This window comes from Vombatus ursinus, unplaced genomic scaffold, assembly GCF_900497805.2.
Source record: "Vombatus ursinus unplaced genomic scaffold, bare-nosed wombat genome assembly UNPS02008996.1, whole genome shotgun sequence".
Taxonomy (NCBI): domain Eukaryota; kingdom Metazoa; phylum Chordata; class Mammalia; order Diprotodontia; family Vombatidae; genus Vombatus; species Vombatus ursinus.
In genome coordinates this window covers 9,965,007-10,037,095 of record NW_020948774.1, presented here as the reverse complement: position 1 = coordinate 10,037,095, position 72,089 = coordinate 9,965,007, and the positions used below count along the sequence as shown (strand labels likewise).

The 72,089-nt window shown below is 38.3% G+C and overlaps 1 protein-coding gene across 4 annotated transcripts; it reads left to right on the top strand.

Moving 5' to 3' along the window:
* Positions 1-27,650: 27,650 nt before the first annotated feature.
* On the top strand, positions 27,651-51,828 carry PIRT (phosphoinositide interacting regulator of transient receptor potential channels). Of its 4 annotated transcripts, none has more exons than XR_003568095.1 (3): positions 27,651-27,727; positions 35,884-35,970; positions 38,666-38,793. XR_003568095.1 is itself a non-coding variant. In XM_027850045.1 (2 exons), exon 2 carries the CDS (start codon positions 51,415-51,417, stop codon positions 51,826-51,828), a length of 414 nt encoding a protein of 137 aa, XP_027705846.1. In that variant the 5' UTR covers positions 27,661-27,727; positions 51,391-51,414. The 4 variants fall into 4 exon arrangements, 1 of the variants encoding a protein (XP_027705846.1); XR_003568094.1 differs by having other exon boundaries at positions 35,865-35,970; XR_003568096.1 differs by lacking the exon at positions 27,651-27,727 and adding an exon at positions 35,755-35,795.
* Positions 51,829-72,089: the final 20,261 nt, after the last annotated feature.

Sequence of the window (72,089 nt, the reverse complement as noted above, 5' to 3'; positions counted from 1 at the left end):
AAACTGTACAGACTGATGAGGAGTGAACTGAGAAGAATAAGGGCAACAATTTATAAAATAACAACATTTTAAAAAGGACTTTGAAAGACTTAAGAACTCTAATCAATGCAATGACTAACCATGATTCCAAGGGATTCATAATGAAACTTCCTACCCATCTCCTAAAAGGTGATAGATTCAAGGTGTAGGTATACACACACACACACACATACATACATATGTACATACATACACACATACACATACATACATATATACATACATACATTCACACATATTTGAACATGGCCAATTCAGGAATTTGTTTAATTGATTATGCTTTGGATTTTTTGTTCATTAAAAAAATTAAATTAAATTAAAAGTAAATTAAATATATATCCATATATGTATTCAGAAAACAATTATCAGAATACATACTGGAAGTAGACAATCAAGCTTTCTGCTTCTTTATAATGGTGGCTGCCAAATCTCATGGGATCCTGACTATTTCTCCTGGTCACTTGAATTCTTCCTTTCTAGATGCTTGAATTATTATTTTTCTTGCCTGGAAGTTCTGGGTTTGGGAACTGATATTCTTGAGAGTTTTTATTTGAGGGTTCTTGTAGGAAGGCCTAGAATGGGGACATTAAGAGTTGAGCTAAAGAGAACTGACAACATGAGACCACTGGCAAAAAGAGAAAAAGAATGTAGGACTGGGAAGGGAGAAGCTAATGAAGATCATTGACCCTATAAACATCTCAGAGCAGAAGACTCTGGCTGACTTCACTAGTTGTACTCCTCTTCTCAAGATCTGAGGGAAGTTCAAAGGAAGAGTCTGTTGTTCTCCCAACTTCCCCTCCCAGTTTCTATCTGTACATGGTCACAATACTCTGCAAAATGTTTCTAATTATCTGAATTTTGCTTCAAACTCAAAGTGGTCAGGGATTGGCAAGATACATATATATATATATATATGTATGTATGTATGTATGTATATATATATAAACTTAAACTAAGGCAGAGAACTAAACCTCTGCCTAACTGTTAGAGATTTTTCTTAGAAGCTCAAAGCAATTATGGTGGTATTCCTAACTTTTATTTTAATATAAACTCTCTAAGGCAGAAGACATGGGAACCACATGGACCTGAGAGGCCATTATATTGCACCTAGGCTTAAAAGCTAATTATTTTTCAAAGGATATTACACATGTAAATTTCCAATTGTGATTTTTTTTTAAATCTCCAACCATCCAGCCAGTGCCTTCCTTCCTGATTTTGTCTCTCACCGCAGCCAACTGAACCCATTCCTCCTATTTTACAATCTTCCTTTTTTTCAAAGCTCTTCCCACATCAAACTGCCTCATTACATCATACTGCTTCAATATAAGCGCTACCTAAATATGCGTCATCCCTAGGGAACCTGTTTCTATGTAAATGAAATAAGATTAAAATGAAATTCAAGGGCATCCTTGAAGGGATGAAGTCAAGAAAGAGCAGCCCAAGGGTACATGGAAAGGCAGAGGGGCAGTCACTTTAATTACTTTGGTGCTGGTGGAAAATGTATATGATGATTGCATATATGGATATAAGGCTCATAGGATAAGAGAAGAGACCTTAGAGGTCATCTGGTTTAACCCTCTCATTTTACGGTTGAAGGAATTGAGGATTAGGGAATGAGGAAGGTACACATGCAGAGGACATCCAGGAAAGCAAGCAATATTTAAAAAGAGTACAACTTTAACAGCAAGATAGCAGACGAATAGTATTCATTTTTTGTTCAACAGGGTTACTAAGCTTAATGTGGTTTATCTATATTTATATAGTTTATCTAGATTTTAGAAAGTGTTCGATAAAAATAAATTGCATCATGGAAAAAGATAGAGATGTAGAATAAATGAGAAGACATTCAAAATTGGTTGAAGAGGCATTAATTAATGGTTCAATGTGAACTCAGAAGGAAGCCTCCAGGGATTTATCTGTACCAAGGATCTGTGCTGCTTAGCATTTTTTTAAAAAAATAATTTGGATTAAAGCGTAGACGACATTTTTATGAAGTTTTCAAATGCCCAAAAGCTAGAGTATCCTTTGGAATGAAAGGACTAGAACAAAAATGGCTCATAGAGTTGATACCCCAAGATAAATGGAGTCTAAAATATCTGAGTTTGAATCCTGCCTCAGACTTGTACAAGCTACATGACCCTGGGCAAGTACTTAACCTCTCTGTGTCTCAGTCTCCTCATCTGTAAAATAGGGATAAAATTGCATTTCAGTAAATGTTCAGTGTTGTTGTGAGGATTAAATGAATTGCAATCTGATATAATATGCAAATACTTTGAACCTTAAAGACTACATGAATACTAGATATCCTATTTTGATTAGCAACCTACAATATTTGCTGCAGCAGAATTTAATTCCCTTATTCTCCTCACACATGTAGAATCCCCTCCCCTCAGGCTCACCACAATTCGTAGAAAAAAGAGAACAAGGAGAGGATCTGGCAGATTCTGTAACTGACTGAGATTTCCTTGGAAGTAAGGGTGAGAGGTCAGTGGAGTTGGTACCGCTTGGTCGTACTCTGGCTGTGGTTCATGGTCCAGCCAGTCCCAACTATACTGAATCTGTTCTAGTTTGTCCCACTTTCACTCTGCCTATTGTCATTTGCTCTAGATACACAGCCCAAGACTAATTCTCTGCAAGGCCCTCTACATCCTTCTAGGACTATTTCAACTCTCACTTCACTCAGCCCTGCCTAGCCTCAGTGGCAAGAGAGGCAAGATTTCAAATCATCTTAAGCGGCTCAAAAGGCAAACCCAAAATAGAGTGCAAGTCAACACATCTTTTCTGTCTGAAGGGTGCAAAACTTACAGCAAAAAGTTTCTTCAGAGCCAAAGAAAAAATGAAATCTTAGCTATATACCTTTCCTCTTTTTATATCTTTCCCCTTTCACTGACCCTTCACTCTGCATTTTCGTTAGGCCTTAGAAATACCTGGTAAAATAGTTTGTCTAGATTTTAGCAAGACTTTTGATAAAATACCTCATGATATTTTTGTGGGGAAAAAATGGAGATGCTACTCATAGCAAAACATTTTTTTTCAAATATTTATTGATGATCTTTTAAATGCATAAGTGTATCTTTATCAGATTTGCAGATGACAAAAACCTAAAGTGACTTGGTTTGGAAGAAACTGAACAAAAATGACTAATAGACAGACAGTTGCTACCCAAGATAAATCAATCAACATTTCTTCAACACCTACTATGAGCTAAGCAATGGGCATTGGGAAAAAAGAGGCAAAAGACAGTCCCTGACCTCAAGGAGCTTGCAATCTAATGGGAGAATAAACATGCAAAGACAATATATACAAGATAATAGGAGATAATCTCAGAGGGATGTCACTAGCCTAAGAGGGCTGGGAAAGGTTTCCTGCAGAAGGTGGGATTTCAACTGAGACTTGAAGAACCTAGGAAATCCAGAAGGGGGAAATGGAGAGGGAGGGAATTTCAGGCATTGGAGACAGTCAGGTGAAATGCAATTAGGAGATGGAATGTTTCGTGTGAGGAGCAGCAAAGAGGCCATGTCACTGGATTTTAGAATATGTGGAGGGAAGTAAGCTGTAAAAAAAGGTAGGAACAGGTCAGGTTAGGAAGGGATTTAAAAGCCAAACAGAGCATTTTATATTTGACCCTGGAAATAGGCATGTATTCAATCAGTCTCAGTTGACTGACTAGGAGTGTAACACAGTCAAACTTATGTTGGAAAAAAATCAATTTGACAGCCGAGTAGACAATGGACTAGAGAATTTGAATCCACCTCAGATACTCACTAGTGTGTAACCATGGGCAAAGTCACTTGCCTCAATTTCCTCAACTGTAAAATAGCACTTAACTTGCAAGGTTGTTGTGAGGATTAAATTACATAATATTTGTAAAAGGTTTAGCACAGTGCCTGGCACATAGTCAGTACTTAATAAGAATTTGTTCCTTTTCTCTAATGAGTCAGCAAGAGAATGTGATTGAGTGAGAGTGAAGACTTGAGTTCTAGTCTCAGCCCTACTCTTTAGTATCTGCAATCTTCAGCAAATCATTTTCTCACTCTGGGCGACAGTTTCCTTATCTATAAAATAAGGGAGTTGCATTCTCCTGAAGCTGGAAGAATAATAGATGATGAAAAAGAAATAACTTTGCATTTGGGACTTCCACTTGGGAGAGCTAACGAGACTACCAACCTTCTACTATGTCAAAATTTTAAGGGAAAAGGAAAGCTGTATGTTTTGCAGTCCCATGTAGGAGGCTTGCCCTAACTCTGTAATTCTCTGCTGTAACTTGCAATTCTTTGCTCCTATGTGAGAAAAGTCATAATTGGGGCAGAGATACAAAAGGGCTGATTTCTTCTTTATGTAGTGCCTTGAACTCCACACGGACTTTGGCAAAGAGGAAAGTAGGCTCCACTCCGTGAATGGCCATCACAAATGACAGCAGTGCATAGAGAGAATCATCTGGTGGCTAACCTTCTACTGATGAGCTTCTCCAGGTTGGTCCTAGGAAGACAGTAATCATCCCTGATCTCAAAGGGTGATATTTAAACTTCTAGAATATATAGTAATCTCTAAATTATGATGAATTATTAGAGGGAGAAGTTTAGTGTAAGAATGTTTGTTGGTTGTGCCAACTCTTTGTGACCTCATTTGGAGTTTTCTTGGGAAAGATACTGGAGCGGTTCACCACTTCCTTCTCCAAATCATTTTACACATGAGAAACTGAGGCAAAGAAGGTTAAGTGACTTGCCCAGGGTCACACAGCCAGTAAGTGTCTGAGGTTAGATGAGACATCAGGTCTTTCTGACTCCAGGCCTAGCACTCTAACCACTTCACCACCTGGCTGCCCATAAGAATGTTTAGATGACACATAATAAATTAACACATTCACTCCCCATCTTTGTGTTCAAGGAAGGGGGCTAAGAAGATCTCACACTTTCTCACAGTCAGCAAAATCATTTTCACTCCATGATATTTTTATTTCCCCAGATACTAGGCTCACATAGTACATAGATCAGTGGAGATTCAGAACCCCTTAAATCCAGAGCCCTAGAAATACATAGGTGGAGATGGAGAACAGGTCACTTATTTCCCAGATATGTAGGATTTTGCAGCTGAAGCATATCTTCTAGTCCAGCACTCATACTGTGCATATGCAGATGGAAAGTGATATGCCCAAAATCACACAGCTAATTAAGAGACTCCGTTCTCCTGACTCCCAATCCTTAGCTCTCCCTACCACAGTATGCCGCCCTCTGGAGTCCTCTTCCCCTCTCTCTTCCTCTGTCCTCATTTGGAAAGGCGCTTATTATGCTCCCATCTGTGTAAGGAGCCTTCTGGCTATATTTCAGATACTTTTAACAGCTAAGCAAAGTTGCTGGAGGCTGCTAGCTAGTTTTGTTTTTTCCCCTTCCTCTGGGGAGGGTACAAGTCTGGGGAAAATGAAGCAGTTCAGAGGAAACACCTTTTCCGTCCATTCCTGGTAAATAAACCTCAGCAAAGAAGGTGAACTGAGCAGCATCCAGGAGCAGCCGTGACCTCTTCCACACTATTGATTGTCTGGTAGTTAAAGACTGTCAAATATTCACCAGATGCACACGACATTTATCTTGTGAGACGTGCGGGAGAAGATGCTGTTTGCTTTCTCGCTGGAGGTGCAATTATTTTCAGACATGCTATAGCTCAGGGAAAGATTGCACATTTTAATCAAAACACCAAAGATAGGGATGTTTCATCCAGCCAAGATTACCTTACAGAATGAATTTAAGCTCAAATTTTTACATCAATGTCTGCATATCAGATAATTAAGTGAAAAGGGAAGCAGTACCCCACAGGATATAAACAAAAACAAGACAGTCACACTACAGTGTTGTGCTGAATGAGCAAAATAAGACTTCTAAGTAAAATGAAATATAGTGCTGTTTCTTCCAGTTTCAGTTCCTGCTTCCTGAACACTAGTTGTTACAGGCAGAGCTGTGGGCCCAAGGGAGCCCCCTACCTGTGCCTGCAAGGCCATGGAGACGCTGTCCAGTAGTAATAGAGCTGCCTTGGAACATCAGGACCAAAGGGGATCGTAGAGGTCATTTAGCCCAATCAACTCATTTTATAGATGTAGAAACTGACGTGATTAGCCCAATGTCATAGAACTAGCTATTGGCAGAAAGCCAGGATGTGAAATGGTAATTCCTGACTCCTGATGATGTTGTAAAAAGAGCATTGGAGAAAAAAAGCCAGAGACCCTTCTAGTCTGAGCTCAGATACTGAGTGACCTTAGCTCAGTCATTTCACATCTCTGACTCTCAAGTTCCTCATCTATAAAATGAGGGGAATGGTCTAAACCAGGGGTGTCAAATATGAGGTCCACAGTCTTATAAAGCCCGAAAAACTCCTGAGTGTGGTTCAAGTCATATTAAAATGTAATTGGGAAATATTTAACAAAATAAATAAAAATGTAATAAATTATAGATAATATTACATTTTAAAACTAGGTCAATATGCAGCCTACAGGGGTTGTGGCTCTCATTTCTATTTTAAGTTTGACAACTCTGGTCTAAATGATCTGGAAGCTCACTCTCAGCCATAATATTCTATGGATCTTTCCATTATATGGAGATGATTTCACATAAGGAATAACTCTCTTTTCTATAGCTCTTTAAAGTTTGCAACACCAATTTCTCACAACCATGAGTGTATTTTTCAGCTGTTTTTCAGTCATGTCCAACTCTTTGTGACCCTTTTGGGGTTTTCTTGGCAAAGATACTGGAGGGGTTTGCCATCTCCTTCTCTAGCTCATTTTACATATAAGGAATGGAGGCAAACAGGGTTAAGTGAATTGCCCAAGGTCACACTTCCTAACTCTAGACAATACTCTATGTACTGTACCACCCAGTTGCTCCAATGAGTAAATTATCTAGGGCATCAAAGACTCCAGCTTCTGGGATAAGAACTCACTATTTGACAAAAACTGCTAGGAAAACTGGAAAATAGTATGGCAGAAACTAGGCATAGACCAACATCTTACACTGTATACCAAGATAAGGTTAAAATGGGTACAAGATGTACACATGAGCAAATTAGGAAAGCAAGGAATAGATTACCTGTCAGATCTATGGAGAAAGAAGAACTTATGACCAAACAGGAGATAGAGAGCATTATGAAATGTAAAATGAATAATTTTGACTATATTAAATTAAAAGATTTTTGCATAAACAAAACTAATGCAACCAAGATTAGAAGGGAAGCAGAAAGCTGAGAAACATTTTTCATAGTCAGTGTCTCTAATAAAGGTTTCATTTCTAATATATATAGAGAGAGAACTGAGTCAAATTAATAAGAATACAAATCATTCTTCAACTGATTAATGGTCAAAGGATATGAACAGGCATTTTTCAGATGAGGAGATAAAAGCTATCTATAGTCATATGAAAACATGTTCTAAATCACTATTGATTAGAGAAATGCAAATTTAAAAAACTTTGAGGTACCACCTCATACCTATCAGATTGGATAATATGACAAAAAATGGTAAAATTGGAACATTGTTGGTGGAGTTGTGAACTGACCCGACCATTCTGGAGAACAATTTGGAACTATGCCCAAAGGACTATAAAACTACCCTTTGATCCAGCAATACTACTACCAGGTCTATATCCCAAAGAGATAACAAAAAAGGGAAAAGGACCCACATGTACAAAAATATTTACAGCAGCTCTTTTTGTGGTGGCAAAGAATTGGAAATTGAGGGGATGCCCATCAAGTGGGGGATGACAGAATAAGTTGTGGTATATAAATGTAAAGAAATACTATTGTGCTATAAGAAATTATGAGCAGGCAGATTTCAGAAAAACCTGGAAAGACTTATATGAACTGATGCTGAGTGAAGTGAGCAGAACCAGGAGAACACTGTACACAGTAACAGCAACATATGTGATGACCAGCTCTGATAGACTTAGCTCTTCTCAGCAATGCAGTGATCTAAGGCAATTCCAAAAGACTCAAGATGTAAAATATGCTATCTACATCCAGAGAAAGAACTATGGAGTCTGAATGCAGTTTGAAGCACACTTTTTTATCTTTTTTTTTTCTTTTTCATGGTTTTGTTCTGATTCTTCTTTCACAACATGACTAATGTGGAAATATTTTTCCTTTTTTTTTTTTTTAAAAACTAGGTAGGGTATATACTATTATCTCCATTTATAAATGAGAAGTCTTCACTAGGATTTTCCCAATATCCAATCCTTGAATATATTTACATATCATATTTCTATGTGTCTATAGACACTGTGCCAAATATTATCAAGGAAATTCTGGTTAAAATGCCTACTTCTAGGGGGCAGCTAGGTGGCGCGGTGGATAGAGCACCGGCCCTGAAGTCAGGAGGACCTGAATACAAATCTGGCCTCAGACCAAACACTTGACACTTACTAGCTGTGTGACCCTGGGCAAGTCACTTAACCCCAATTGCCTAAAAAAAAAAAAGTCTACTTCTCAAAATCTTAACTTCATCTCCATTATTTCTCACTCATCCATTATCATTGTCCCAGTTTTCTATGAGTGCTCGATAAAAAAAAGAAGAGAGAAGTCAAGAAGAGAGACCAACCTCCCCTTTCTATCCCCTACCCCCCACATTACAGATGAGAAAACTAAGACTTAGAGACTTACTTTTCTGGGTAAGACAGGATGTAACAGAGCCAGGACTTGTACCCAATGTTCAGATGCTTGAAATCCAGTGACTTTTCTTCTATGCCAAGCTGCCTCCTCAAGGGCAAGATTCTGTTTGCCTTGGTTGAGGCCAAAGTTTGATGTGTGATGTGACCAATAAAATACATACATTTACTAACCCTCTCAGATCCAAGACCTCAAAATGAGCCAAGCACAATGTATTCTGAGCAGTCCTCCCCCAAAAAGGGCCTCACATCACAAAAGGGCAAATGAAGGTGGGGAGAGGATTGGAAATGAGCTCTGGCCTAGGACAGTGACCTAGCTCTCCAATGAATAAAGATATCTGTCGCTGTCCTTTTTCAGTTGGTTCAGCCATTGTGGCACTAACAGAGCAGTAACTTCCTCAGCATGTCTTCCCACAAGACTTTCAGGATCAAGAGGTTTTTTGCAAAAAAGCAGAGGCCAAATTGTCCAATTCCTCAGTAGATTCATATTAAAACTAGAAAGAAGATTAAATATAACTCAAAGAGGAGAGCTTGAAGGAGTGACCTGAGCTTACAAAGAACTGCCAGCATGATGACACATATATTTATTCTATATTTAAATCCAGACACTTCACAGTGCCACCACTCTTATAGGAAGTAAATGTCACTACACTCTAATTTCAAAAATGATCTGATAAGGTGAAGACATAATCAAACTTGTTGAAGAGACTGCTCTTGTTCTTTTGTTTTGATATGTTGCGTTGACTGGTTCTATAAACTATGCATGTGATATTTTTAAAAAATCTGTCTCTGCGTTTGAAGATTATGGGTTCTGGTAATTAGCACTAGGCTTTAAGACATGTCTTTTATCTCTTTTTCATACCTTGAGGCATGATAATTTTGCACATTGTAAGTGTGCAATACATATTTGTTGAATGAAATTTAAATTGAATTGTGAGTAGAGAGTGCTTCAACAAGTCCAAAAGGCCCAAGTGGAGAAGTCAACTCCGATAAAATAGGTTCCCTCTCATACTGACACTGCAAACCTTTCTCAACCTGCCCTATATTTCACAACAAAGTTACAGAAGGCATCACAAATTGTACCTGGATTCTGCTAACGCCAATGTAAGGAGCTAGACATCAGTGTAGCTAATGGTGGGGTGGCAGTGCCACCTAGTGGCTGAGTTTTGCATGCTCCACGGGTGGGAAAAATGGTACCCAGTTGTTTAATCAAAAGTTTTATCTTTTCTAAAACTATACCCCTCTGTGACAGTGAGGGAACAACCTGAATATTCTTAAAATAATTTTAATCAATGGGAAAATAAGAAATGTTAACCTCCTCATTTTTCCCTCAAAATTTGCCCTCTTCAAAACTTTCTCCCACATCAGCAATCTTTCAGTAACTTAGACAAAAAAAAAAAAAAAAAAAAAAGACATCTTTGACTATGAAGTTGTCATCATCCTTAGGTAAATATCTGGTAGGAGCAAAATATTATATATTATTTTTCCAGTTTTATAGATGAGGAAACTGAGACTTTAGAGATATTAAATGACTTGCCCAGGGTCATATTGCTAGTAAATGTCTGAGGTGGGATTCAAGAGTCATTCTTTCTGACTCTAAGTCCAATATTCTCTTCACTTGTTGCCCATGCAGTTCTGTAGGTGCTTACTCTGGTGAAGGTCACTACCACTCCAATGGCCACTGCTACCAGTAATAGAGGGGTAATAGAGGAGAGAGACAAACTCTCTGAAAAGCTATCTAGACTCATGTCACAATAAGGCAAGCAGTATAGGTCTGCTCAAGAGTAAAAAAGGGAAAAAAGAGCATTTGTTATGAGTGTGCTCTAGGTAAATTTCTAGGCAGCAGTATTTGGAAATTTAATTTAAGAATTCTAAATCCATTCTACCCATAGCCTCAACACTTGTGAAGTATTCAGTGATAAGGTAGATATTAGTTCTTAAACATTACAATGAGCAAAAGTTATATCGGAGACATTAGTCTGATTTGTTAAGGAAACACACTAGAAAACTGACAATTATAATCTAAAACAAGAGACCCAAAATGCTTATTTTTCTCTACTGAATCTCTGCACTAAGCTTTCCAAGAACAAGAATCCTGGATGGAGAATCTCTCCAGGGGGTCCTTGGAAATATGAAAGATGCCCAAATTATCCCCACATGTGGTTGTCCTCTGGGTTCCTCTCCCAACTTGTGTTCATAGGCTTTGGATCTCAGAGAGTTGCTGCCTATTTCTCTTTGCATTCTCATTTCATTTTAATTAGGTCTCACATATAGGTCCCTGCATGTAAATGTGTTGGGTCACATAGGGTTGGATTCTCACATAGGGTGGTTGTCTGTCAGTTAACAAATAAAGATATCTATGTTTAACCGATGAAGTTGGGGAGAAATGAGTCCCCAGGTCTTAGTTTGGTATTTTTCATTAGGAGCCCTTAATGTATCCCTGGGTAATAGCATCTACATCAGGAACCAAGGACAAGGTGGACTCAAGACTTAGAAAGAATGGGGCAGAAATCAAGGCCATACTTAAGACTCCATAAAAGGCCTTCCAGAAGCTGTTACCTGTTTGCCATGTGTGCTCTGAAACTGCTTTCTCCCTGGTTGGAGAGTACATCATAGACTTTTGAGGAGATATGTTAATAATAATTTTCCTTGCTACAGTTAATACCCCCTTTCTAAAAGCTAACTGAGTGGAGTGGAAAGAGTGCCAGAAGGGGAGTCACCATACTTAGGCTTGAACCTTCACTCCATCACTTAGTAGCTGAGTCATTTATTCATTCCTCAATTTCTTCATCTATAAAATTGGGGTAATAATAGTCGCACTACCTACCTCACAGGGTTTTTGTAAGGAAAATTATTTGTAAACTTTGAAACCTCTCTCTTTCTCTCTCTGTCTCTCTATATATGTATATATATATATGAGAGTTATTTTAATAACAATGATTAGTGTAATGGATTAGGACTTTGGACAAATCACTTAACCTCTTTGAACCTCAGTTTCTTCATCTGTAAGATGGGGATACCCTAAATTCTTCATAAGATTTTTGTGAGGATCAAATGAGATCATTTATGTAAGAATATTAATAAAGTGCTATACAGGAGCAAGGAACACTTATTGTGAGGGAAGTCAAAGATAGGTGAATTGTGATAAACGTTCAGAGAATGGTACAGAAAGACTTCAGAAAGTATCTTTTGCAGGAATTCTTAATCTGGGGTCTGAAGTATTTTTTAATATTTTGATAACTTTTAATGTAATTGTTTTCCTTTGCAATCCTATGTATATAATGTATTTGACAACATTATTCTGAACCAGACTGCCAAAGGAATCTAAGACATAAATAAGATTAACCCCTGGTCTAGTCCAACCTCATCATTTTACAGATTAATAAACCAAGACCCAGAGAGGTTAAGTGACAATTATAAACAGGTTTATTTGGCTGAGGTGGATAGTTTATGCTATCCACTGTGGATATATTAGAAAATTAGAACAGTTAGCTAGTGAGACAGATAGGAAAGGCCAATTGATTAAGGTGATAATTTAGTCAAGAATTAATAGAGAGAAACTAGGCCTTGCTTTTCATGTCTTTTCTAGCCCCCTAATGCAGTAGACTTGGTGATCAATAAATGCTTGTTGGGTGACTAAGGCTTCCCAAGAAGAGGGACTAATAAAAATTGGTCAAAATGGAAAAAAAATAAAAGCTAACTGAGTCTTGCTGACTAGATGACAATCCATTAATAAACATGGCAAGAAGTACACCACTGGAGATTTTTTGCAGCCCCTAGCCTCAAAAGACTACCCTTAGAGCCTTGATCTTAGATCTTATAGTAGCCATGATCTTAGAACTTAGCTCCTCAGGGTTAGTGGAAATTGAGATATTAGTTCAGAATCCATATGTGCTACATTTTATTTGCATTTGGCTAAGGCTAAACAAGAACATGAACATGGGGTTGGAGAATTTTATCAATTTGTTATTTGACTTTCCCTTTTTAAAAATCTCATACATCTTTTGAAAGATGAGAAGTCAAAGAAAGTACTAATGGGCTAAAGCATCTAAGGCATTGGGAAAAATCAGGAGAGAAGGAGGAGGGATTGAATTAATATTTTACCCACTCATTAATAAATCAACATTATAGGTGTTAGGATAATACAAAAGATTGACTTTCAGGGAGAAGAGTGTGAAACACTGTGACCTTTGAGAGGACAGGTAGTTAAGGGGAAGAGGGGTCTTGAAAACAACTACTGGGAAATAGACCATTCAGGAGATCAAATTCTGTAAGATGGAATAATGTATCTGGACAAGGAAACAGCTAGGTATCTGAGAAAGGACAGATCTGAAAGGTGAGAAAGGGGATTCATAGGTTCAAAGGCATCAAAGTGGATAAGCAATGAGAGAAAAGACACAAAACTGAAGTACACACCCTGGACTAAGTTATAGAATACTTCCCACTACATATTGCTGCCTCTATCTAGAATTAGCATTCTTAGGAATAGATTCTAGAGAGTCTTAGAAGAAGTAAGACTTAAGAAAGAGGGTGAAAAAAAGACCACAACTCTTCTTGGAAATGGACATTAAAAATTCATATCACTTAGAGGTTTAGGGAGAAGTAGGCATCACAATTTTATTGAGCTGAGAAAAGGAACAATTAAACACACACAGGAGAAAGAGAATAATAATAAAAGTAAATCCGTGAAGTTTGACAAGGAAATGAGAGAGAATGAAAGTTGTGGGCAGAGAAGGAAGCTATTTTCATATTAGTCTATGTGAGACAAACAGACATAGTGAATGCAAAAGGTTCTAATCTGAGGAACTTAAATTTCCTGTCCCATAGGCATTCGGGTTACATTAACATTCAAGTTTTCTTCTCAATGCAATAGCTATACATTCATGTAAATTTCCATTGCTTTCCACAAATCTTCAATAGGTGTCTCAATTTATTGCTGCTATGGTAGTGTATGACTCCTAACTTTAGGGATGTTCCTTGATAGTTTTACCACTCCTCTCATGGTTCTTACTGTGGTAACAGCTGCCATGTACACATTCTAAATATGATTTTTCACTTTCTGTCAAATACAATGGGAAAGTGCATTCATTTATGTGGTTATACCAGATACCAGCTTTTTGTCCATTCGCAGTATCTAAGATATGTGTATTTAGCTAATATTACATATCTTAACCATTAGCCCTCTCTTCCAAACTTCCCAGACACTATTACTAGATGTATGGTCATCTAGGAAGAATAATCCTCTGAGCTCACAAAGATATCAGCCCAAGGATTTATAAAAGACCAAGGTCAAGTATTCCACTGAGTTTAGCCACTTCTATTTTAGCAAATCACTGCCTCAGGATCCCTGATCCATAGCTCCTAAAAGTGGGGAAGACTATTAGAAATATTATAGCCTATGTGAGAGGAGGGTCATTCTGTACAGGTGGAAAGATCTTTTCTTTTGGGATGATTTCTTTCTTTATAGGCTTATGTCCCAGATGTTGGCACTTAACCATCTGGGGGCTCAAAAATAGGCCCAAGTTCAGAAACTCTCTCAAGCCTAATGGACCGTGACCCCAAAACGTAAATGCCTGAGCATCTATTTCAGTAGTCATGCTTGTGTATCTTTAGATGAAACCAAGAACCATCCAATTACAGTTCAAAATGTCTCCCTAACAAATCTGTCTTCAGAAACATAAGTTTTTGCATGTGAATTCATTTTTCTGGTATGGTCACCAGGTTACCACAAAAATCATCCATTTAAGTTTAAAGAGTCAGGAAAATGGACAGCAGAATCTGATCACCCATTCATTGATATTTCCCCAAACATTCTACTTTATGTAAAGCTGGCTGCAAGAACAAGCAGCAGTCTTCCTCTTGTAATGGCCTTGTGTAAGATTGTGCGATGAAACTCTGAATTAGAGTGGCAGCTAGTTGATGAGAAAAATGAAGACAGAGAAGAGAGATGTTGTTAGAGTAGACTCAATAAAATTTAACATGAATAGGGGAAGTGAGAAAGAATTTAGAATCAAATTCTAGATTCTCCTAGATTACAAACCTGGGCAACTTGAAGTTTCTCTCGATAGAAGAAAGGAAGAAAGGAAACAGTGATTTTTTTGGGGGGGGGAGGGAGAAAATAATAAATTCTGTTTTGAATATGCCCAGTAGGAAGCTGGTGATTCTGGAACTCAGAAGACAGATTAAGGTGGTATTTGTGAGTTATTTGTATAGAGATCATAATTGAAGCAGTAGGAGCTGATAAGATAACCAAGAGAAAGATGAGAGAGAGAGAGAAAAAAGAAAAAAAAAAGAGGTAAGGACAAAGCTTTTGGTGATGACCACAGTTAGGGTCAGGACACAGATGATGATCAAGTGAAGGACATCAGGAGGAAATATTTAGTCAGGAGAGGGCTGGTTAATCAGGGGAAAGTAATGTCATGAAAGCTGAAGGAGGAGAGAATACGAATGGGGGAGGAAAGGCTTAGACCTAAATAGACAAAAAAGTAAACAAACCAAAGCATTACAGAGAAACAATCCTTGGTCCTGCCTCCCTAGCCTGCCTGGGCTTTCCTTATAATTAGTCCCATAGGGAAGGACAGCTCTATTTGGAAACTACTTCCCATATGCTTGCCATATGGCTTTCACATTAAATGTGTAGCATAATCATTGACAACAAGGCAATTATTCAGTCACAGATTGATACTGTAAAGAACTGAGGAACCAAAAGCTATAAAAGAGAGTTACTGGCAAAATTTCTGCAAAATGAGCAGAAGAAATGGAAACTGCTATATAGATAAAGAAGAATTTTAATTTGCTGTGAACTGATGTAAAACTCTGTGTGTGTATATGTACACATATATACATATGTGTGTATGAGAAATATGGACATAAAAATCTAAGAACAAAGATGACCATATAAAAGTGTGAGGGCAACCCTTAAAAAGCATACTCTCTCCAATACTGTCATTTATGCCTATCCTATGAGATCCTTGTTCAGGTCCTCTTAAAATTCTAGAGTCTACTCAATGTGCTTAAGGTCTTTTCTTGACATTGTATAGATACTAGTGAAGCACGCGAGCTGTCCCTCAGTTATTGTTTCCTAGGTAACCAAATTATCCTTTTTTTGTCACAGATTTTTCTGATAATATCTTTTAACCTACTTCTTGTTAATTTCAAATTTGAAATTTATTGCAATCTATTCATACCCACCTGGCAGCTAGGTGATGCAGTAGATATAGCACCTGACTTGAAGTCTGGAAGACCTAAGTTCAAATCTGATCTTACTAGCTGTGTGACCCTAGAGAAGTCCTTTAACTCTGTTTGCCTCAGTTTCCTTATCTGTAAAATGAGCTGGAGAAGGAAATGGCAAATGCTTCCAATATCTTTGCTCACTAAATTCCTCTTCCATTGAAGATGGGTGATCTTCAACTTCAATTCTTCAGACACTGTAGTATGCTACGCCTCTCTTGTGTGGCAACAGATTAGTTTCATTAAAGGCAAAAATAAGTAAATAAATACACAGAAAAGGTGTTTTTTTAATTATTAAAAACTAGAGAAATGTGATTGTAAAGAAGCATGGTTTCGAGGCCATTCAACAAACATACAACCTTGTTAGAAACTTTAGAATGAAGGCATGATGAATTGCATATGCATGTTTTATTAATAAAGGTGATAAAACTAAGAATATGAAGTCATATATACAGTTGGACACTGAGTTATGGTTTTGACAGGGCTGTCAATTTGATAGGACAAAATTTGGGTAGTTGTGACTTTCAAGAGGCTCTCATTTCAGTCATTAAACATGGATCAGAACAGCTGGAGAGGAAGAGGCACCTAAGAAAAAGAGGCGAAGACCCAGCAGTGGGCTAGAAAGCTTCTCAGCTAGAGCTGAGGTAGTTACAAGCAGTCAGCTGAGAGAAAACATCAGCTGAGTTATTCCTAAGTGCTGTTCAGTCATTTCAGTCATGTCTGACTCTTTGTGATCCCATTTGGGGTTTTCTTGGCAAAGATATTGGAGTGGTTTACCATTTCCTTCCCCAGCTCAGTTTACAGATGAGGAAACTGAGGCAAACAGGGTTAAGTGACTTACCCAGAGCCACGTAGTAAGTGTCTGAGGCTAGATTTGAACTCAGGAAGATGAGTCTTCCTGACTTCAAGCCTGGCACTCTATCCACTGTGCCTCCTAACTGCCCCTATTCCTAAGTAATCAGGAAGAATTGATTTCATTGGCCAAGAGCACCAGGGACAGCTAGGCCACAGAATAGCTCTGTTTACACATTTTATTTAAGCCTAAACTTTGGTATGGGTCAGCTAGGTGGCACAATGGTTAGAGTGTCAGACCTGGAGTCAAGAAGTCTTCATCAGTTCAAATCTGGCTTCAGATATTTCCTATCTGTGTGAACCTAGGCAAGTCACTTAATCTCATTTGTCTCAGTTTCCTCATCTGTAAAATGAGCTGGAGAAGGAAATAGCAAATCACTCCAGTATCTTTGCCAAACCCCAAATGGGGTCATGCAGAATCAGATACGACTGAATAATGCCACCAAAACTTTGGTCTTGTTGAAGTGGCATTGAAATTATTTCCCAGAATTTCTATACAAATGTCAGTCTCTTATCAAAAATATGATAAGCATGAGAGTTATGTTTATTTCTCCACAACTTATTTACTTTAGCCATCATAATATAGCCCTGAAAGCTTTTCAAAAGAGCTTGTTATTCTCTGGCCAAAGGAGGAAAAACAGGGGTTTTGCAGAGGCTTTGATATCCTGATCAGGGGAACAGTGTTTCTGGGAACTCCATTCTGAGTCAAGAGTGTAGCATTAATTCAAATATCAAATATCAAAGTAGATTCAAGAGTGAATTATTGCCTAAGCTGGTCTACATATACCAGAGATAGTCAATTCAATGAACTTGATAGTTGTCTGGCTTAAAGACAATTGCTATTCACATTAAAAGCTATCATTTTCTAAACACCCCTTTAAGGGTAATGGTTAACTGAAAGAACTTGAAAGGCTATGTTTGAAGAGAAAGGCAAAGAAAATTTCCCCGAATGAAGAGTGGTAAGGATAAGCTGTCAAGCATCAAGGAGTGAACAGAGAAGCAGTCTTGAGCATTGCAGATGTGTCTGAATGGACCAATAAAATTGAAATCTACAGTCTAAGTTTTTGAGTTACCCTAAGCACATGAGTTTTCCTCCCTCATGTGTTTCCATGTGATGTTCCTATAAGTGTGTGTCCACTTTCACCATAGCTACTGAGTGCATTGATGGGAAAATGTAATCTAGGCTTATATGTGTGTTGTTAAATATTTTAATATTTATATCCTTACTTTAATATATTAGTATCTTTAATATTATTTCTTTTGCTTTATTATTGAGTAAATGGTTATGTTTAAGATCTAAAGTGTCATTACTGTAACTGGTTGTGTAGATAGAAAACACACTGGATGGAGGCTCAAGGAGTGACGTGGTGAGAATGAGAAGTATATGTCCCTCAAAAAGGTTACCTCTTTGGACCTTGAGAAAGTTCCAATGCAACTATTTTGGTGGTTTATCTCTGGTAACTTAGACCTTTGAGAATAAGAGTCCAAACCAAGAAAAAAAAGATGTATGACACACCTAGATAAGAGAGTGTGTGACATTATAGGGGTGTTTATACACCATTTTGACTGAAAGTTCCAGTGTAACACAGTATCCAAGACACATTTGAGGGAAAGCAGATGAGACAGTATAGCCTATGAGTCAAAGAATCTTTTCTTTTCTTCAAGGTACAACTGAAGTCCCACCTTTTACATGAAGCCTTTCCTAATTCCTTAACTGCTAGTGCCCTTTGTCCCAAATTACTTTTTATTAACTACTTTATATTTCTTCATATGTATTGTCTTTATACAGTGGTGTGTTATATGATTTTTGAGAATTTGAGTAAGAGATATGCAAAATATATGCAAAATTTATAGCTCTTAGAGAATACACTTCAGTGATTGTTAGAGGTTCTACAGCACCTATTGGAGTGGGGAAGTCAAGTATTTCAAGGATCATTCAATCTCACAATGAAACAAGACAACAAAACACAAATGAACTTAACAGTTGAAAATGAAAATGCCAAAGATTGGCAAGGAATTGCTATGAAACAAAGCCTAATTAATCTTCAGAAAGCAAGGAATGACCTTCACAGGAACCCAGTATCTGGAGAGGTTGTGATTGATTTCTCAAACAATGAGAAGTAGGAACCAAAGAACATGGAGTATGGATTAGGAATGAAGCTGTAAGATGAAGAGAAGTTTGTCAAGAAGAGGCATTACTTGGCATGGACCTTGTCATACTTGGACCTGAAAGATATGACAAAACTGAAAAAGTAGTCAATATCCTTGTTGATTTGCAATAAAAACATTGATGGTATAAATTATTTGGTGAATAATAAAATATTTAGCTATCACAATAAGTTTGTTGAAGTTAAAAGAACAGTGAAATCAGTTTCTTTTAAAAAGTACTGACCATTGATATAAAGGACAAAAATGCTTGCCATAAGCCAGACAATATAACGACTAGAATGCTAAAGATTGGATAAAAGTAATTTTTACTGATAGGACTCACTTTTTCATTTGAGGTAATGTTTTTGCTAAAAGTAATGTCTGGAAAAGTCCAGGTGAGCCAATAAGATTTGGGCATTTTCATCAAATTGTAAAACACCCACCCTCAAACATTGTTTTGGAGAGTTTATGCTTATAGTATTCCTGAAAGTCTTGCCCCCACTGAGGAAATGATGAACACTGATAAATAGATCGATATACTGTGAAGCAGATTTATGCTGGAATGAAATTCCCAAATAGAGACAGAATACTCCACCATGACATGTCATCAAAGGTTAAAAAATTTAACCAAGAGATTGAGATCAACATACTTCAGTGGTTTGGAAACTTGTTAGATATATGGACTATAATCAAGGCTAGATTTGAACAACTGTTTGTCAAAGGTATTTTTAATAGCCAATGTGATAAAAGTATAGTTTCGTGATGAAGAATTAAAGGATACAGGTCAATATCTTGTAAATCATGGAAAATAAGAGAGAAGCAAAAGAAGGACATGTGAATAAATTATAAGCTTGTGATAAGTTAAAAGCAGTGGGTTAAAGTAGAAGGTATACTGGATCTGAACACTAGAGGGCCTCGCCCTAGATAATAGATTTAGAGCTGAAAGAGACCTTAGAAGGCATCTAGTCCAGTGCTTCTTAAACTGGGAGGGGCAGGAGGGGGCTTTGCAAAAAATTTGGCAACAGTAAAAGATTTGTGAATATGCAATGACAAAAATTAATTCAAAATCAAACGCATAATGAATCCCAGGTGTTTCTGGCAGCGCATGCCCATGTTGCATGAAGCAACTTCACTGTAGCATTGGCTTTGAACACAGGACATGTGCATGCTGTCACACCCATGCAGTGCCAATGAACATTGCCAAAATGCAAAATGTGGTCACAAGCGGAAAAAGTTTAAGAAACCCTGGTCCAAATCCTTAATTTTACAAATAGGGAAACTGAGGTCCATAGAAGTTAAGGGTGTTGTCCAAGGTCATAAAGGTCTAGTAGGGAGGGGTGGAGTTGAGATTTGACCCTAATTCCTCTGATTCCAAATCCAGAGCTCTTTATAATGCACCACATCCAAATCCTGACTTTACGTCTTACTGTAGTATGTCTTTATGTAAGCCACTTAACAAACTTCTCTAGGCTTCAGTTTCCTCAACTATAAAATGAATGAGTTAGGGAAGTTTCCTCTTTTAACATCAAATCTATGAGCTTAAGTCCTTATTTAGTAGGGATAGGAACTTGACCAGGGATGGGGAACCTGCGGCCTCGAGGTCACATGTGGCCCTCTAGGTCCTCAAGTGCAGTCGTTTGACTGAATCCAAACTCCACAGAAAAACTTGGACTCAGTGAAAAGGCTGCACCCAAGAACCTAGAAGGCCACATGTGGCCTTGAGGCCACAGGTTCCTCACCCCTGGACAGGAGCTTTGGTTACATTGGTATAGGAAATTTGTCCTACCAATACCTTCTCTGCCATGAATAGTAACCTAGAATACTGAGAAATTAAGTGAGGTGCCCAGGGTCAAATAGCCAAAATGTGTTAAAGACAGGACTTAAATCCAAGTTTTCTTTGCTTTGGGGACATTTCTCTATCCACTACCCCATGCTGCCTCTTACTAAATATTATTCTCAAACAAAAATGTCTCTGTTTGGCCAGGCAAGCATCCTTTTGTCTACTTAAGATTCCAAGAGAGGTTGACTAGGTAGGAGAAAGGAGAAAGGGGAAACAGGAAAGTGCGACCGTCACCTAAAGATCTCTTCCCAGGGCAGTAATGTTAATGCTTCTCAAAATGTCACCATGCTACCTTTCCACCCTTCTTTCATTCTTTCCCCTCCCCTGCCACCACTACATTCTTGACTTATTAATGCCATTCCCTGTGCTTGAAATGTACTCAAACTTTAACAATTTAAATTCTACCTTTCCTCTGGGAACCTTTGTTTCACCCTTCGTTGATACACTTGTCACATACTATTATTATTACAGTTATAATTCAATGTGTCACACCCTCTACTAGACTGTAAACACCAAGAAGGTAGGAATCTCATTTTATCCAAACTTGTGTCTTCCACTAGTGCCTACCACAATTGCTCTGCAGTATTTGATGAAATTAACTTAAATGTTCCAAAAAGCTCTATCCTGAAACCTCTCCTTTTCTCTATATGTCCTATTTCCCATGAGTTTAGTTATCCTCTGTATGCAAATGATTCCCAGATTTATTTATTCAACTCTATTTTTTCTTCAGAACTCAAAACCTGCATCTCCATTTGTTTATTGGACATTTCAAACTGGATATCCTATCATCATTGCTCTTTTTAAATCTTTCCTCTTCTGAACTTTCCAGATTCTGTTTAGGCCTGCACCATCCTCCCATCTCCCAGATTCACAAATGTACTCAGCATTCCTTGACTCTTTATAGTTACTGACCATACATATCCAATCTGTTGCCAAATCTCATTTTTACCTTCAAAGCATCTTTCACATAAATCCTTTCCTCTCCCCTCATATTGCTCCAGGTCCAGGTCCTCATCACTTCTCAACTGGAAAATTTCAATAACCATATAATTAGTCTCCCTGTTCCATCTCTCCCCCTCACTCCAATCTATCTTCCACTCAGAGTGATTTTGATCTGTTTAGTAAACTCCAGTGGCTCCCTATTATATCCAGGATCAAATCTAAGTTTTTTGTTTGTCATTTAATGTTCCTTATATCCTTGCCCCTTCCTATGTTTCCATTCTTCTCATACTTCCCTCCACAAATTCCACAGGCAGTGACTGACGCTCACTTACTGCTGCTACTTTATGATTCTCCACCGCACCACACCATCTTTGTGCCTTTACGCTGGCTGTGTATGACACATGCCTGGAATGTCCTCCTCCCTTCCTAGTTTCCTACAAGGCTCGAATCAAGATCCATTTCATAACAACCCTGGCTTTCAAGACTCAGCTCAAATGCTACTTCATTTAGGAGGCCTTCCTCCTAAATGCTAGGCCCATGTTTAAGAACTATCCCATGACTTTGGAACAGGTGTGAGAGCCCAGCATTCCACAGCCTTTATTTACTAATCTCATCTTAACTATGGACTCCAAACTACATCAATAGAAATGTGTTACATATTCACATTGTCCAGAACCATTCAATATTATTTCTCACAACTTCTTCCACTCTTTAACTTGGTAATCTCATCAACTTCCATGGTTTTAATTATCATCTCTGTGCAGATGACTCTTAGATCTACTCTCCATATCCAACTCTAGTCTCTATACTGAGCTCCAGTCCCTCATCACCAGCTGCCTATTTGACAATCTGAAATTGATGTCTCGTAGGCATCTCAAACTCAGCATGTCTAAAACAGAATTATTCTCCTTGAAATCTACCCCTCTTCCAAGTTTCTTTATTTCTTTTAAGGATACCACCAATCTTCCAGTCATCTACCCTTACAACTTCAGTCTTATCCCATCTCATTCACATTGTTTCTCCTATCTGTCCCTTCTCTTCACTCAGTTCAGGCCCTCATCATGTCTCACCTGGACTAATGCAACAGCTTCCTAATTGTCCCTCTCCATTTCAATCTATCCTCCACACATCTGCCAAAGTGATTTTCTTAAAGTTCAAGTCTGACCATGTCACTACCCACTCAATAAACTTTAGAAGTTCCCTATTACTTCTGAGGGTAACAGAGTAGTGCAGTGGATAGAATATAGGTGCTGGAGTCAGGGGGATCTGAGTTCAAATCTGACCTCAGACTCTCACTAGCTGCATGACCCTGGGCAAATCATTTAACCCTCTTTGCCTCAATTCCTCATCTGCAAAATGAGCTGGAGAAGGAAATGGCAAACCTCTCCAATATCTTTGCCAAGAAAGTCCCAAATAGAGTCAGACACAACTGAAAACAACTCAACAACAACAATTACCTACCTCTAAGATCAAATATAAACTCCTCTGCTTGGCAATTTAAACCAGATCTAGCCCTGCATCATGCACAGCACCTATTTGGTACACACAAATAGGTCTTACTGCTCTTCAAACATGGTACTCCATCTTCCATCTCAGAGCTTTTGCATTGGCTATACCCTATGCCTGTTTACTTCTTCATTCTGATCTTGCTACGAGGCTCTAGCTAAGCATCACCTTCTACCTGAAGCCCTTCCTGATCCTGCTCCCCCAGCTGCTAGTGCTTTCTTTCCCTTTATCACTTTTGTACATACCTATAGATGTACAAGATGTCTCCCCTTGGTAGATCATAAGTTTCTTGAAGACAGAGACTGTTTCATTTTTGTCTTCCCATCCCCAGCATCTAGCCTAGTGTCTGGCACATACAGTGGTAGGCCATCCTTCAGCAACCCTGTCTACCATTTAATCATAGCTATAATTCATATGGTTCTTTAAGGTTTGCAAAGTGCTTTATATGTGTTATCTCATTTCTTCCTCCCAGCAGTCCTGGGAGTTTGATGTTTTTATCATTCCAGTCATACAGATGAGGAAACTAAAGGTTAAATGACTTGCCCAAGGTGAGTGAGTTAGTCAATAATCATTTATTAAGCATTTGCTGTTTGCTAGACATTGTGCTAAGTGCTGGGGATACAGAGCAGAAAGAAAGATTGTCACATAGTTTATATAGCTAGTGAGTATCTGAGGCAGGATTTGAATTCAGGCCTCACTGACTCCAAATCCCATACTCTGTCACTTGAACCACATAGTGGCCCCAACTTCCACATTATAATCTGCCTTACAAGTTTCCAGGCCTTGAGCCAAAAAGACTTCTTACCCCAAAAATAATTCCACTCTAAGCCAATACAACAAATGTTTGTTGTTTGACCAGTTCCTGAAATGAGTTATCTTCTCCAGGGGAAGTATGTTATGTTTATTCCTGCCCTCTATTACCTTGCTTACACTGATTCCTCTGCCTGGAATGGCCTTCTCTTTTTCTCTTCCCTTTCCTGATACCCTAGCTTTGTTCTCACCTTTTACCCTGACCATAATTCCCCATCTCCTTCTTCCTCTCACCTCCTCTCTTATTGAGATCTTCTCCTTGCTTTTTTACTCCTTTTCTTGTTCTGTCTGGTAGTCCCTCTATCAATGAAATCACAGATTCAGAACCCTACCCTTTCCAAATTAGTGTTAAGCACTATAGTAGTGGCATAATAGTTATTCAATAAATATCTGGTGACAAAAAAGGCATTATGGAGTACTGGGTCTGGAGTCAGGAGACCTAAATATGACTTCCAATACTCATACTAGCTGTGTAAGGACAAACCATTTTACCACTCTACTCTTCATTTTTTTCATCAGTAAAATGAGGTAATGGAACTTACACTACTACCTTAGAGTATTGTTGTTGAGAAAATGCTTTGCAAACCTCAAAGTCCTATATAAATGTAAGTTAATATCCGTGATCAATATCATTTTGTTGATCACACTTAGAGACATCTTGAAAAGTTAGCATCACTATGTGAAGCACCCACTAGATGGCAGACAGATGCCAGGAGTGACCAACACCTCGGCTTAGGGTTGAGCTCCTATGTGTTCTACCACGGCCCTTTACTATTCTCTCCATCTGCTCTCTCCCTCCCTGGTGGCCCTGGTCCTTCACTTATTGGGTTCCAGTGGCTATAAGCCTACCCTGCCACCCTATGAGATATTCTAGATATGCAGTGCTTCAGTTCAACCCAGATAGGCCTGTAGGCCAGTGAAAGAATTAGGGACAAGGCTGAAAGTCTAGCTCTTCCTCCTCCTCCTCCCTCTGCTCCTTTCACCTCTGCATAATATTCCATCACCTCCATAATATCCTCCAAATCTCATTATGGATAAAGAAGTAAACAAACATATGTGGGGATAGGGTGGGGCCCTGACATCCTCTGGAGAAAATCTACCAAATTAAAATGCCTCAGTGACCTCCAAAGGAGGATTAGGTCCAGGAAAAGGTATATGTGAGAGCTCTGGGGTAATAAAGTCATGTTTCACCAGAAAGGTGCCCTTGAAGAGAGCTTGGGCAAGTAAGCACTGTGGTAGCAGCTGCAGAAAAGGCTGGAGGGAACTCTTCCTCCTGGGGCTGCTACATTCCATTTCTACTCCAGTCTGATTTGAGTAATTACTTTGCATGGCTTCCCAAGCCATAGGGTACACAGTTCCCCTGCAGCCTTAAACCTCTTCTCACTGATCCTCTCCTGCAATCCTAGATGCACCCAGGAACGAAAAGAAGTTTCTCGCATTTTTTTCTGAGTTTGGTTGTTGTCTGAAATCTGGTAAAGAGCAATCCAGTTCTAGAGAGCAGATTCTATATAGCAGTTCTGAATAGACCCTCTGGGAAGGGGTCTTCTCTGAAAAGGATTATAAGCATTCTCACTAAGTTTCTACAGCTAAATATCACTGGATGTGAGTTAAAATAAAGCTCAGTTAAGAGGTTAGGGCAGAATGCCAGAATGAGGACTAAGGGTCTCATTCTAAATCCCAACAAAGGTAAGGGTAAATATAGTGACTGCCCCATCCCACTTCAACTAGAAGGATGCATTCCAAAACCCTAAATTGACTCCAAAATCTAAAGCCCCATCAAAATCTCTATTACTATGTATGGCAAGAGAATTGATCTTCCAAAACAATTGGTGGTGATTAAGCAAATATCCCAAGAGGGCTCCCATCTCATCTCTTTGTCTCCCCTCTCCCTTCTCTGACCTTTCTTTCTTCCCTCCTTATTCTCCCTCCTTTTTCCCTCTTACCCTCCTTTCTACTTTCTACCTTCCCTTCCCTCTCTTCCCAGTCAACAGAGACAGGTTAATAGACACAGCCCTCTACTGCCAGAGTCCTTTCTTATTCACCAGTCTTTGCTGAGCTTTCCAATCTTGTAAATTTAAATTCTAGGTTGTTGTTTTCTTCCCACTGTATAGATAATGAAATACAGGCACTAAATGGGCAATCACTCAACAAACATTTATCAAGTGTGTACTATGTGTCAGACACTGTGCTAAATACTGGAATACAAAGAAAGGTAAGACGAATCCCCTCTTCCACCTCCCACCCTACGCACTTTCTTCTCAACATCATAGACTAGGGTGGTCATATCCTATACACAAAGAAGAAAGGAAAAAAATCTACTACCTTTTTTTCCTGTAGATTATTAACTACTCCCTCCAAAGGGATATTCCAGTATATTCATGGTGCCAAAAAGATAGGCATTTGGGGAATTCCTTTTATAAAGGAATTCCACCAGCAAGAGGTAGGGGTATCAACCCAAATGCCTTTGAACTCCCCCTAGGCTGTTCTCCATTTCCATCCTCCTACACCACATATACATACAGCCCTCCACTGTAATTTTTTCTCCTTTCCCTTCACACATCATTCTCATTTCCTTTCTTTTCAATAGCTGCTGCTGTACAACAGGGGTTCTTAACCTGGGGTCCATGGACTCCTAAAGTCCCAAGGATAGATTTCATGATGTCTCTGAACTTGGATGGGGAAAATATTACATCGATATTTTCCACTAACCTCTTAATGAAGTTTAGTATTTTCTTTAATTGTGACTAAAAAAATTATTCTGAAAGGGGGTCCACATGCTTCATTACATCATGTATTACATGATATATAACATATATCATATAGCACAATATACCAAGGGGTCCATGACACACACCAAAAAAAAACAACAAAAAAAAAATCCATACTCTAGGAAGACAGATGATAAGAAGCTGCAGTCAAGACAAATACCCTGCCTTTTCAGCAATGACAGCTCCCAGCAGTACTTCTCAGTAAAATAGATAATCTCTCCCCAGTCTGTACTCTAGGCAATAAATGGCAATAAGAAAGAGATAATGTGTAAATATTTTTTACCCTTATTTTGCTTCCTAATTCTTAGGGCTCCTTCCTTACCAAGCTTAGGGCATAGGCAACCAATTCCTTAGGACCCTCAGATACTTGAACCCTAAATGTGATTCCCTCCTCTTCACTCAAACTTAAATTATTTGCTGCTCTGGCCTGCTCCTACTCCCCTCATCCTTAAAGCTCCCAGACCAGGTGCCCTCCTATATCTGTCAAAATCCCCCTCTGAATTTAGCAAGCTGTTCTGCCCTTTCTGCACATTCCTGGGCAAATCAGCATTTCCACATCGTAGATTTTCCCTAAGTACTGATGTCTCCAAGCCAACAACACTTCTCTGCTAGCCCCCTAAATGTATGCTCTCCAGATTTGGGTTTGAGAAATCAGGCCTGCCTAGCTATGCTGCCCCACCAAATCTTAGATACAAATTTTATGGAGATGCCTCATTCATATTTTAAGAGCTCTGCTGGCCAGTGGGGAAATTGGTCTGAGATCCATTAAGAAGGTTTGTCCCACCACCCTGGAGGAAAGCTAACAAAGGGTTAATCCATTAGACAATATCCTGGTGAGCTCATCTTTGTTGGAGCTTGCTCAGTAAGTGGCCAGGAGTACCTACATACTGACTTCTTGTGAGGCTTCCCGGATCGTGGATATTGTCAGAAGATCCCTGGGAGAAGAGAAAGTAAGTTTCCTGTTTTTCATGTCTCCTGGGTTTTTGAGTTGTTAAAAAAAAAAAAAAGAGTGGCTCCTTCATTCCTTTCTCATCTTTCCTTTTTCCCTGGAAATATAGGGTGATTTTAACTTTCCTTTAGTTGAAAATGCTCTGTTCCTTGAAGCTGGAGGCCCATTAGCCCCAAGCTGGCCCCCAGAGGCAGGAGAGGCATGCAGAGGGAGTATAGAGAGCTGCACAAACCAAAGAACCTGCAGCATTAGGAGTGGCTGCTACCAGCCTGCCAGCTGCCAACAACAGAGGGTTTCCCAGTGGAATCCCTGGCAGAGAGTGAGATCAACCAGCCAGCTCCCTACTTTTGCCATGTAGCAGGGAGAAGGGCAGATGCTTGTGAAAAGGAATGTTCCATCATCTGCAATCCAGTAGCCAGTGTGGTTTTGGAGACTTCTTTCTAACTCCTGGAGGAGGTAGGAGTGTTAAGATCAGAAGGGAATGGCAATGGGGATGGGAATGGATGGGTCAGACCACAGTTGGAGGGGTAAAGGAACTCAGTTGGTGAAAAGTAGGTAACTGGACCTCAGGTGCTGGCTTCTGGGGTTGGCCCTGGTGCTGGGTTTCTGTGGATATCCTAGATTAGCTTTAATCCAGTTCTCAGTTGATCCCTCCAACTCCTTTCTGCTCAGGAAGCCACCCTAAAAGGCGTGGCAGACACCCTGTCAAGGCAACAGCAAAGCAAGGTATAGAGATCTGCCTTCACATTCTGGATGAGGAAAATAAGAAACTATCACAGGACAACAAGAACAGAGACAGAAGCTAGGTCCAGTGACTGAGTGCAAGTATCCCATATATGGGAAAATGGTTATCATGTTCTGCACAGTAAGGCATTATTACAGATCACAGAGCTTTTTCCATTGCATTTTGGGGCAACAGGCTGGGCCACAAAGGTATATGGAGTTTTAGGAAAGAGAGCAGTAACAGGTATCTTCAGGTTGGACTCTGGCTTCCAGAACCATCTTCCTAGTAATGCTCATGTCAGTAACAATAAGCTGGAGACAGGCTGCTTTGGAGACAGAAACTCACTGAGATAGGGCTTACACTCTACATTTTATCTGCTTATGTTCTGCTTTTCTTATCAAAAGAATGGTCTGCCACTGAGCTCTTTGTTTGGGGAATGGGAAGGACTGAAGGACTGAGTGTGAAGTGGGGGGGGGGGTTGGGGGTGGGAATAGATATTTCCTTGGAAAAGAGATTATTTAACTAAATCTGGTGGGGAAAAAAAAGAGTAGGAAAGTGTCATGGGGATTAGGGGTGGGGATAATGAGTAATTGGCCACCTCTTTGAAGTATAAAAAAACAGTAACAAGGAATTCTCTCTGAGGCTTAATTTAGTACTATTGTCCAATTTATCTGGGTTTTTTTTCCCCTCCTTTTCTTGTACTTGCTCTCCTTCTCTTCTACTTTCCCCTAGCCTGGCCTCCTCTCCTGGGAGCAATATCTTTCCTATCTCTTCTGCCTGGAAAAATGATCTGCTTTGAATTCTTGTAACTCCCTATAGCCCTATCAGAAATCAGAGGCCTAGCTGTATAGAGTTGGGGGTGATATATGGGAAAAAGGAAAGAAAGGGGCCTGAACAATTCCAATCCTAAGCACTACAGGTGTACCTTGCTTTAACGTGATCACACTTCAGAATGGCCTTTTTGGGATGTACATGAGGTAGCAAGGATGGATGATATGGATGATAAAGATGTATATGGGAGAGTGGAGGCTGGGATGATGATAAGAATGGGATAATAAGAATCTTGGCAAAGATATTCTTTTCACTATCCAGACCTCCGGCTTTGCCAAGTAGGCTGAGTAGTCCCTATCTTTATATTTTTCTTCTCCCAAATTTCTCTCATTCACTTCTTATTAAAAAGAATTCTAATACTGCCTGCAAGACCGAACCACTTAACCCGCCTAGGCCACAGTTTCTTTATCTGTAAAACAAGGTTAAAATAGATCATCTTTAAGGTCCCTTCCAGCTTTGAATCTGTGATCCTAACTCAAGCTGCTTTAGGAACACAGCATAATTAATCAAAACATTCTTTTCTGGTCAGGTCAAACAAAAGACAAAACTAAAGGATTTGGAACTGTTTGCAGTTGACTGGGAAAAGCAGAGAATAAATGAGCATTTCTTCCTCTATTACTTCTTGCCCTTTCTTCTTTAGACCAGGAATCTGCTCAGGATCAGAGTGTATTTTAATTTGAGGAGAAGCTAATCGTAGTAAGTTGGTAAAGCAGCCTGTCTGTGGGTTCTCCTTCCCTTGGACTAAAGGTACTTAGGTCTGAAATTTGAAAGGAAAGGAAATACTCTAAATAAATATTGGTATCCCCCATTTAATGTCAACATTGTAAAGCATAGCTATTTTCACAGAAACTATGACATTTTGTGTATGCTATTCTCATATCTAGAACAGACTTCCTCTAAAACATAGAGATAATTTATACCTGTTGAAATCCTCTCCTTCTTTGTAGGCTCAACTCAGAGGCTGTTGTTCAGTCATTTTCAGATATTTCTAGCTCCTTGTGACCCCATTTGGGGTTTTCTTGGCAAAGATACTGGCGTGGTTTACCATTCCCTTCTCCAGTTCATTTTTTTTGGTTTGTTTTTGGTGAGGCAATTGGGGTTAAGTGATTTGCCCACGGTCACACAGCTAGTAAGTGTCAAGTGTCTGAGGCCAGATTTGAACTCAAGTCCTCCTGACCCCAGGGCCAGTGCTCTTTCCACTTCACCACCTAGCTGCCCTCAGCTCATTTTACAGATGAGGAAACTGAGGTAAATGGGGTTAAGTGACTTGTCCAGGGTCACACACCTAGGAAGTATCTGAGGCGAAATTTGAACTCAGGAAGATGAATTTCCTGACTCCAAGTCCAGCACTCTCTCCACTGCACCACCTAGCTGCCCCCAATTCAGAAGCTACTTGCTTTGATAAAGCTTTCTTTAATCCTCCACCCTGACCTCCACCAATCTTCATTTCTCTCTGTTTGATCTCACCTATGCATTTATGTCATTTTGTCTTTTCTTGTATTCATTTGTATACATTCCTTCTCTTGTCTCATTCCCTTCAACAATAATGGTAAGAGCAAATTGAAAATATTACTATGAAAATGTGTGCTGTATAAAGTTTTCTGGAGTATGCCTTATTCCCCACTAACCTCTACTCCCTATCCTTCAATCATTTAAGACTTCCCATCTAAGGTTTCCTTACTTCTACTCTATATATATTTTATATGACCCTGTTTATCTACAGGTTACAGCCCCAATTAGAATGTAAGACACTTGAGGGCAAAGACTCTTTTTGCCTTTCTCAATGATTAGCATAATGTTAGGAACACAGCAATCACTTAATAAATGTTTGTTGATTGACTCATTGATTTCAACCAGTTTTCAAATTACTTTGTTCTTTCATCCATTTATTAGTTCAGAAATATTTGTTATGTGCCTCCACCATGCTAAAGCACTATCAGGGATACAAACATAAATATGATATAATCCTTGCCCTTAAGAAGCTTAAAATCTAACAAGCATACTGATATATATATATATATATATATATATATATATATATATATATATATAGACACATACACACATATTTGGGCACACATACACACTTTCAAGTATAGTCAATTTTGCTATGATGCATGTTTCAAAAACACAAATTTGTTCCAATGAGATTAATATATTAAGAAACATTTTGAGTATAACTTGAATTTTGAGTTTGCTTCTAAGAGATTTCTTCCTTGAGAAACAACAAGAGAACTCAGAAAACTTCGCCACTTCATAATAATTCACAAACTACAGCCCTTCTGAAGCCCGCTTCCACAAGCAAATTTCAGGTCTTTATCCAGTTAAAGTGACACATTTATTATATAGCTTCTGATGCAGTAGGAGCTATGGGCAGAAAGGCTGTGTCGAATTACCCCCACCCCCTCCAGCCATGGACTCCAGTCCCAAGGCCTGTTGTTAGTGAACCCCTGGCTGCAAGCTTAGCAGCAGCTGGCGGCCACAGATGCAGCCACTATTTATTGTAGGGTTTGTCTATTAACTGTTTGACACGTATAAAACTGTGCTACTGGTTTTTTTATTAGCTGTGCCACTGATTAAGTTTTTGAGTGTTGTGCCACGTTTTCCCCACAAGTTTTGTGGTTTTTGTTGCACAATTTTCCATAGTGTGGTGTTTTTTTGAGAACCCATATGTCACATTATAGCAGAACTAACTATACCCAATCTCCATTTTAAAGCAGTTCACTCTAAATGTACATTTTTCTAAATGCAAGGAATTGTTGAGAAAGGGAGAAATATTAACTAGATCTAGATTCCATTTAACCTTATCTAACTGGGTAGATCACTAGTTAAAAGGAATCATAATTTCAGAAGGGATTGCTGGGAGCTAGCAGAGGCCAGATACAGATATTTAAATATAATTCTGCCCCTCCCAGTCCATTTTGTTTTATTGTATTTTTAAAAGTTCCATTGGTGCCTTTTGTTTTTATTTCAGTCATTTTCAGAAATAAATTTAAATATGTATACATATATAAATATATATATATGTTCGCATATATGTGGTTGTACATACTATATGTAACTATATGTGTATGTTATGTGCATGTATATTTACTATGTGCCAGGCCCTGTACTAAGCACTGGGGATACAAAAAAAAAGCAAAAGCTAATCTCAGTCTCCTTTAGAGCAGGGACTGGCTCTCTCCAGTGCTTAGTACAGGGCCTGGCACACAGTAGGCATTTAATAAATGCTAGTGGACTGGGCAACTAGGAAGCACAGTGAATAGAGCACTGGGCTTAGAATCAAAAGACTCACCTCTCTGAGTTCAAATCTGACCTCAGACACTTACTAGCTGTGTGACCCTGAGCAAATCACTTAACTCTGTTTGCCTTAATTCTTCATCTATAAAATTCACTGGAGAAGGTAACGGCAAACCACTCTGGTACCCTTGCCAAGAAACTCTAAAAGCGGTCACCAAGAGTCAAACACCACTGACAATGACTAAGCAACAGGCTAGCTGACTGATACATACGCCTCAAAAAGCTAAGCCAAAGTGACTGACATTCCACACCCTACCTGCTCCACCTCTGCAAGAAGAGATTCTTATTTCTTTTGGAGGCTGCAATGGGGCAAGATTGATCATTACAGTCACACAACATTTGATTTCATTTTGGTGTTCTTCTCATTTCACTATTTTAGTCATTGTGTATATTGTTGTCCTGGTTCTACTTTTCACTATGCATCAGTTCATATGACTTTCCATACTTCCCTGAATTCTTCATATTTGTTGTAACCTGAAGTGCAATAATATTCTATTATAGAGGCAGCTAGGTGGCTCAGTAGATATAGTGCTGGGCACACATATCCACATATACATAGATATCTACACACATATAAACTCATGCACATATCTGTAAGACTGAACTATGTGTATTTCCACTTGTCATCTCTTTCTCTGACAATGGATAGAATCGTCCTTCATGGGTCTTAGTCTTTCCGTATTTTCTAAATCAACCAGCTCATCATCTCCTACATCACAGCAGTATTAATAACACAATTACATCCTATCAGAGAGATTGCCCATGAAAGTTTTTTCCCCAATTTTCTGCATTCGTTCTATTCTTAGCTACATTGATTTTATTTAGATAAGAATTTTTAATTTGAAATAATCTAAATTATCTATTTTACACTTCAACAATGCTCTCAACTTACAATATACATTAAGGTCTGATACTGTTGAATCTCTTTCCTTTACATCTTTTTTCCCCTAGTTTCTTTGAAATTCCTGACCTTTTGTCCTTCCAAATGAACTTTCTTCTTATTTTTTTTCTAACTCAGTAAGATAATTTTTTTTAGCAATTTCACTGGGATGGCATTGAATTAGTTAGACACCACTGTTTTAAATACCATTTCTCTCATTGATCATTTGGAGCTGTTTTTTTTATGGTTTAATCAATCAACAGGTGTTTATTAAGCTTACCTATGTCATTTCAAACACTTTGCTCGATAGTGAGATTCAAAGACAAAGAAACGAAATCATTCTTGCAAACCACTCAAAGGTTCTTCCTATTTGGAAAGACAACATATACATATATAAGTGTATATAATATGTATATATATTTGCATGTATGAAAGTACATACAAAATGCAAAGATAGGAGCTAGATTGTAATTTCATTAGTATAAAAAACTCCTTTATAAGGAGACTCCCTGCACCAGGACAAGCCAGCTCCGTCTTGGCAATTTCTAGTCTTAGGGAAATAGAGCACTGAGCACTTAACTGCTTGCCCAGGTCACACAACCACTAAGTGACGGAAGTGGGATGTGTATTAAGGTCTTGCTTCAAGGCCAGATGTTTACTGACTATGCCACAATGCCCCTCTCCTAAACAACATAAATATAAGATAAAGGGGTAAGGGATGGGAGAGAGAGAGAGAGGTACAAACAACTGAGGAGATGAGGAAAGGCTTCATGTTATTGTTGTCAATTTCTTTGAAAACCATTTGGCTCCTTATCTATTCTATCCTTCCTTCAACCATTTTAAAATGAAAATCTCAAAAGAAAAGGGGCTAAAATATTTCTATAAATATAATAAATATTGGTTTTCTGGACAGCTCTCAAGTATTCTCATCTTTAGAGTCAGCAATGTGGGAACCTGGAGAGAGCGCTATTCAGAAAATCTGGGGTCTAATCCCAGGTCTACCACTAACCAGCTGCATTCAATTGCACAGGTAGCTCTTAAATTTAAGCTAGGTGCTATGAATTCAAGGACAAAACAGTCCCTGCCCTTCAAGGAGCTTTAGTAATCATTAAATTCCTTTCTGTTAGCTGACCATAGAACCAAAAAAAAAAAAAAGTGAGACAGCATCTCCTAACTTATTTAAAATATCTGGTAATCTGTATTTTAATTGCTATCTTTTTTAATGCCACCTTTATTTCTGAACTATCCCTTGTAACAGTGAATAAAAAAGAAAGGAAAAGGAAAGCAGATCAGAAAAACTAACCAATATATCAACCAAGTTCGATAATATAGTCATTGTTCCATATGCATCCCTAACTCCTTCAAAGAAGAGACATTTTCTCATCTCTTCTTGAGGGTGAAACTCAGCCATTTTACAGTTATCTCGTTGTTCAGTCATTTTCAGTTGTGTCTAGCTTTTTGTGATCCCATTCGGGGTTTTCTTGGCAAAGATACTGGAAGGGTTTGCAATTTCCTTCTCCAGGTCATTTTACAGATGAGGAAACTGAGGCAGGCAGGGTTAAGTGACTTGTCCAGGGTCACACAGCTACTAAGTGTCTGAGTCTGGATTTGAATTCAAGTCCTCCTGACTCCAGGCCCTGCACTTTATCCACTATGCCACCTAGCTGACCCTACAGTGTTCAGTTTTAGATTTTTATTGTTGTTCTTTCTATTTACATTATTGTAGTCATTGGTATTTAATTTTCATGATTCTGTTTATCTCATTTTATATCACTTCCTACTGATATAAATAAAGCATAAAGCTTTCCTTTGCTTCTCTGATATTTATGTTGATAATTTCTTACGGTAGAGTAATATTCCATTACATGGAGGTGGTCCAATTTGTTTAGCTATTTCCCAATTGATGGGCATCTGTTTTGTCTCCAGTTCCTTGCCATGGTAACCTAATTTTATAGAGCTATTGGATACTACCCTGTGCAGAGCTATAGACAAATACAAAAGAAACAGAAAGCTAGATGTAGGGGTAAACGTATAAGTGGATTTGGAAAAGCATATCAAAGAGTCTGGCTTTAATAAGTAGAAGAGACAAAGCTAGTTGGGTAACTTTAATTCTAGTTATTCCCTCTGCCCAGCCATCTATCATTGCCCATTGTCAATATTCTCTGGGAGTTTATTTGTTTTATCTTCTAGTTATATTCTTTTATTTTAATATTTAGAAAGCATTTTCCTCACAACTTTCCTCATAAGGGAAGTCATACAATATTATCTCCATTTCAGAGATGTGGAAACTGAGGCTCATAAAGGTGAAGCCGTTTGCTCATAATCACACATTCAGTAAGTGTTAGACCACCAGAATTTGAACACAGAGTTCATGATCCCAAGCCTGCATTTTTTCGTTTACAGAAAATTCTTTTGAAAACAGGATGCAGTGGAATGATCATTGGCCTTCAAAACTGATGATGACCTGGGGGAAAGTCCTAACTGCCACTTTCCAACAATATGATCTCAGGTATGATCTAGGTCTCAGTTCTTTTGGCTACAAAACGTGGAAAATAATCCTTACGCTAGGACTTCTAGACCATGTGACCAAAAAGATGGAAGACTAGACATTATCTCCAACCCTTGATAACTCTCAAAAGATTGCTTCAAAAGAATTATTATGAGCTAGAAGTAAAGCAATTAAGCTATCTATCTCAGCAAGCTAAGACACCAAGAACAGTCAGTAAACATTTATTAAGCCCCTAGAGTGTGTCAGGCATTGTGTTAAAGCAATGGAGATATAAATAAGAAAAAGAAAGATAGCTCCTGCCTTTAAGGATCTTACAAGCTAATGGGGGAAGACAATACATAAAAGGAAACTGAAAAGGGGAAGGTGGGTAGTATGGTAAAGGAAGTAAGTTGGATAAGTCTGAGCCCTAGATAAAGATTTTGGGAGAAGTGTATTACTTCAGGATGTTGAGATTTGGGAGAGGCATCTCGTTCCTAGAATCAAAATCAGGTAGACGAGCTGATGGAAAATGGGAAGAAAAAAGGAATAACAGACTGATAAATTAACAGCAGAGAGGGGCTAATCCCTAACATGCACACTTAGAAGCCCCTTCTTCTCTACTCCTCCCAATACTGTCAGAGCTCATGACACTGGCTTGTGGTCTGGGATCCATCTTCTCTAGCAGATTGCTCGCTCTATCATCCCTACTCCCTTATTTATCTTCAATCTCTCACCACCTACTTGCTGCTTTCCTACTGCTTCCGAACATAGTCAAATCTCCCCCACTCTCAAAAAACCCTTGCTGGCTATGGTTCCATATTTCTCCTTTTTGTGACTAACCTCCTTGAGAAGGCCATCGATAATAGGTGTCTTCCTTTCTTCCTTCCTTTCTTCTCACACTCTTCTTAACTCTACAGTCTGACCTCATCATTCAACTGAAAAAGTTCTCTCCAGAGTTACTAATAGATCTCTTAATTGCCAAATCTAATAACTTTTTCTCAGTCACCATCCTTCTTGACCTTTCTGCAGCCTTTGACACTGACAATTGTCCTCTCCTCCTTGATACTTTCTTCTCTCTAATTTTTGTGACACTACTTTCCTGATTTGTCTGGTCAATTGTTCAACTGCTGTTCAGTTTTCTCTGATTCTTTGTGACTATTTTGGGGGCTTTTCTTGGTAAAGACTGGAATCATTTGCTATTTCTTTCTCCAGTTCATTTTACAGATGAGAAAATTGAGACAAACAAGGTTAAGTGACTTGCCCAGGGTTAAACAGTTAGTGACCTAAGTGTCTGAGGCCAGATTTGAACTCAGGTCTTCCTGTCTCCAGATCTGGTGCTCTATCCACTGTGCCACCTAGCTGCCCTTCCTTCTGACTGTTCTCCATTAACTGTGGGTATCCCACAGGGCTCTGTCCTGGGCCTTCTTCTCATACTACTTCCCTTGATGATTTCATTACCCCCCATGGATTCAGCTATCATCTCTATGCTCATGTAACATAGCAAAGCTTTTACAAAGAGGAGTATTTACTTCAAAAGGTAATCACAAATATACAAACTCACTCACCCAACACATGAGAGGTATAATTCCACTCCTTCCTATACTACCTGTCTCTGGAGAAGGGAAGGGTAATAGGTTTATAGTTTAGCTGAGTTCTTATAGAGTGGTTCTGAGTCCAAAACCATTCTCAGGCTTGGGTCTCAGGTACTCTGGCTTTTTAGGGCTTCCATGGTGAGGAGACTGGCTATACCACCTTGACTGAAATCCTGGCTCCACAGTCTCCATATCTCTAACTCTCAGTTCCCTGGGGACCACTTGCAATATCTGAAACAGGACAAGTAATACAAAGCAGAAACAAATGCTTTCAAGCCCCTTTCTTGAAGCTGAGGCAAAAGAGGGAGAGCAGAGGAAAAGCAAGACCTTTCCACCTCTCACTGGTTCAGTTCATGATCTCCATGCTAGGCACCATGTCCAAAGGATGGAGGAAAGAGAAAGATAGCTTGGTCTCACCAATTTTAAAGACAGGCAGCCAATAAAAGGAGGCACTACCCACTTGGTCAAAGACATTTGTTAGGCAAACTGAGTAAGGTCATAAACTCTTCCCTTACTCTACCCATTCAAAACTGGGTAATGCTGATGGTTCTCAATTCTACTTATTCATCCCTAATCTCTTTGTTGATCTCCAGTCTTGTGTCTCTAATTGTCAATTGGATATCCCATAAATATCTTAAACTTGACCTGTCCAAAACTGAACTTATTATCTTTTTACCCTTCCAAACTTCACTACTATTATTGAGGATCCTACCATCCTTCAAATCACCCAGATTTACAACCTAGGTATACTAGGTATAATACCTCATTTTTTTACCCTCCATATTCAATCTGTTGCTAAGGCCTGTTGATATTACCTTTATAACATCTCTCTCATTCTCTTCCATCTGTCCTCTGACATTACCACCATCCTGGTATAGGCCCTTATCACCTCACATCTGCACTATTTCAATAGAATGCTGGATGGTTTCTCTGCTATGAGCCTCTCTCTACTCCAGCAGATCCTCCATTCAGCTGTGAAAGTGATCTCCCTAAATCACAGGTCTGACCATGTCAGAAAGGCACCTCCTTTCTCCTTCTCTCTTTTTTTTTCTGTTTAAGTATATTCAGTTTTTTTAACATTTATTTTTAAAATTTTAAGTTCCAAATTCTCTCTCTTACTTTAGATCCTCCCCTACCCATTATGAAGGCAAGTAATATGATACTTATTATACATATGAAGTTATACAAAACATTAGCCCTGTGCAGAAGAAGAAAAAGAAAAAGGAGGAGGAGGAGGAGGAGGAAGAGAAAGAAGAAGAGGAAGAGAACAAGAAAAAAGCAAGAAAAATAAAGTGAAAAACAATATGCTTCAGTCTGCACTCGTAGTTCATATGTTCTCTCTCTGAAGATGGATAAGAATTTTTCATCATGAGTTCTTTGGAACTGTTTTGGATCATGGTATTGATTAGAGTAGTTAAGTCTTTAACAGTTGATCTTCATTACAATATTGCTGTTAATATGTACAATATTCTCTGGTTCTCCTCACCTCACTCTGGGTCAATTCATTTAAATCTTCCCAGGTTTTTCTGAAACCATCCTGCTTGTCATTTTTTGCAGCACAATAGTATTCAATCACAATTATAATTCAATCACAACTTGTTCAGCCATTCCCCAATTGATGGGCATAATTTCAATTTCCAACTCTTTGCCATCATAAAAAGAGCTTCAATAATTTTTTGTACATATAGGTCCTTTCCTTTTTTCTTGAATCTCTTTGGGACACAGACCTAATAGTGGTACTGCTAGGTCAAAGGGTATTATGCACTGTTTTATGACCCTTTGGGTGTATTTCCAAACTTTTCTCTAGAATGATTGGACCAGTTCACAACTCTAACAACAGTGGATTAGTGTACCAATTTTTCCACGTTCTCATCAGCATTTGTTATTTTCCTTTTCCATCATGTTAGTTAATCTGATACGTATGAAGTGGTACCTCAGATTTGTTTTAATTTACAATTCTCTAATTAATAGTGATTTAGAGCATTTTTTGTATGACTTTTGATAGTTTGATTTCTTCTGAAAACTTTGTGTTCATATCTTTTTACCATTTATTATGTGAGGAATAGCTCTTACTTTTATAATTTGTCTCAGTTCCCTATATATCTGAGTATTGAGACCTTTATCAGAGTAACTTGCTATGAAAAAAATTCCCTCAGTTTCTCACTTTCTTTCTAATTTTGGCTGCATTGGTCTTGTTTATGCAAAACTTTAAAAATGTAATGTAATCAAAATTATCCATTTTACCTCCTGTGATCTTTTCTGTCTCTTCTTTGGTCATAAACTCTTTCCTTACCCATAAATCTGATAGGTAAATTTTTTCCATGTTCTCACATAATTTGCTTATGATATTGTCCTTTATGTTTAAATCATATATCCATTTTGACCTTATCTTGGTATATGGTGTGAGATGCTGGTCAATGCTTAGTTTCTGTCAGACTGTTTTCCAGTTTTCCCAGCAATTTTTGTCAAATAATGAGTTCTTGCCCCAAAAGCTTGGATCTTTGGGCTTATCAAACATTAGATTACTATGGCCATTTAGTACCATATATTGGGTACCTAATCTAGCCCACTAATTCACAATTCTATTTCTTAGCCAGTACCAGATTGTTTTGATGATTACTCTCTCTGTAATACAGTTTTAAATCTGATACTACTAGGTTGCCTTCTTTCAAATTTGTTTTCACTGATTCCCTTAATATTCTTGACTTTTTGTTCTTCCAGATGAATTCTATTATTATTTTTTCTAGCTCTATAAAATCATTCTTCAGTAGTTTGATTGGTTTGTGAGAGAATGCACTAAGCCTGAAGCATAGGGGAGTAGATTTCATCTGGGAATAATATTATCTCTCCAGAAGCCTGTTGGAGCAAAGACTAGAGTAAAAAGTGAATTCGCTAATGTAGGACAAGGTTGAGATGGCTTTAGTTCTGTGCCCAAGGAACCTAATATCAAAGGAGAGTTAGGAGAATATGAATATAAGGAAAAACAAGATTAAAATTACCAAACACCTCAAGAAAGAAAAGTCATTTAAAAACCTAGAGGACAAGCAGATAAATTAACAGGGAAGATATTAAAATAGAAAAGAAGCTGGTCACCAAGGTATACAAACCATTTTAAATATCTCTAAGTAAATACTCAAGACAAAGGAAATTGAAGCAATACCTGATTGTAAAGAGGACACTGTGAATTTCTAAGAGACCATAGAACAGTATCACAGTGTTTCTAAATGGTTCAAGAAACAAATTAAAATCTTGAAGAAAGTCAAAAGGGAAGAAATGGCAGGATTTATGCCACTCAGTGGCTAGCAAGGAACATGAAAGTCTTTAATAACATGTTGGAGGCACAGTACAGAGAGCGCAGTCAAGAAGATCTGAGTTCAAATCCTTCCTTGAATACTTATGAGTTGTATTCTTTAACCTCTATCAGCCTCAATTTCATCATCTGTAAAATGAGATAATTATAATACCTACCACAAAGGATTGTTCTGAGGATCAGATAAAATAATATATGTAAAGTTTTATGTATATGTCAGCTATTAGATATAGCAGCCCAGTTAAGAAGTGCAACCTGGGAATGAGTGAATCTTATTCTCATAGGATTTGGCTTAAGGAGGGAATAACATACACACTCAATTGGGTATGGAAATCTATCTTACCCTATAGGAAAATAGGGGGAGAAGGGGGCAAGAGAGCAGGAGGATGATAGAGGGGAGGGCATATTGGGGGAGGGGGTAATCAGAAGCAAACACTTCTGAGGAGGGACAGGGTCAAAAGAGAGAATAGAATAAATAGGGGGCAGGATAGGATTAAAGGAAATATAGTTAGTTTTTCACAACATGACTACTATAGAAGTGTTTTGCATAACTACACATGTATAACCTGTATCAAGTTGCTTACCTTTTCAATAAGGGTGGGTGGGGATGGAGGAAGGGAGAAAATTTGGAACCCAAAGTTTTAAAAACACATGTTAAAAAAATTCCATGCAACTGGGAAATAAGAAATACAGGAAATAGGGTACAGAAATCTATCCTGCCCTACAGGAAAATGGAAGAGGAAGGGGATAAAAGAAGAGGGGGAGAGATAGAAGGGAGGGCAGATTAGGAGAAGGGGTATTCAGAATGCATGCCATCTTGGGGTGGGGGGAGGGGCAAGATGAGGTGAAAATTTGGAACTCAAAATCTTGTGGAAGTGAATGTTGAAAACTAAAAATAAATAAATGAAAAATAAAAAATTTATGAAAAAAAAAGAAAGAAAGAAAGAAAGAAGTGCACCCTGGGACAAAACACTGGTTGCTGCTCTGCTGAGGGCTCCACTTATTTAAAATGGCCCTATTTGTGCCAAAGCAAGAGGAAACTACTGGCCATGTAAGGGTCAAAAGTTAGGGTTAGTGGTAGCAGCCATCATTTGTCTTTGGAGAGGAAATGTATTTTCCACCATCTGTGGTCTCCATATTGTCACCAGGCTATAAAGGTAGACTATAATGTTATCTTTCTGTATTTCCTCTGTATTACATGAGCACTATCTGATAAATTCAGACCTATGCTGTTTCATCACAAAAAGGGTTGATCCAGTCCCTGTGTTTAGTAGACCAAATAGAACGCTGACACTTAATGGTTTGAGAGGATTTGCCAGGTGCTGTTTGCTCCTGGAAACATAAAATGCCTGCTGATTCAGACTCTGCAGAGTCTTCAGACATCAACCGGTGGTAATCAGCCTAAGTTTTAAAAATGGCCTAGTTAAGCCATACTGACTTCTCTAAAAACAGTAAAAGCTCCAGAACCTGGCATCTGGAGCAACTGGAATCTGCCCCAATAATAACATGCATTCTTATACTCTCCATATTTCTCTTTGATTCACTGCTAATGTCACTCCTCTCACCCCCTGAGGAAATCATTTAACCTCCTCGTGCCTCAATTGATTAAATGTCCCATCCAGCTCTAGGTCTGTGACCTTACGATGTCCTTCTTCCATTCTCCTCTGAAACAATTTGGCCTCCACTTCCATTCATGTTTCTCTACTCACTCTCCTACACCCCCATCTCTTCTTTCCTGCTTTTTCTTGGTTCTTCTCTTACTTGATATTATTAGTAGTGACAATAATAAAATAATAGCATTAATGTAGCACTACAAGGTTTTTAAAGTGTGTTAAAGATAACTCATTTTATCTTTATAACAACTGTGGGTGGTAGGTGCTATTTTCACAGAAGAGGAAACTGAGGCAGATAAAAATTAAATGACTTGCCCAGTCAGATGGCTAGTAAGAAACTAAGGCCACATTTGAACTCAGATCTTTCTGACTCCAAGTCCAATGCTCTACTGCTGAGTCATTACCCATATCACACTTCCTAACGATGTGTATAACTCAAGACTGTTATGGGCCCTCATTCTCTCTCTCATCAGCTCCTATGAGTTTAATTATCATCTGTAAGCAAATTATTTCTGGGTGTATATATCCAGCCCTAGTGTCTGTTCTCAAGTCCAGTCCTGCCTATTCAATATGCTGAAATACCATAAGCTTATCAAACTCAACATGTCCAAAAAAGAACTTTCCAAACCCACTCATCTTCTAAACTTGCCCTTTTCTACTGAAAAGGGCTAAGCCACTACCATCCGCCCAAGTTCACAGCCATAGCATTATTCTCAATTCCTCACTCTCACTTATCTCACCTATTCAATCAGTTGCCAAGTCTTGTCAATTCTACCTCCACAGAATCTCTTGAATCTCTCTACTTAGTGACTACCAACAGGCAATCATCACTTCTTGCCTAGACTACTATTAACAGCCTTCTAATTGGTTTCCTTTCCCCTGGTTGCTTACCTCTTTAATACATCTGGCTACACACCTGCCAAAAAGATTTTTTTAAGGTGTAGGTATGACCATATTGTTTCCTTAGTCAATAAACTTCAGTGTTTCCCCACTGACTCTAGGACCAAATATAATCTCCTCTATTTGTCATTTAAGGCACTTCACAACTTAGTTCCAACCACCTTTCCAACTTTATCATTCCTCCCCTTCATGTACTCTATGGTCTAGCCAAACTTGCTTTTCTTCACGTTCCTCAGCCTCAGTTCCATTTCCTGTCTCTATGACTTTGTACTGGCTGTGCCCATACCTAAAATGCATTCTTTCCTCATCCTTATCTTTTAAGAGTTGTTGATTCCTCCAAACTCAAGTGCTACCTTCTAGATGAAATATTTTCTGATTCTCTTATTTATTAGTGCCACCCCTCCAATTATCTTCCATTTATTTTATATAAATATATATTCATATACATACATATATACATATACATATACATATATACATATACATACACACACACATATACACACACACACAAACACGTTATCTCCTCAAAAAGAAGGTAAATTCCAGGAGAGCAGGGACTTTTTCATTTTTATCTTTGTATTCCCAGATCCCAGCATAGTGCCTAGTGGTTTAGTAAATGCTTATTGATGGATTTCAATAACTCCTCTATGCCTTGGTCTTTTAAGTGACACTTAAATCACGCCTATAACTCCTTATACTTCTCTTTGGGACCACATCTTAATGTAAGAACATAGAGTACAGGATTAGGAATCACTAAGACCTGGGTTCAAATCCTAGCTTTGGTACTATAAGCATTTGACATTGAGCAAATACTATAACCTCTTTAAGCCCCATTTTTTTATCTGTAACTTGGAAATCACAATGATGAGGAACAATGCCAATCATTAATCAGCAGTTGTTAAATACCTGCTGTATGCCAGGTGAAGTGCTAGGTTCTGGGGATACAAGACCAAAATGAAATAGCTTACCTTCTATCAGGAGAGACAACATTGACACAAATAAGTATACACAAGTAAATTCAAGATAATTTGGGGGGAAGTTGCTAGCAGCTAGGGGGACTCAAGCAGTACTTGAGTTAAGCTAGTCATAATATCTAGGGAGCACTTTGTAAAATATTAGTTGTTGATATAATATGAAGCACAGATCTTTCTTAGGCAGAGTCACATCCCTCCTCATAAAAAGTAATATTTACCTTTATTCCCCTTTTCATAGCCCCCAATTTGTTTATTGTTTGGGGAGTGCAAATCACTCTACCAGAAAGGCCAAAATGACCTATAATTATAATGCCCTAAATCTCTTTAACTCATATTCGCTTGATCCATTTGAAATATGGATTATTCTACCTTGACTGTCATGTATTTCTGTTCAAGCTAGGATGAAAATGTTTGTTAAGCAAATTAACAGTGTAAACAGTCAGGGAAGATTGTTCTTATAACCTCCTTACGATACAAAGTAACCCTTTCAGTGCCTTCAGCCAGCCGTGTCTCCTCTTTAGCCTTTGGTTCCTTGAGTAAAATGATGGGATTAGACTAGATGATCTCTAAAGTCCTGTTCTGGTTTAGGATTCTATGACCCATATTAGGTTAATGGACTTCCATTCAATTCTTTGCGTGCAAACATCTGTTAATCCAATAGAATTGTAACATTGAAAAAGGAGTAGGACAGAAACTAGGAGGCCTGAGCTCTAGTCTTGGTGCTCATTGCAGGACTTGTGGAAGTCATTTAAATTCTCTGGACCTCAGGTTTCTCACATGTAAAATAAGAAAATCGAATAAGATTATCATGGTAAAAGTGTTATATAGTGGAAAGAATGCTGGACTTCCAGTAAGGAAAGGCCTGGTTCTGAATACTCTCTCTGAAACTTACTAGCTATGTGGCCATGGGCAAATCATTTTATCCCTCTAAGCCTCAGTTACTCATCTGTAAAATGGGAATTATTATTCTTGTAGTATCTACAAGATACAAGATACAACCTTCTATTTGAAGGTTGTTATGAGGATCATGTGAGGTCATGTGAACATAAATACTCATTCAGCAAACCTGAAGCCCCCTATATAAAGATGGGCAATATTATTGTTATTATTATTATTATTATATCACTGAAATAAAATTCCATCATTCTAACATTTTGGAAAATAACAATATTGCATTGCAGAATCACAGAATCTCACAGTTGAAAGGGGCCTCAGACCTCATACCTCATGTAGTCTAACCTGTAATTGATGAAAACATCTGCAACCTTATACAACATCTAGCATCCAACTGAAGGCCTACAGTAAAGAAGAACTCACAACTTTCCCATTCCACTTTTGGATACTTCTAATCGTTTAGAAGCTTTTCCTTACATCTAGTTTAAATCTGGCAGTGGAGTTTCTACCCACTGATTCTCGTTCTGTCCTAATCTAATCATTATTCCATAAGACAGCCCTTCAAATATTTGAAGATAGTTATCATATCTCCTAATCTGTAGATATTTTCAGGTTAGCCTTTCCCAGTTCCTTCAATGGGTTTTCCAGTCTTCTCATCATCCTTTTATGGATGGCTGCCTTTTTCTGGATGGACTCCCATTTGTTTACGTCTTTCCTAAAATGTACCCACAAATGAATACTGTATGGTAGATAGTCTGAATAACTAAGAGTATAGCAAAACTATTAACTCCTTTATTCTCCACACTGTGCCCTGGAGAGATAGCATGATCTATTCCGGCTGCTGCGTCACACTGTTGGATTAAATTTTGCTTTTACATCAATTAAAACCCCCAGATCTTCATCATATAAACTGCTCGATTCCTTTCTTATATTACAGGTTGCCAATGAGTTAAGACTATTCTCATGTTATTTCAAATACTATTTATGTAAAATATTCTCCAATCAATTCACTGAGGTACCTACTATGTGCCAGAAACCATTCTGGGTTCTAAGCATACAATACAATGACTTAAAGCAATTACTACCCTCAAGGAATTTAAGTACTCTTATGAGTATATACAGAATAAAAACAGAACAAATATAAGGTATTTAAATTGGCACAGTGGGTAGAGTGCTGGGTTTGCAGTCAGGAAGACATCTTCTTGGGTTCAAATCTAGCCTTAGATATTTCCTAGCTGTGAGACCCTAGGCAAGTCACTTAACCCTGTTTGCCTCAGTTTCCTCATCTGTAAAATGAGCTGGAGTAGGAAATGGCAAACCACTTCAGTATCTTTGCCAAGAAAACCCCAAATGGGAGCATGAAGAGTCAGACATAACTGAAACAAGTGAACAATAACAATGACAACAAAAGTTAAATACAAGCTAGTTAGGTAGAAATGGCATTAACACTTGGGGAGATGAGGAAAGGTTTCAAGTAGAAGGTGGTGCTTGATCTTCATCTGGAAGAAAAACAGGCATTCTATGAAGCAGATTAAGGATGAAGTGAATTCCAGGCATGGAGGAAGCCAAGTGAAAAGGGAAGAAGATAGGGTCAGATAGACCCCAGGAACACCATGAGACTAGGCACTCTTGTCTTCAGTCTTTGAAAGGAGTATTGACCTTGAATTATGTCTGCTCTTCCTCTATTGGTCTAGAGGTATGAATCTGAGTCCAGAACAAAGCTACATTTCTGGTTGTTTGTAAGGGGAGAAAAGCCCTTAGCTTATACTCTCTTGTTTAGCACTTTTCCAGCCAACACTCATCCCATAAAAGACCATCACAAATAACAAATAGCAAGTAAACTCATTTAGCCAAGAAAATCAATAAATGGAAGAAGTCCAACAGATTAAAATACAACAGAAAATATACAAAAGTGAACTAGTTCTTTAGGTGGGAAGGAAATAATGTCTCAGCTCAAACCAAGGCAGGGGGCCTGATCTCAACCAAGGATGTCCATTCTAGCAAGATCAAAGACGGAAAGTTGCACATGATGAGGATCCAGCTACTGCTATCCATCAGTGCTGCTTTTTTCTCCATACTTCTCTCACAGAATCTCTGGAACCAGATATTTCCCTGAAGGTGCTCTGGTACCAAACCTATAAGTACCATATCCTGACGCACAGCATTTCCTCACACTCAGCATGTTAACCACCAATGCAGAATCATATCTCCTTAATGCATATACCACAGCACACAAAAACCCCAGGATTGGTTGGAAACCCATTTATGTTTCCTTTTAATCCTCCCTTCAGGATCAGGAAGTTGGTTTTGCTTGAAACTATTTCCTCTATAGTATTAGCTTCCCCTCTCCCTAGTTGTATCACTGTAGAGTTTGAGGTGTTTCTAAACCAAAGAGTGTGTGTGGGGTGTGTGTGTGTGTGTGTGTGTGTGTGTGTGTGCGCGCGTTCTATTCGCCATTGTTCAGCTCAGATTACAATGAGGTTCACTTGATGCCTATTCCACCCACCTTTTCCTCCATGTTTGTATACTCTTCTCATGCATTCCAATTATGAGAAATAAAACAAGTTCTACCCCCCACACCCTTTTTCCTCCTTTCTCCACTAGAATATTCCTTTTCTTGGTTAGATGGCTCTTGATTAATTCTTCCATCAGTCTTCAATACCTGTTTCATGTAACACTTACTAACTGTGGCCATATGCTTTCTCATTTAAGTGGTTCAGTGGATAGAGTGCTGGGCTTGGAGTCAGGGAGACCTCAGTTTCATTACACTTACTAGCTGTGTGACCTTGGGCAAGTCACTTAACCTCTGTCTGACTCAGTTTCCCCATTTCTAAAATGACAATAATAATAGCACTTATCTCCCAGAGTTGTTGTGAGGATAAAATGAGATATTTGTAAAGCACTTTGCAGACCTTAAAGAACTATGTAAATACTATTATTATTATTATTTAGTGATCCCACAACCTTTTGTGGGATCAATTAGCTTCTCCATGCTGATGAATCTCAGATTTATATATCTGGTCCTCTGGTCCTCTCTGTGTCTCTCTCTTTCTGTCTCTTTGTGTTTGTCTGTCTGTCTTCCTTCTCTCTCTCATCTTGTATTACCAAATGCCAACTGGACATTCCCACAATCATCTCAAATTCAAACTCAAACATCCAAAAACAGAACTCATTATCTCCATTTCTCCCCTTCTCCAAAACCACCTCTCTACAGAACTTCTTTATTTCTGTCAAAAGTATAAACATCCTTCCAGTCACTCAGCTTTAAAACCTTGGTATCATTCTTTCTGCTTACCCTTACTCATTCATTATATCCAATCAGTTATCTTTTCTGCCTCCAAAAAATCCCTCACAATATGTCCTCTTCTCTACACTCATCATCCTAAGAACTTTAACAAAGTTTCAGGATATAAAATAAATGCACATAAATCATTAGCATTTCTACATATTACTTACAACATCCAGCAGGAAGAGATAGAAAGAGAAATGCCATTTAAGATAACTGCAGACAATATAAAATATTTGGCAGTCTACCCCCCAAGACAAACCCAGGAACCATATGAACACAACTACAAAACAGTTTTCACACAAATAAAGATAGATCTAAACAGCTGGAAAAATAATTGTTGCTCATGGATATGCCACACCAAAGTAAGAAAATGACAATTCTATCTATATTTATTTATTCAGTGCCATATCAAACTACCAAAGAATTATTTTATTAAGCTAGAAAAATAATAACAAAATTCATCTGAAAGAACAAAATATCAAGAATATCAAGGGAATCAATGAAAACACGTGAAGGAAAGCAGCCTAGCAGTACCAGATTTCAAACTGTATTGTAATAATCATGAAAACAACCTGGTATTGGCTAAGACATAGTGTGATGGGTCAGTGGAATAAATTAAGTACACAATACACAGTAGTAAATAATCATAGTAATGTAATATTTGATAAACTCAAAGATCTAAGCTATTGGGACAAAAAGTTGCTATTTGACAAAAATTGTTGGGAGAACTGGAAAGCAGTTTGGCAGAAACTAGGTATAGACAAACATCTCATACCATATACCAAGATAAGGTCAAAATGGGCATATGATTTAACATAAAGGATGATATCATAAGTGGATTATGGGAACATGAAAAAATTACCTATTAGATCTATGGGTAAGGGAAGAGTTTTTGGCCAAACAAAAGATAGAGAAGACCACAGGAAGTAAAAAAGATAATTTGGATTACATTAAATTAAAAAAAGGTTTTGCACAAACAAAACCCAGTGCAGCCGAGATTAGAAGGAAAGCTGGAAAATGGGGGTGGGGGATTTACAGCAAGCTTCTCTGATAAATGCCTTGTTTCTTAAATAGATAGGGAACTGAGACAAATTCATAAAAATGCAAGTCATTCCTTAATTAATAAGCGGCCAAAAGATATGAACAGAGAGTCTTCAGAAGAAGAAATCAAAATTTATAATCATATAAAAATGCTCTAAATCACTGTTGATCAGAGAAATGCAAATTAAAATAACTTTGAGATACTACTTCATACCTATCAGACTGGCTACCATGACAGAAAAGGAAAATGATAAATGCTGGAGGGGATGTGGAAAAAATAGGGCACTAATTCACTGTTGTTGAAGTTGTGAACTGCTCCAACCATTCTTGAGAAAAATTTGGAACTATGCCCAGAGAGCATTAAAATTGTGTAGGTCTGTATCCCAAAGACATCAAAGGAAAAGGAAAAGGACCTCAATATACCAAAATATTTATAGCAGTTCTTTTTGTGGTGGCAAAGAATTGGAAATTGAGGGGATGGCATCAATTGAGGAATGGCTGAACAAGTTGTGGTACATGATTGTGATGGAATACTATTGTGCTACGAGAAATGACAAGCAGAGGGGCAGCTAGGTGGTGTAGTGGATAGAGCACCGGCCCTGAAGTCAAGAGGACCACGAGTCACTTAACCCCAATTACCTTAAAAAAAAATGACAAGCAGGATGGTTTCAGAAAAACCTGGGAAGATTTGCACGAACTGATATAGAGTGAGGTGAGCAGAACTTGGAGAACGTTGTACACAGTAACAGCAATTTTGTATGATGATCAACTGTGAATGACTTCACTTCTGATTAATGGAACGATCTAAGACAATTCCAAAGGACCCATGATAAAAAATGCTGTATACCTCCAGAGAGAGAACTAATGGAGTCTGAGTGCAGATTGAAGTATAATTTTTCCCCTTCTTTAATTTTCTTGCTTTTCTGGTTTTGGGGGTTTATTTATTCTATTTATTAATTTTTGCAAACATGGCTAATATGAAAATATTTTACATGTATAATTGTTATCACATTTCTTCCCTTTTCAATGGGTGAGGGAGGGGAGGAAGAGAATTAAGAATTCGAAAAACTTTTTAAATCAATGTTATAAATAGAATTTATTACAAAAAAATAAAGTCCACTCTAGTTCAGACACCTGCAATAACCTCCTAATTGCCCCCCTTACCTCAATTCTCTCCACTACAATCTATCCTTCACACAGTCACTAATGTAATCATCCCAAAACAGAGATCTGACTACGTCACCCTCCCACACTCCACAAACTCCCATTTACTCCCTACCTTGAAGATCTAATATAAACTCCTGGCATTTAAAGCTCTTCACAACCTGGTCTCATCCCACTTTTCCAGCTGCATTTACTTTCCTCCATGCATGTGATAATCAGGCCATACTGGCCTTATTTCCATTCTCCAAACTTAACACTCCATCTGCCATCTCCACACACTGCCCAGTGCCTTAAATGCTCTGCCTCCTTAACTCACCTCCACATCTTGAAATCTCTGGTTTCCTCCAAGACTTACGAGTAAATGCCACCATATGTATGAGGCCTTTCTGGTTCACCTACCAATCTACTAGCGCCTTTTTCCTCACTAAGGTTATCTATATGTACATGTTGCCTCTGCTGTTAGAATCTAAACTTGAAGGCAGGGGCTGTTTTGCTTCTGTCTTTGTATCCCAGGAACTGGCCCAGGACCTGGGACAAAATAGGTGATTAATAAATTTTTTTTAATTGACTGTTTAATAACATCCTGGAGCTCTGGATTAGTTTATCTGAAGAACTGGATTTTTTGCCATTCACTTAACATCTTTGTTTTTAACCCTCATAGGTACTAAGTACACAGTCTGTGGCAATGGAAACTCTCCCCAGTGCCCTAAATGCAGATGAGAAGTCTCCAGAGTCTAAAGACTTATTGCCCAGTCAGACAGCCAGTTCTCTCTGCATTAGCTCCCGGAGTGAATCAGTCTGGACAGCTGGAAGCAAGAATAATTGGGAAATCTTCCGTAAGCCCATCATCATCATGTCTACAGGTGGGGCTATCTTCCTCTTCGGTGTGGTCATCACTTGCTTGTCATACACTCTGGATTTACATATCAACTCAAGTGTCTTTGTTGGTTATCAGATGAGTGGGCCAGCCTTTCTTTCCCTAGGACTCATGCTTCTGGTGTGTGGACTGGTGTGGGTACCCATAATTAAAAAAAAACTGAAGCAGCGACAAAAGTCAGTTTTCTTTCAAAGCCTCAAATCCTTTTTCCTGAATCGCTGACGATAGCCTCATCTTCACCTTGGTTGGGGGAATGTAGTCTAATGACCAGCATCCAATGCCTCCATCTGCATGGTGAGATGCGTAAAGAAAACAGATCCAGTAAAAGTCTTTGCTCACTTTTATGAGGAAGAAAGAATTTTCATTCCTTCACAGGACTCCCAGTTTGGAACCACATAGATTGAGAAGCCAAGCTTTGCTGGGTTATGTCCCAAGTATTGTCTATTTAGTCTTTCTATTATTATCATTGATGCTTGAAACACTTCCTAACAGCAAGCACCACCTCTTATCACCTTTACCCATTGCCCCTTTTATGTACTTCATCTCAATAACCTTCTCTCTCTTGAGCCATATGCTAGAGCAAACTGAACTTCAAGAAGAAGCTTCTTTTACTTACCTGATTGCCAGAGTGGGATAGATAAAACCTTTGTCTAGGCCTTTGAACTTGGACATCGAGATGGAGGAGGGGACTAGGCAGCACATCTTTCAGACTTGAATTGAGACATCGAGTTACTTCCAGTAGACCAGACTGGTTTTGTTACCAGTGACATCTTCAAACATTCCAAAGATTAAAAGGGGGAGGGGAGAATGGATGTATAATTATATTGGTAAATTCATGAGACAAATAGGTCACTGACAAGAACAGTTTAGATAGTACCCACAGACCTCAGAGTATTTGTGCTGGGGTCACCAGTTCTTTCTTGACTACCTGACTTTTTTTTTCTTTTCCTTCTGCATTCAATAAGCAATTATTCTGTGATCTACCAACAAATGTATAATATCCTAACACTCCAAACCATTCTAGGAAGAGAACCAGATCCCAGACCTGAGCTAGGCACCTGTGGTATCAATTTTCTTTGCAATTCTGTCAAAAGTAAAAAAAAAAAAATGATAAAATGCCATACGAGAAGAATCTGCTGATTCATAGAAAGTGGTACCTCCTGAAGTTTTATCAATAGTTGCATCTCTCTGAAATGAGAAATTCTCATCCAGAAGGGACTTGGAAGCTATTTGTGGCAGCTCTGGCTCAGGAGTCAACAAAACTAGGCCCTTCATTGTGTTACACGTATGTCTTTCCTGTATCATCCCCTCCATGCCCTTCCTCCAAAAATGTCCTAGTAACCTTTCTCCACAGGGCCTTTAATATATGTCTGCTTGCCATGATTAGTTCTCCAAGTGCCTTTTACTTTTTTCCTAGATTGCTGATGAAGGAACTGGAGGCTTGTTTCTCCAAATTCTTTATAGAGGTTTGTGGATAGTATATTATTCTAGATACACTTTCCACCCTCTTCAATACAGAGCCATGAGAAAGAATCACCCTCAGATGCTTGTACTTCTCTCTTGACTTCCTAAGCACCACAGAAGCTTGATAAACAGAAGCCAAGGTTAACCCATGAGAGTGAGGTTTCCACTCTACCGCCAGTGGTTCCCTCTGGAGATTTTCTCTCACCTGCGAGAAATCTGGTGATTAGGTGGGACAAGAATTACAGAATATTAGAGCGAAGCCACCTCCCTAATTCTAAAGATGAGGACCAGAAAAATAAAGTAAATTGACCAAGGTCACAAAACAAAGTAATGATTCTTACCTATCAGTCTTGGATGGCAACTAGCTCTGCTAGGTTTTATCAGTATTTGAGCTCTATCAAGATATGATCTTATTTATCTCTGAAAATGTCCCAATCCTAAGCAATTTCTCTTTAACTAGTTTCAGCAGACCACAATGGTACAGAAGGAGCACTCAAATAAATCAGAGGGTCTAAGTTCAAAATCTGCCTCTACCTCCTTGCTACCTGAATGATCTTAGGCTAATTATTTATCTGCAAAATGAGAGTATTGGATTGCTTAAGTCCCTCCCAATTTATATGATGCCTATGCTTTCTTTAGTCTATTTGCAGCAGCAAATGCAAAGGCACTGTTTGCATTTGCAAATACAAATGCCAGCTCCGCTCTGGGCCCCTCCAAGAGACACAAGGATGGGAAGGAATTTCATGCCACAGGCAGAGGGCTACTCTCCTCTGTGTCATTGGCAAGCCTCTGCTGATACTCTGTGATCTGGTAACCCCATGTGACCTGCACAGGGTCTGGTGCAACTTCTATTTAAGTGGATAGTCGTGTAGATAATTTTCTCTGAACAATTTGATTTACATGTATCCCAAGGCCTCCAGCTGTCCAGTCTTCCACTACTTCTAAATTGTACCTTCTCACTTCATATGTGAGGACAAAGGACAAAAGCATATGACTGTGAGCTATGGGGTCTACAGGTTCACTCTGAGGAAGAACAGCCTAGTGACTGCTAGCCAAGGATCTCAACTTATTGAATGATGAACAGCGAATTTCTGAAAAATAAGAAGTAACTGAAAGATAGTGTTATATTTAAGAAAGAAAAAAATTCCACTTACAATTCACCTCCTTTGTAATCTTGAAGACAGGGGGCAGGATTAGCATCAGTGTTCTACTCTGTTATATCAGCTTTTATAATATACTATTGCTGTGCTTGGGGAAAACTAATTTTATCTGTGACCTATCCAAATCTGTATAATAATGAGCCATGTTATAACAAGGTTTGCTGTATTTTCGTTTCATTGTATTAATAATCCTGCTGCCTGCTGCCAAATTCTCTTCCCCAAAACGTCATCTCCTTTTCTTCACCTTTTCCCTCCTTGCCAATTCAAATCTTCTCCACCATCTTTACCATGAACATCTTTCAACTCAAGAACGTATTTGCAGAAAGCAGTGCCTGAGTCTGGTGTATAGATGCTTGGGTGCCTCTGTAGGGGGGTTCATTCCAGTCCAACCCTTACATGATACAAGAATCCCTTCCAAAGAATTCCCAATTCTGCCAATCAGTCTCTGAAAAAAAGAGCTCTAATAATGGGGAACTCTCTGGCTTTCAAAGCAACCAAAGCCATTGTTAGATAATTCCAATTGTTAGAAAGTCTTCTACTGAGCTAAACTTGACCACTTTGATAACTTTTATGTGCTGATTCTAGTTGTGCCCTTAAGAACTGCACTAGAAGAAATCTGACTCCTTTATAGTTCTGACCCCTACCTATGTCCTTCTACTCACTTGTTACCAACTAAAGAACAACAGAGGGTTAAGCTTTGGCCAGTTTTAGAAGAGTAAAATGAGGAGGGCTAGGGAAATACTATGCTGTAGTAAGAAGACCACTGGACTACAAAGGGACCTAGATTTGATTTCCATCTCTTCTACTAAACAAATTGTGTAATCTTTGACAGATCACTTAACTCTGAACCCTAGTTGCCTCATCTCTAATATGGTGATTGGAAGGAGGTAGGGCTTACTATAGTTAGAATGGGCTGTGGTTTGAGGCCTCTTCAGACCTAACACACTGAAATTCTAATTTTATAATCATTCCTTTAATAATAATTGTTCCTGAGTAAAATGAAAATCTCTTGAGAGATGAATAGATGAAGCTATTATCAATCATAAACTTACTTGCCCTTTTCCAAAAGAGAACTCTCTGAGAACTAGTTCTGAGAAGGCTAAAAGAGGGTTCAGAGGAAGGAACACTGTACAAGGAAGAACAGACCCAGAGTATGAGGCCTAGAACAATGGAACAAAAAAGTACCCAAAGGGCAGCTAGGTGGCGCAGTGAATAGAGCTCTGGCCTTGGAGTCAGGAAGATCTGAGTTCAAATCCAGCCTCAGACACTTAACACTTACTAGCTGTGTAACCCTTGGGCAAGTCACTTAACCCCAATCACCTCACCAAAAAGCAAAAAAAAAAAAAGTACCAAAGGGGCAAAAGTGCCCTAGGTAGTGAAGAAAGAGTGAAAGGGTGCTCTTTGATAGTTTTTCTCTGATTTATTGAGGTCCCTTAGCCCTGTACATTCAGAGCTTCAGAAACAACTACTATCTAAGAACAAGAGGCTAATAGTACCCTTTTTAAATGGGAACATCAGTCAACTAATTAATCAACAAATATTTATTAAAAATTTGCAGTGTGATCAATATTGTACCCTGGGATGAAACTGCACAATTATTAAATATCCTGGGTACTTCCTTAACTTGCTCTGGGGTTTTCTTGACCCAGATTTGAGTAAGAATTAGGGATGACATTACTGTTAGTGCTGACTTTAGGGTTAGATGGTATCAATATCATTAAGGAATTATTGTCTACTGTGTGCCAGGCACTGTAATAAGTGATGAGGATATAAAGAAAAGCAAAATAGCAGTCCCTGCCTTCAAGATGCTCACATTCTAATGACTTAGTATCCCCGACAGAGTTTGTTTATGTTTGGGTTGGGGTACAGGATCATAGGATGCTTAGAACTGTAGGAATCTATGTAATTCTTTTTTTCCCCAACAAACTCCTGTTAAATTACTACTCTTCATATTCACAAAATTTTGATAAGGTTTGTTATTGCCCTTGTGGAGCTCACAAGTCTAGTAAAAAGATAAGATGCAAACACAGATAAGTACATTGCATCATGTATAAGTGTAAAAATTCATTAGAAAAACACTAATTAGTATTTATTTTGTGCCAAGCACTGTGCCAGGTCCTGTAGATACAGAGACAAAAACGCAATAGTCGCAAGAATTTTACACACTATTGGGAGGAGATGACATGAACTGACATAAACAAATACAAAAGGAAGGCACTGGCCATTGGACACATCAACACTGGCCGCAGCACCTGAGCTGAACCTGGAAGCTGGACATTCCTTAAGGTAAAGGTAAGAAGAGAGTGCATTCCAGGCACGGGAAATGAAAGATGGATTGTCATGCAAATGACATGAAGTTTTAGGCAGTCCAGATATAACCCAAGGATTTTCAGGAAAAGAGCAAACCAAGTGTTCAAATGATATACTATCACTAATGGAGTAAAGAGCCCCTTCCCTTGCTGATATATATATATATATACATATATATATATATATATATGTGTGTGTGTGTGTGTGTGTCTCCATATGCACATGAATATGCTAATAATTAAAAATGTGTATGGTAAGCAAGCAGGAGAGACTAAATGATGCTAGATGAACCCTGGGTAAAAAGAATTGGTTGCAGACTTTAGTGGTCTAGGGATTTGATAGCCACGACAGAAAGTCTAGTGTTTCAACCTTTAGCGTTTACCTGGGGCTTAGGAACAATCTGGTCTAGCAGCAGGTTCATACATGAATAGTCGAAACCAGAAACAAGTTATGCCCCTGGCTATACCTGAGGCAGATGAACAGCAGGGAGAAAATGGAGATAATGGTAGAGTCCAAATTCTGAATATCCTGTCCCATGTGTTTCATGTGACATTACAACCAATGAATTTGCCTCCCCCTTCCTCCTCTTATCCCATATTTTCCTTGCCACTCAATTGTATGGTATACTTTTCTCTTGCCTTTTAAATAAAATGAATTGTATTATGGAATCTGCACCTTTTTTTCCCTAACCAGCAATGGGAAGCTAAGTTCTGACAAAAAGAGATGGGGACAGAGAAACAACTATGTTGTAGGAGACTCAGAGGAGTCCATGGTAGGCAATATGCAAATTCTCCAAAGGCTCCTCAAGGGTATTTCCATGTTACTTAAACTGGCCATGACTAGACAAACTCAGGTTACACATAGAAACCCTGAAATCTATGAAAACTCTGGCTCTAGAGCCCCTTCCTACTTTGTTTAGGTTCAGGGTGATTGTTTAGGTAGTAAACTATGGCAAATCATGGCCTGAGCTCCTCCTCAGTATCATATTCTATCATTCAACCATGTAAGAGATACCAATCCAATAACACAATTATGTAATTGAGATCAAAAGCAAGGTAAATAACAAAGAAGGGAATCTAATAGTAGAGTCATTTTCTTCCCACATATAGATGGATATAACATTCTATTCATCCTCATATGAGGTTTGGGATTGAAACCTCCTAGGGAAATTTTACCATTCCATTACCAACTGTCAATTAGTTTCTCATCCCCATTCTCATTCAGAGAATGAATGGCCAGTGTAGAGATCTACTAATCCCGTGGGGCAGGGAAGAATCTGATGAATCCTCCCATCTTGACTCTGGGGTCATAAGAATTTTATTGGGACCCCCTCCCATCTATGGTAGTGTGCAGATCTTCTCTCTCTCTCTCTCTCTCTCTCTCTCTCTCTCTCTCTCTCTCTCTCTCTCTCTCTCTCTCTCTCTCTCTCTCTCTCTCTCTCCCCCTCTTATTTTCTCCTCCCTTCCAATGAAAGCACACTTCCCAGGCCACTACTCCCTTTTATGTGTGTTCTGTTCCCCTATTACTTTTGTATTTGGATCCCCTAGGCTTAATACATAGTAAATGCTTAATCATTGCTTTTCATTCATTCATTCATTCATCTGACCTAGAGAAAATCTGAGTAGAGGGAGAGTAGTGAAAATGGGAAGACAACACTGTCAAAAAAAAGAAAGAAATCCCTACATCATCACTGAGATGGCTGCCCCCAACTTGTGCGAAGGCAAATACGGTGGAGAATAGAGAAGAAAGTGGAAAAATTCTATAGGTCTGTGAATTTGGATGGGGGAAAAAATTACATTTTTATTTTCACCAAGCTCTAACTGAAATTTACTATTTGTTTTAATCATTTAAAAACATTATTCTGAGAAAAACTTCACCACAGACTTCACTGGACTGCCAAAAGGTCCATCATACACACACACACACACACACACACACACACAGGTTAAGAACCTATGATCTAGGCAGAAGGGAAAGGAAATACTTCATATAGGTAAATATGAGCCCCTGTCTGTGTTTCAAGGACAATGTCCTGGTAAACATTAGTTCATCCATAGACTTCTTTAGCTGGCTATTTGGTCATTTTTTTTATAATAGTGCTCACAGTAAGAATTTACACAAACAAATATCATAAAAATAATTGCAGCTTATGTCTCATTTCCTGTTTCAGAGGATGAGAAAGTAGAGAAATTCTTTGAGGAACTACACAAGACCCTCCAAATTAATCAATATATACACTGATTTTTATTTTGTTTCATGGGTTGCTACGACCAAAGAATTCATCACCAAGTTGCCAGAATACTAGCAATAGTTTTCTCTGTACATAACTAGGTATGTCATTGGAAAATCAGTCTCCATAGACCACCCAATTGATAGAAAAATGCATAAAACACAAAATTCCAAGGTGCTTATTATTTGTAGGTTACACAAAAATATTTGATTTAGTACAGCAAATCACCTCCTTAAAGTCTTTGCTCTAAGAAGATATATAACAACAGAAATAACTTTGTTCAAGGATGCTCTGATCATTAATATCAAGCAACAAATAAAATGGGCAGACATATTGTGGGCCTGGCATGGGTATGAAGCACTGTTGTGGTAGAGGTCCAAGATGTAGTCTAAACTGAAGAGAAATTCCTTACTGGTAGTGAGGTCCTTCTGATGCTCTTAGTTGTGAAGGGCACTGTGCTTATTATTACATCAAGGCCTCTGACATTGCAAAGCCTCCTGGACTTAATTCGTATTAAGAACTCAAACAATTTTGATTTAATTATCCATTCAGGAAAAACCAAGTGGGTGAAGATTGCCTATTGTTCTGACCACACTGTATAGCTATATGGATAACTAATAAAACTTGTTTAATAGATACATTGGACAGCCATTTGACATGTCTATTTGTCTATTTGTCAAATTGACATATCTATTTGTCAAATAGACATTTATCTATTTGAAGAATAGACAGAAAGTTGGACCCAGGAGGAAAAGATTGCTTTTGGAAAACTACAAAGCTCTTTTAATGACCCCAAACATCTCTCTGAAACACAGGCTCCTCTTTTGAATGCCAACATTATATCAGTATAGTATAGCTATAAATCAGAGAACACAAAACAGAGCTGAGCTCTGAGCTTCTTAGCCATATATTGAAAGAGCACTTCTAATTTGCTTCCTGTTTCATATTTCAATTTCAGAAGATAATTCACTCCCCCTACCAATCCTTACCTTTTGAAGAGCAGTTCTTGGGTCTGTAAATCCTAGTTCTCAATAAAGCCATTGCTTTTATATTTTATTCAGGAAAGTCTTTGCCTTTGAGACAAGTGAGAAAAGCTAATCTCTTTTCACCAAGTGGTCATTTGGTGCCTGGACCTTTCCTATACAGAAGCCTCTTTTCCATGACCAGCTGGTAAACTGACATTCCTAAATAAGAAGTCTGATCAGATCACTCCCTTACTCAATAAATTTCCATAGTTCCTGTTACCTCTATTATAAAATATTCATTCCTCTGTTCGACATTTAAAGTCCTTCACCACCTGGTTCTCACCTACCTTTTTCAAGTTTGATTACAAATTAGTCTCTTTCAGATACTAGACTGTCCTCATAAACTGGCCTTCGTGCCATTCCTCATACAGAACATTCTTTCTCCCATTGCTGTGCCTTCGCACAGTCTGTTCCCCATGCTTGGAATGCACTTCCTCCTCACTCCCATGTCTTAGAAGCCCTGGATAACTTCAAGGCTCAGCTCACAAGCTCACAACTGGAGCTGGAAGGACCCTCAGAGGCCATCCAGTATTACTTTGTGTGTATTTTGAACATACTTATTGTACAAGTTCATGATATCTCCCCTAAAAAAATGGAAATTCCTTGAAGGCAAAGACTATTTCATTTTTTGTCTTTGTATTCCTACACCATGATAAAGTCCTGCACTAAAGCTTCATTGTGGTCCTGTAGAGACCCCAATTTCTTGAAGGCTTTGCCAGTGGAATGGCAGCTGTGACAGATTTTACCATTCTGAAAAGATTTTGAAGTATGGCCCCCAATAATTGACTCAACAACAACACAGGTCAATTTTATTTTTTGAGCACAACCAACCAATTAAGGAAAGCATATCACCATTAATCTGGATGATGAACGTTTTTAGTTAAAAAAAATTATGAACAAAGAAAAATTTTAAATATCTGTCAGTTTTGTATGTCCTTCCATTTCTACCATTATGGCTGAGTAGTGAGAAACAAGGCAGAGTATGCTAAGAATCACACGGTTTTAGACCATCAGCAAACTTTGACTACTGGAACTTTAAATATTAGTTCTATTTTCAAAGACTAATGAGTGGACATATTGCTTATGGAGCTGAATCATATCAATCTTAACATTTTTAAGAGCAAGGAAGGAAATACCCATAACAACTTTAGATAGGGGAATAATTCATGACCAAATAGATAAAGAGGATCACAGAAGATAAAAGGAAAATTTTGATCATGTAAAATTGAAAAAGTTGCGTACAAACAAAATTAATATAGTTGAAATTAGGAAGGAAAAAAATATTTTGCAGCAATTTTCTTTGGTAAAAGTGTGATATCCAAGATGTAAAAGGAACTGATTCAAATATAGAAGAAGAACCAATCTTCAATTACTGAATCATTAAAGGGCCTGAATAGGTGGTTCTCAAAGGAATAAAAAAAAAAGCTATCAAATAGTCACTTGAAAAAATCTTCCAAATCACATTTATTTAAAGAAATGCAAATTAAAACAACTATGAGGGGAGAGAAGGAAAGAATATGCATATATTAAGTGCCTGCTATGTGCCAGGCACTGTACTAAGTGCTTTACAAATATTATCTCATTTAATCCTCACAATAACCTTGTAGGGTAGGTTCTAATACTATTTCCATTTTATAATTTAGGAAATTGAGGCAAATAGAGGTTAAGTGACTTTCCCACTTACACAGCCATTAAATATCTGAGTCTATATCTGAACTCTGTCTTCCTTACCTAGAGTAAGGAAGTGGGCCAACTGTGCCCCCAGAAGCCTAAAAAAAATAGTGCTATTATTATCCCTATCTTATAAATAAAGAAACTGAGATAGAGATTAAGTCCAAGGTCATACAACTAGCAAGTGACTTTGGCAGTATTTGAACTCAAGTTTTTTGGACTGTTAAGTCTATAGTGGATCCACTAAGCCACTTAGCTGCCTCTGAGGTTCCAATTTAAAACCATCAAACTGACAAAGGCAACAAAAAAAGACAATGACAATTAATGAAGGGGCTGTGTGAAAACAGGAATCTTAAAACATTGTTAGTTTTAATCTAATTACAAATTGGTCTAGCCATTTTGGAAAACATTCTGGAACTATACCCAAAAAGTCACTAAACTGTATGTACCCTTTGATTAAGTAATACTACTATTATGCCTATATACCAAAGAAAGAGGAAAGAGGAGCTATATGAATGAAAGTATTTATAGTAGCTCTTCTCTTCATTGGTCAATAACTGGAAACTAAAGTGGTGCCCGTACATTGTGAAATGGCTGAAATTATGGTATACGAATGTTATGGGATAATACTGCTCTGTAAGAAATACTAAAAGAGAGGCAGTTAGGTGGCGCAGTGGATAGAGCACCAGCCCTGGAGTCAGGAGGACCTGAGCTCAAATCTGGCCTCAGACACATAACACTCACCAGCTGTGTGGCTCTGACTTAACCCCAATTGCCTCACCAAAAAGTAATAATAATAATAATAATAGTAATAAAGTTTCAGACAAACTTGATAAAACTTACATGAAATGCACAGTAAAGTTAGTACAACCTGGCAAACAACTTATACAACAACAACAACTAAAATATAGAAAAACAAAATACCTTTAAAAGACTCAGATCAATTCAATGCCCAACCATGAATCCAAAGTATTGGTATTGAAACAACTATCCATATCTTTACAAAAAGGTGTGTGAGACATACATTTTTACACATAGCCACTGTGGGGATTTGTTTTGCTAGACTATGCATAGCTAATAAAAAAAAAAGTTTTATTTTATTTTATTTTTTTAAGGCAGGAGGGGAAAGGGGTAAGGAAAACTAGCAAGAGGGTTACCAAAATGAAAAAGAAAATGAAAAAATAGTAACTGAAGAACTTTTAAAAATCTGTAGAAAAGAGAAGATGGTGGAATAGAGGAAGCACTATAGTCTAATTCTGCCAATATTTCTCCAAGCAATTTTAAAATAATATCTCAAATAGGGGGCAGCTAGGTGGCACAGTGAACACAGCACTGGCCCTGGAATCAGGAGGACCTGAGTTCAAATCCGGCCTTAGACACTTGACTCTTACTAGCTATGTGAACCTGGGCAAGTCACTTAACCCCAGTGTCTCGTAAAAAACAAACAAACAAAAAATTACCTCAAATTGATTTCTGAAACAGCACAACCAACAAAAGGTTGGGATGAGATATTTTTCCAGCCCAAGACAACTTATGAGGTCAGAAGGAGAGATCTGTGGCATTGGGGCCAGGACTGGCCCACTTCAGAGCACATTCTACACCAGTGGTAGGCCTTGGAGGCAGCTACAATAGCAGCAACAACAACTTCAGGAGCTTTCAGCCCAGAAATGGTAAGGAGATTGAACAGCTGGTCAAAAAGAGATTTCAGGGGACCCTTGTGCTAGCACTGGACACAGAAATGGATGTTGTTTGACAACTCCATTGCCTATATGCAGTTCTGAGTCACAGTTCCAAGGTGGAGAGGAACCTTTGTGGTCTCAAGGGAGTGTAGACCAGGAGAGCAGTGACCACACCTCTCCTGGGAATCACATCACCTTGGAAGAACCAAAACCTGACAGACCCCCAGAACTAGTGAAAATAGCAGGGCGAAAAAGCCTGAAGCTTGGGACAATGCTCTCCCCAACCCCAACTGAGCAAAGCCCAACTTTAACATAAAGTTAAAAATCAAGAAATAGTTGGTGAAAACAAGCAAACAACAACAAAAAAGAATCTGACCATAAAAAGCTACTACAGTGACAGAGAATATCAAAACACAAACTCAGAAAAAGACAACTTTGTCAAAATACCTATAAGCAAAGTCTCAAAGAAAAATATGAATTGGACGCAAGCCCAACAAGAATTCCTAGAAGAGCTTAAAAATCAAACAAGAGAGGAAGAGGAACAAGTGGGGAAAGAAAAGACATTGATGCAAAAACATTATGAAAAGAGAATCAATGGATTGATAAAATAGGTGCAAAAAATGCTTAAGAAAGTAACATCTTAAAAAACAAAATTGACCAAATGGTAAGAGTAACAAAAGCTCACTGAAGAAAATAATTTCTTAAAAATTAGAATTTAGCATATGGAAGTTAGTGACTTTCTGAGACTTCAAGAAACAGTACAACAAAGTCAAAAGAATGAAAAAATAGAAAAAAAGGTGAAAAATTTTATCAGAAAACTCAAAACAGATTGAAGAAAAGTAATTTAAGAATTATTAGACTATCTGAAATTCATGATCACAAAACAGCCTAGACATCATGCTTCAAGAAATTATCAAGGAAAATTGCTCTGATATCCTAGATCCAAGGGTAAGATAGAAATTGAAAGAATTCCCTGATCACCTCTTAGAAGAAATTCCAAAATGAAAACTCCCAGTAACATTATAACCAAATTCCAGATCTCTCAGGTCAAAAAGAAAATACTTCAAATAGATAGAAAGAAACCATTCAAATACAGCCAGTAATGTAATGTACTGTTTCACACACCTCTGCCTCTCCTCGGGGCTCTGCATGGCCCCATCCCGGGCACAGCTCTGGGGCCCCCACAGCTGGAGCAGCTTCAGTGCCTGGGACCCCCCTCAAGCCTGCTGCCACCCATGCCACTGTCTGTCAGGAGCCAAAGCTGGAGCCCCCAACAAGAAAGGAGTCTCCAGGGAGTTGAATTTACATAATGTAAAAACTGTTTGTAACTGTTTGTACCCTGAAGCCAAAGTCAAGATTAAATAAGATTTAGTAGCTACCACATTAAAAGAGTGGAAGGCTTGAAATATAGTATTCTAGAAAAGGAACTAGGATTACAACAAAGAATAACCTACCCAACAAAACTAAGTATAAACCTTCAATGGAAAAATGAATAATGAAATAGAGAACTTTCAAGTATTCCTGATGAAAAAACCACAGCTGAATAGAAAATTTGACATTCAGACACAAGACTCAAGAGAAGCATTAAAAGGCAAACATGAAAGAGAAATAATAAGGGACTCAATAAGGCTCAACTGTTTACATTCACATACCAGAAGATGATACACGTAACTCTTAAGAAATTTATAATCCTTAGGGAAGTTTGAAGGAATCTACACAGACAGAGGGCAGGGGTTCAAGTCAATAATGTTGGGATTATTTCAAAAAATGGAGGGCTGAGAAATAGGGATGCACTGGGAGAAAGAGGAAGGGAGAGGAAGAATGGGGAAAATCTCATGTAAAAGAGGCATGCAAGGAAGAGGTTTTCAGTAAAGAGATAAAGCCTGAATTTCACTCTGATCTGAAAGTGGTTTAAAGAGGGAAAAATATATATAAAAACACACACACACACATATACACTCAGTTGGGTAACAGAAATCTATCTTCAAGTTGTTCCCCAATTGATAAATGGTCAAAGGATATGAACAGGCAGTTTTCAGATGAAGATATTAAAGCTATCTATAGTCATATGAAAAAATGCTCTAAATCACTATTGATTAGAGAAATGCAAATCAAAGTAACTCTGAGATACCATATCACATCTATTAGATTGGCTAACATGACAAAACAGGAAAATTATAAATGCTGGAGAAGATGCGAGAAAATTGAAACATTAATGCATTGTTGATGGAGTTGTGAACTGATCCAACCATTCTGGAGAGCAATGTGGAACTATACCCAAAGGGCTATAAAATTTTGCATACCCTTTGACCCAGCAATACCACTACTAGGTCTATATTTCAAAGAGATCATAAAAATGGGAAAAGGACCCACATATACAAAAATATTTATAGCAGCTGTTTTCTGGTGGCCAAGAACTGGAAATTGAGGGGATGCCCATCAATTGGGGAATGGTTGAACAAGTTGTGGTATGTGAATGTAATGGAATATTATTGTGCTATAAGAAATGATGAACAGGCTGACCTCAGAAAAACTTGCAAAGACTTGTATGGTCTAATGCTGAGTGAAGTGAGCAGAACCAAGAGAATGTTGTATACAGTAACAGGCACAATGTATGATGACTAACTTTCAAAGACTTGGTTCTTCTCAGCAATGCAAGCATCTAAGACAACTCAAAAGACTCATGATGGAAAATGTTGTCCACATCCAGAGAAAGAACTATGGAGTCTGAATGCAGATTGAAACATACTATTTGCTCTCTCTTTTTGTTGTTGTTGTTTTGCTTTGTTTCTTCTTTATTATGCTTCCTCCCATTGATTCTAATTCTTCTTTACAACATGACTAATGTGAAAATAGGTTTAATATGAATGTATATGTAGAGCCTATATCAGATTGCATGGCATCTTGGAGTGGGGGAGGGTAGAGATGGGGTGAAAATTTGGAGCTCAAAATCTTACGGAAGTGAATGTTGAAAACTAAAAATAAATAAATTAATTTAAAAAAAGAAATCTACCTCATCTTACCCAACAGGAAGTCAGGAAGGGAAAGGGGATAAGAGAAAAAGGAGGCAATGAGTGGGAGAGCAAATTAAGGGAGGCAGTGGTCAGAAGCAAAACAAACTTTTGAGGAAGGACCAAGTAAAAAAAGAGAGAGAAAGAAGGATGAACAGAAGAAAATGGGATGGAGGGAAATATATACTTAGTAATCATAATTGTAAATATGAATGGGATGAACTCAGATAGCAAAATGTATTAGAAACCAGAATCCAACAATATGTTGTTTACAAGATACTCACTTGAAACAGAAAGACACGCACAGAGTTAAAATAAGGGGCTGGAGCAGAATCTATTATGCTTCAGCTGAAATTTTTTTTTAAAAAGGCAAGGGTAGCAATCATGAGCTCAGACAAAAGCAGAAAAACCTGGGAAGACTTAGGTGAGATGATGCAGTAAAAAGAGTAGAACCAAGACAACACTCCACACAGTAACAGCAGTATTGTAATGATGATCACCTGTGATGGACTTAGTTACTCTAATTAATACAATGAGCCAACACAATTCCAAAGGATTCACTACAAAAAATTCCATCCACATCCAGAAAAAGGGAACTGATGAACAATGCAGATTGAAGAATATTTTTTTCACTTTATTTTTCTTGTCTTTTTTTTTTGCAACAAGGGTAATATGGCAATATGTTTTGCATGACAAAAATGCCTAGAAGTGAATAGAAAGAAGGTTAGGTTAGCAGAAAACACAGACAAGCAGGGCAGTTTTGAAAACAATGTTTCATTTATTCTATACTTTTAAAAAAAGCAAGCTATTCAATTCTTGGCTTCTTATATAATCTTTTCCTATTCTACTTTGTATATAGAAAATGATTGTTTTATCTGGTGTTGGTTATGTTCAGAATATAAACCAATGAAAGAGTAAATGAATAGATGGGTGGATAGATAGATGATAGATAAAATTTTGACATACTATAAATCTTTTTAAAAGTTGAAGCTAATTGTGAGGATGGGTTACAGGTACTCCTTAAAGAAATAACAACAAAAAATAAATTTGAGTGTGAGTTGCCTGGAAGCAATAAGAAATATTATTTCATGGGCTATTTAATCCTCACATATTGCAGTACTTATAAGAACCTGCAAAAGGACTACCATAAAAATAACTGAGTTTATATAATAACATTGGTTCCTGAGAACAATATGGTAGAGAAATCCTACTCAGAAGTTGGTCAGATCCTACAAATCAAATTCATATATACTCTGATAACTTGGTAATTTCAAAGCAAAGAATGGGAAAGGTGAGGATATGGAAAAATATATGGGAAAGCGTGGTTCAGGAAGAAGGTTATGAGAGAGGCTGAAGACTTGTAAAATACATATAAGCTTCAAGTCTCTATAATATGAATATATGCTTAAAAAGTGTTGTCAGACATGAACATGATGAATGCAAACTAATATCACAAAGAGCAAAGTAGGTTATATTCTAACAGATAAGAAAAATCTATTGATGTAGGAGTTATCCTTGAGTGCAATCAGGCCATCGATTTGTCAGAACTAGATTGCAATTACTTTTTTAGAAATAGGAAAGTGGGAAAAAAGTGGTGCACAAGTAAAACAACTTAATCTTGAATTATTTAAAAAAAAGTAATGAAAAATCAAAAATGGGAAATGAAAATAGAAATGACATGAACACTATCTATAATAATTTCATACAAAGGTTTAGTCAATGAAAATTAACTATAATGAGACTAAAATAATCAAGAATGAGGGAGCAGCTCAGTGGCACAGTGGATAGAGCACCAGCCCTGAAGTCAGGAGGACCTGAGTTCAAATCCAACCTCAGAACAAACTCTTGACACTTACTAGCTGTGTTACCCTGGGCAAGTAACTTAAGCCCAATTGCCTAAAAAAAAAATCAAGAATGAGTTTAGTCAATAAACATTTTACTTGTCAGGTAGATAACTGTCAAAGGCAACACCAGGTGAAAACATGAACTTATTTGTAAAATCTTATGAAGTATGATGGATGATTATAAGCAGTATCATCTCATAAACCAAAGAAAAGCAATGCAAGATAAAACCACTGAATATAAAGCTTAGTAAAATATCTAACTGAGCAGAGTCATTTCAAGGATAAAATTAAAGGACAAAAAAGAGAAGAAAAAATGGAAGATCTGCAAAAAACATTTTAAGAAACTGCTCAAGATGGTGGAGGGAAAGCAGTGACTTGCTAGAGCTCTCCCCCAAACCCCTCCAAATACCAATAAAAATGGCTCTAAACAAATTCTAAAGCAGCAGAACCCACAAAAAAACAGAGTAAAACAAATTTCCAGCCCAAGACAACTTGGATGGCTGATCGGAAAGGTATATCGCGCCGGGCGGGGAGAGAAGTGCAGTGCACTTGGGCACGCAGGCCGCAGCAAACCTGAAGCAGGCCTCAGAGGACTGAATCGTGGGCAGCCATGGCAGTTTCCAGACTAATCAACCCACGAACACCAAAGACAACTTAGAAGGTCAGTGGGAAAAGTCTGTGACTGCAGTGAGAGAAGAAGCTAGGTCTCAGCTGCAAGACCTGAGTGCAGGCCACGGCTGCCTCCTGAGCTTCTGGCCCACAGACTGAGGGGGAATTGAATGGATGATCAGAGGGGGATTGCAAGGATCTCTTTGGCAGGGCTGAGGCAGGAATCTCTTGCTTTGCCCATGCTTGGATCTGGATCACAGTTCTGAGGGGGCGGTCCTGGGGTGAGGAGGAGTGCTGGCATGGTGTAGCTTGTTGTGGTATGATGGAGCTTGTTGTAGCGGTGCAGAGGAAACACCTCGCTCCTTATCATAGCACCTTGGAAGAACTGACACTTTTCAGATCCCTAGAAGTATCTCTGAAAACAGCTGTACAAACCCCCGACTCTTGGGACAGTATATTCTCCACATTGGAAACAGACTCTTACCTTAACAAAGAATTTAAAACTCCAGTAATTGGTTGGGATCATGAGCAAGCAGCGCAAAAAGAGTCAGACTATATTATCTTACTTTGGTGACAAAGAAGATCAAAACATACAACCAGAAGAAGAAAACAAAGTCAAAGCTCCTACAGCCAAAACTTCCAAGAAAAATATGAATCAGTCCCAGGCCTTGGAAGAGCTCAAAAGGGATTTTGAGAAGCAAATAAGAGAAGTAGAGAAAAAACTGGGAAGAGAAATGAGAGTGATGCAAGAAAATCATGAAGAGCAAGTTAACAGCTTGCTAAAGGAGACCCAAAAAAATACTGAAGAAAATAACACCATAAAAAATAGCCTAACCCAAATGGCTAAAGAAGTCCAAAAAGCCAATGAGGAGAAGAATGCCCTAAAAAGCAAAAGTGGACAAACGGAAAAGGAAGTCCAAAAGATTACTGAAGAAAATACTTCTTTAAAAATTAGAATAGAGCAATTGGAAGCTAGTGACTTTATGAGAAATCAAGACACTATAAAACAAATCCAAAAGAATGAAAAATTAGAAAACAATGTGAAATATCTCGTTGGGAAAACAACTGACCTGGAAAATAGATCCAGGAGAGAGAATTTAAAAATTATTGGGCTATCTGAAAGCCATGATCAAAAAAAGAGCCTAGACATCATCTTTCAAGAAATGAACAAGGAAAACTGCCCTGATATTTTAGAACCAGAGGGCAAAATAGAAATGGAAAGAATCCACTGATCTCCTCCTGAAAGAGATCCCCAAAGAAAAACTCCTAGGAATATTGTAGCCAAATTCCAGAGTTCCCAGGTCAAGGAGAAAATATTACAAGCAGCCAGAAAGAAACAATTCAAGTATTGTGGAAACACAATCAGGATAGCACAAGATTTAGCAGCTTCTACATTAAGGGACCGCAGGGCATGGAATATAATATTCCGGAGGGCAAAGGAGATAGGATTACAACCAAGAATCACCCACCCAGCAAAACTGAGTATAATTCTTCAGGGGAAAAAAATGGTCATTCAGTGAAATAGAGGACTTTCAAGCATTCTTGATGAAAAGACCAGAGCTGAATAGAAAATCTGACTTTCAAATACAAGACTCAAGAGAAACATGAAGAGGTAAACAGGAAAGAGAAATCATAAGAAACTTATTAAGTTTGAACTGTTTACATTCCTGCATGGAAAGATGATATTTGTAACTCATGAGACCTTTGTCAGTGTTAGGGTAGTTGGAGGGAAAAAATTATACGTATGTGTATGTGTATGTGTACATTATATGTATATGATAGATGGATAGATAGATAGAGGGCACAGGGTGAGTTGAAGATGAAGGGGTCATATCTGGAGAATAAAATTAAGGGGTGAGAGAGGATTATACTAGGAGAAGGAGAAAGGGAAAGGTAGAACGGGGTAAATTATCTCACAAAAGAAACAGAAAAGAAAAGGCTCTTAGAGTGGAGGGGAAATGGGGAAAGTGAGAGGGAATGAGTGAATCGTATACTCATAGAATTTGAGTTGAGGAGGGAATAACATACACACTCAATTGGGTATGGAAATCTGTCTTACTCTACAGGAAAATAGGAGGGGAAGGGGACAAGAGAGTAGGGGGATGATAGAGAGGAGGGCAGATTGGGAAAGGGGGTAATCAGAAGCAAATACTTCTGAGGAGGGACAGAGTCAAAAGAAAGAATAGAATAAATGGGGGGGTGGGATAGGATTAAGGGAAATAGAGTTAGTTTTTCACAGCATGTCTACTACGGAAGTGTTTTGTGTAACTGCACATGTATAGCCTATATTGAGTTGCTTGCCTTTTCAGTGAGGGTGGGTGGGGAGCGAGGAAGGGAGAAAATTTGGAACCCAAAGTTTTAAAAACAAATGTTTAAAAAAAATGTTTTCACATGCAACTGAGAAATAAGAAATATAGGAAATGGGGCACAGAAATCTATCCTTCCCTACAGGAAAATAGAAGGGGAAGGCGGGGAGAGATAATAGGAAAAGAAGCCTAGAGGAAGGGGTATTCAGAATGCATGCCATCTTGGGGTGGGGGGAGGGGCAAGATGGGGTGAAAATTGGAACTCAAAATCTTGTGGAAGTAAATGTTGAAAACTAAAAATAAAAAAATTAAATTAAAAAGAAACTGCTTACTCGGGGGCAGGTGGGTGGCACAGTGGATAGAGCACTGGCCCTGGAGTTGGGAGGACCTGAGTTCAAATACAGCCTCAGACACATAATACTTCCTAGCTGTGTGACTCTGGGCAAGTCACTTAACCCCAATTGCTTTACTTAAAAAAAAAAAGAAAGAAAGAAAGAAAAAAAGAAACTGCTTACTCCATGAAGAGTACAGCACTTGGACCCTAATAACATAGTACCAGACGTGCTTATAAAAGAGTATAAATGGGAGTGAAGAGAATAAAGATGGGAAATGCAGAAAAACTGAACAATAGATAGATAGAGAGATAGATCGATAGACAGACAGACAGGTATAGGTAGATATGTATAGAGAAAGAGACAAATATAATGTGTTTACATAAAGATTTATGTGCATATGGAATTCTTAAAGGCAATATGATTTTGAAGGAGTATCAATATATAAAGTATCTGGAAAAGATGTAGCAGATCTCAGACCTTAACAATAGTGAAAAAAGATGACCAAGTAAACATTAATAAATATTAACCTATACATTCCTCCTTTCTTTTGTATGCTATATCTTCTATTTGAATCATCTATACATGAATTAAGCTGAAATTTTACCTTCTACAAGAAACATTTCCTGACTCTGACCCTTAATGTTAGTGCCTTCCCTCTGTGTTTATTATCTCCAATGTGTTCTGAATATAGCTTTTCTATACATAATTGTTTACATATTGTTCCTCCATTAGACTGTGAGATCCTTAAAAGTCAGGACTGTCTTTTTTCCTTTCTATTTGTCCCTAGGGCTTAGTACAGTGCCTGGTACATAGTAGGTGCTTAATAAATGTGTGTTGAC

Excerpts from the sequence above, each read along its gene's own strand:
- PIRT (XM_027850045.1), top strand. The coding sequence starts at position 51,415 with ATGGAAACTCTCCCCAGTGCCCTAAATGCAGATGAGAAGTCTCCAGAG.